We start from the raw sequence: 72,089 nt of genomic DNA, 5'->3' as shown, positions 1-72,089 counted from the left end.
AGTATATGTGGTTGATGATAAGTAGGTACATAGAGGATAGTATATGTGGTTGATGATAAGTAGGTACATAGAGGATAGTATAGGTGGTTGATGATAAGTAGGTACATAGAGGATAGTATAGGTGTTTGATGATAAGTAGGTACATAGAGGATAGTATAGGTGGTTGATGATAAGTAGGTACATAGAGGATAGTATAGGTGTTTGATGATAAGTAGGTACATAGAGGATAGTATATGTGGTTGATGATAAGTAGGTACATAGAGGATAGTATAGGTGGTTGATGATAAGTAGGTACATAGAGGATAGTATAGGTGGTTGATGATAAGTAGGTACATAGAGGATAGTATAGGTGTTTGATGATAAGTAGGTACATAGAGGATAGTATAGGTGTTTGATGATAAGTAGGTACATAGAGGATAGTATAGGTGTTTGATGATAAGTAGGTACATAGTGGATAGTATAGGTGTTTGATGATAAGTAGGTACATAGAGGATAGTATAGGTGGTTGATGATAAGTAGGTACATAGAGGATAGTATAGGTGGTTGATGATAAGTAGGTACATAGAGGATAGTATAGGTGTTTGATGATAAGTAGGTACATAGAGGATAGTATATGTGGTTGATGATAAGTAGGTACATAGTGGATAGTATAGGTGGTTGATGATAAGTAGGTACATAGTGGATAGTATAGGTGTTTGATGATAAGTAGGTACATAGAGGATAGTATAGGTGTTTGATGATAAGTAGGTACATAGAGGATAGTATAGGTGTTTGATGATAAGTAGGTACATAGTGGATAGTATAGGTGTTAGATGATAAGTAGGTACATAGAGGATAGTATAGGTGTTTGATGATAAGTAGGTACATAGAGGATAGTATAGGTGTTTGATGATAAGTAGGTACATAGTGGATAGTATAGGTGGTTGATGATAAGTAGGTACATATAGGATAGTATAGGTGGTGGATGATAAGTAGGTACATAGTGGATAGCATAGATGTTTGATGATAAGTAGGTGCATAGAGGATAGTATAAGTGGTGGATGATAAGTATGTACATAGAGGATAGTATAGGTGGTTGATGATAAGTAGGTGCATAGAGGATAGTATAAGTGTTTGATGATAAGTAGGTACATAGAGGATAGTATATATGGTTGATGATAAGTAGGTACATAGAGGATTGTATAGGTGGTTGATGATAAGTAGGTACATAGTGGAAAGTATAGGTGGTTGATAATAAGTGGGTACATAAATGATAGTATAGGTGGTGGATGATAAATAGGTTCATAGATGATAGTATAGGTGGTTGATGATAAGTAGGTACATAGACGATAGTATAGGTGGTTGATGATAAGTAGGTTCATAGATGATAGTATAGGTGGTTGATGATAAGTTGGTACATAGACGATAGTATATATGGCTGATGATAAGTAGGTAAGTAGTGGATGGTATACGTGGTTGATGATAAGTAGGTACATAGAGGATAGTACAGGTGGTTGATGATAAGTAGGTTCATAGATGATAGTATAGGTGGTTGATGATAAGTAGGTAAATAGACGATAGTATATGTGGTTGATGATAAGTAGGTTCATAGATAATAGTATAGGTGGTTGATGATAAGTAGGTACATAGACGATAGTATATATGGTTGATGATAAGTAGGTACCTAGTGGATGGTATACGTGGTTGATGATAAGTAGGTACATAGAGGATAGTATAGGTGGTTGATGATAAGTAGGTACATAGAGGATAGTATAGGTGGTTGATGATAAGTAGGTACATATAGGATAGTATAGGTGCTTGATGATAAGTAGGTACATAGAGGATAGTATAGGTGTTTGATGATAAGTAGGTACATAGAGGATAGTATAGGTGGTTGATGATAAGTAGGTACATAGTGGATAGTATAGGTGGTTGATGATAAGTAGGTACATAGTGGATAGTATAGGTGTTTGATGATAAGTAGGTACATAGTGGATAGTATAGGTGTTTGATGATAAGTAGGTACATAGAGGATAGTATAGGTGTTTGATGATAAGTAGGTACATAGAGGATAGTATAGGTGTTTGATGATAAGTAGGTACATAGTGGATAGTATAGGTGGTTGATGATAAGTCGGGACATATAGGATAGTATAGGTGGTGGATGATAAGTAGGTAGATAGTGGATAGCATAGATGTTTGATGATAAGTAGGTGCATAGAGGATAGTATAAGTGGTGGATGATAAGTATGTACATAGAGGATAGTATAGGTGGTTGATGATAAGTAGGTGCATAGAGGATAGTATAAATGTTTGATGATAAGTAGGTACATAGAGGATAGTATAGGTGTTTGATGATAAGTAGGTACATATAGGATAGTATAGGTGGTTGATGATAAGTAGGTACATAGAGGATAGTATAGGTGGTTGATGATAAGTAGGTACATAGTGGATAGTATAGGTGGTTGATGATAAGTAGGTACATAGAGGATTGTATAGGTGGTTGATGATAAGTTGGTACATAGACGATAGTATATATGGTTGATGATAAGTAGGTACATAGTGGATGGTATACGTGGTTGATGATAAGTAGGTACATAGAGGATTGTATAGGTGGTTGATGATAAGTAGGTACATAGAGGATTGTATAGGTGGTTGATGATACGTAGGTACATAGCGGATAGTATAGGTGGTTGATGATAAGTAGGTTCATAGATGATAGTATAGGTGGTTGATGATAAGTTGGTACATAGACGATAGTATATATGGTTGATGATAAGTAGGTACCTAGTGGATGGTATACGTGGTTGATGATAAGTAGGTACATAGAGGATAGTATAGGTGGTTGATGATAAGTAGGTACATAGAGGATAGTATAGGTGGTTGATGATAAGTAGGTACATATAGGATAGTATAGGTGCTTGATGATAAGTAGGTACATAGAGGATAGTATAGGTGTTTGATGATAAGTAGGTACATAGAGGATAGTATAGGTGGTTGATGATAAGTAGGTACATAGTGGATAGTATAGGTGGTTGATGATAAGTAGGTACATAGTGGATAGTATAGGTGTTTGATGATAAGTAGGTACATAGTGGATAGTATAGGTGTTTGATGATAAGTAGGTACATAGAGGATAGTATAGGTGTTTGATGATAAGTAGGTACATAGAGGATAGTATAGGTGTTTGATGATAAGTAGGTACATAGTGGATAGTATAGGTGGTTGATGATAAGTCGGGACATATAGGATAGTATAGGTGGTGGATGATAAGTAGGTAGATAGTGGATAGCATAGATGTTTGATGATAAGTAGGTGCATAGAGGATAGTATAAGTGGTGGATGATAAGTATGTACATAGAGGATAGTATAGGTGGTTGATGATAAGTAGGTGCATAGAGGATAGTATAAATGTTTGATGATAAGTAGGTACATAGAGGATAGTATAGGTGTTTGATGATAAGTAGGTACATATAGGATAGTATAGGTGGTTGATGATAAGTAGGTACATAGAGGATAGTATAGGTGGTTGATGATAAGTAGGTACATAGTGGATAGTATAGGTGGTTGATGATAAGTAGGTACATAGAGGATTGTATAGGTGGTTGATGATAAGTAGGTACATAGACGATAGTATATATGGTTGATGATAAGTAGGTACATAGTGGATGGTATACGTGGTTGATGATAAGTAGGTACATAGAGGATTGTATAGGTGGTTGATGATAAGTAGGTACATAGAGGATTGTATAGGTGGTTGATGATACGTAGGTACATAGCGGATAGTATAGGTGGTTGATGATAAGTAGGTACATAGTGGAAAGTATATATGGTTGATGATTAGTAGGTACATAGAGGATTGTATAGGTGGTTGATGATAAGTAGGTACATAGTGGAAAGTATAGGTGGTTGATAATAAGTAGGTACATAAATGATAGTATAGGTGGTGGATGATAAATAGGTTCATAGATGATAGTATAGGTGGTTGATGATAAGTAGGTACATAGAGGATAGTATAGGTGGTTGATGATAAGTAGGTACATATAGGATAGTATAGGTGCTTGATGATAAGTAGGTACATAGAGGATAGTATAGGTGTTTGATGATAAGTAGGTACATAGAGGATAGTATAGGTGGTTGATGATAAGTAGGTACATAGTGGATAGTATAGGTGGTTGATGATAAGTAGGTACATAGTGGATAGTATAGGTGTTTGATGATAAGTAGGTACATAGTGGATAGTATAGGTGTTTGATGATAAGTAGGTACATAGAGGATAGTATAGGTGTTTGATGATAAGTAGGTACATAGAGGATAGTATAGGTGTTTGATGATAAGTAGGTACATAGTGGATAGTATAGGTGGTTGATGATAAGTCGGGACATATAGGATAGTATAGGTGGTGGATGATAAGTAGGTAGATAGTGGATAGCATAGATGTTTGATGATAAGTAGGTGCATAGAGGATAGTATAAGTGGTGGATGATAAGTATGTACATAGAGGATAGTATAGGTGGTTGATGATAAGTAGGTGCATAGAGGATAGTATAAATGTTTGATGATAAGTAGGTACATAGAGGATAGTATAGGTGTTTGATGATAAGTAGGTACATATAGGATAGTATAGGTGGTTGATGATAAGTAGGTACATAGAGGATAGTATAGGTGGTTGATGATAAGTAGGTACATAGTGGATAGTATAGGTGGTTGATGATAAGTAGGTACATAGAGGATTGTATAGGTGGTTGATGATAAGTAGGTACATAGACGATAGTATATATGGTTGATGATAAGTAGGTACATAGTGGATGGTATACGTGGTTGATGATAAGTAGGTACATAGAGGATTGTATAGGTGGTGGATGATAAGTAGGTACATAGAGGATTGTATAGGTGGTTGATGATACGTAGGTACATAGCGGATAGTATAGGTGGTTGATGATAAGTAGGTACATAGTGGATAGTATATATGGTTGATGATAAGTAGGTACATAGAGGATTGTATAGGTGGTTGATGATAAGTAGGTACATAGTGGAAAGTATAGGTGGTTGATAATAAGTAGGTACATAAATGATAGTATAGGTGGTGGATGATAAATAGGTTCATAGATGATAGTATAGGTGGTTGATGATAAGTAGGTACATAGACGATAGTATAGGTGGTTGATGATAAGTAGGTTCATAGATGATAGTATAGGTGGTTGATGATAAGTTGGTACATAGACGATAGTATATATGGCTGATGATAAGTAGGTAAGTAGTGGATGGTATACGTGGTTGATGATAAGTAGGTACATAGAGGATAGTACAGGTGGTTGATGATAAGTAGGTTCATAGATGATAGTATAGGTGGTTGATGATAAGTAGGTAAATAGACGATAGTATATGTGGTTGATGATAAGTAGGTTCATAGATAATAGTATAGGTGGTTGATGATAAGTAGGTACATAGACGATAGTATATATGGTTGATGATAAGTAGGTACCTAGTGGATGGTATACGTGGTTGATGATAAGTAGGTACATAGAGGATAGTATAGGTGGTTGATGATAAGTAGGTACATAGAGGATAGTATAGGTGGTTGATGATAAGTAGGTACATATAGGATAGTATAGGTGCTTGATGATAAGTAGGTACATAGAGGATAGTATAGGTGTTTGATGATAAGTAGGTACATAGAGGATAGTATAGGTGGTTGATGATAAGTAGGTACATAGTGGATAGTATAGGTGGTTGATGATAAGTAGGTACATAGTGGATAGTATAGGTGTTTGATGATAAGTAGGTACATAGTGGATAGTATAGGTGTTTGATGATAAGTAGGTACATAGAGGATAGTATAGGTGTTTGATGATAAGTAGGTACATAGAGGATAGTATAGGTGTTTGATGATAAGTAGGTACATAGTGGATAGTATAGGTGGTTGATGATAAGTCGGGACATATAGGATAGTATAGGTGGTGGATGATAAGTAGGTAGATAGTGGATAGCATAGATGTTTGATGATAAGTAGGTGCATAGAGGATAGTATAAGTGGTGGATGATAAGTATGTACATAGAGGATAGTATAGGTGGTTGATGATAAGTAGGTGCATAGAGGATAGTATAAATGTTTGATGATAAGTAGGTACATAGAGGATAGTATAGGTGTTTGATGATAAGTAGGTACATATAGGATAGTATAGGTGGTTGATGATAAGTAGGTACATAGAGGATAGTATAGGTGGTTGATGATAAGTAGGTACATAGTGGATAGTATAGGTGGTTGATGATAAGTAGGTACATAGAGGATTGTATAGGTGGTTGATGATAAGTAGGTACATAGACGATAGTATATATGGTTGATGATAAGTAGGTACATAGTGGATGGTATACGTGGTTGATGATAAGTAGGTACATAGAGGATTGTATAGGTGGTTGATGATAAGTAGGTACATAGAGGATTGTATAGGTGGTTGATGATACGTAGGTACATAGCGGATAGTATAGGTGGTTGATGATAAGTAGGTTCATAGATGATAGTATAGGTGGTTGATGATAAGTTGGTACATAGACGATAGTATATATGGTTGATGATAAGTAGGTACCTAGTGGATGGTATACGTGGTTGATGATAAGTAGGTACATAGAGGATAGTATAGGTGGTTGATGATAAGTAGGTACATAGAGGATAGTATAGGTGGTTGATGATAAGTAGGTACATATAGGATAGTATAGGTGCTTGATGATAAGTAGGTACATAGAGGATAGTATAGGTGTTTGATGATAAGTAGGTACATAGAGGATAGTATAGGTGGTTGATGATAAGTAGGTACATAGTGGATAGTATAGGTGGTTGATGATAAGTAGGTACATAGTGGATAGTATAGGTGTTTGATGATAAGTAGGTACATAGTGGATAGTATAGGTGTTTGATGATAAGTAGGTACATAGAGGATAGTATAGGTGTTTGATGATAAGTAGGTACATAGAGGATAGTATAGGTGTTTGATGATAAGTAGGTACATAGTGGATAGTATAGGTGGTTGATGATAAGTCGGGACATATAGGATAGTATAGGTGGTGGATGATAAGTAGGTAGATAGTGGATAGCATAGATGTTTGATGATAAGTAGGTGCATAGAGGATAGTATAAGTGGTGGATGATAAGTATGTACATAGAGGATAGTATAGGTGGTTGATGATAAGTAGGTGCATAGAGGATAGTATAAATGTTTGATGATAAGTAGGTACATAGAGGATAGTATAGGTGTTTGATGATAAGTAGGTACATATAGGATAGTATAGGTGGTTGATGATAAGTAGGTACATAGAGGATAGTATAGGTGGTTGATGATAAGTAGGTACATAGTGGATAGTATAGGTGGTTGATGATAAGTAGGTACATAGAGGATTGTATAGGTGGTTGATGATAAGTAGGTACATAGACGATAGTATATATGGTTGATGATAAGTAGGTACATAGTGGATGGTATACGTGGTTGATGATAAGTAGGTACATAGAGGATTGTATAGGTGGTTGATGATAAGTAGGTACATAGAGGATTGTATAGGTGGTTGATGATACGTAGGTACATAGCGGATAGTATAGGTGGTTGATGATAAGTAGGTACATAGTGGAAAGTATATATGGTTGATGATTAGTAGGTACATAGAGGATTGTATAGGTGGTTGATGATAAGTAGGTACATAGTGGAAAGTATAGGTGGTTGATAATAAGTAGGTACATAAATGATAGTATAGGTGGTGGATGATAAATAGGTTCATAGATGATAGTATAGGTGGTTGATGATAAGTAGGTACATAGAGGATAGTATAGGTGGTTGATGATAAGTAGGTACATATAGGATAGTATAGGTGCTTGATGATAAGTAGGTACATAGAGGATAGTATAGGTGTTTGATGATAAGTAGGTACATAGAGGATAGTATAGGTGGTTGATGATAAGTAGGTACATAGTGGATAGTATAGGTGGTTGATGATAAGTAGGTACATAGTGGATAGTATAGGTGTTTGATGATAAGTAGGTACATAGTGGATAGTATAGGTGTTTGATGATAAGTAGGTACATAGAGGATAGTATAGGTGTTTGATGATAAGTAGGTACATAGAGGATAGTATAGGTGTTTGATGATAAGTAGGTACATAGTGGATAGTATAGGTGGTTGATGATAAGTCGGGACATATAGGATAGTATAGGTGGTGGATGATAAGTAGGTAGATAGTGGATAGCATAGATGTTTGATGATAAGTAGGTGCATAGAGGATAGTATAAGTGGTGGATGATAAGTATGTACATAGAGGATAGTATAGGTGGTTGATGATAAGTAGGTGCATAGAGGATAGTATAAATGTTTGATGATAAGTAGGTACATAGAGGATAGTATAGGTGTTTGATGATAAGTAGGTACATATAGGATAGTATAGGTGGTTGATGATAAGTAGGTACATAGAGGATAGTATAGGTGGTTGATGATAAGTAGGTACATAGTGGATAGTATAGGTGGTTGATGATAAGTAGGTACATAGAGGATTGTATAGGTGGTTGATGATAAGTAGGTACATAGACGATAGTATATATGGTTGATGATAAGTAGGTACATAGTGGATGGTATACGTGGTTGATGATAAGTAGGTACATAGAGGATTGTATAGGTGGTGGATGATAAGTAGGTACATAGAGGATTGTATAGGTGGTTGATGATACGTAGGTACATAGCGGATAGTATAGGTGGTTGATGATAAGTAGGTACATAGTGGATAGTATATATGGTTGATGATAAGTAGGTACATAGAGGATTGTATAGGTGGTTGATGATAAGTAGGTACATAGTGGAAAGTATAGGTGGTTGATAATAAGTAGGTACATAAATGATAGTATAGGTGGTGGATGATAAATAGGTTCATAGATGATAGTATAGGTGGTTGATGATAAGTAGGTACATAGACGATAGTATAGGTGGTTGATGATAAGTAGGTTCATAGATGATAGTATAGGTGGTTCATGATAAGTTGGTACATAGACGATAGTATATATGGCTGATGATAAGTAGGTAAGTAGTGGATGGTATACGTGGTTGATGATAAGTAGGTACATAGAGGATAGTACAGGTGGTTGGTGATAAGTAGGTTCATAGATGATAGTATAGATGGTTGATGATAAGTAGGTAAATAGACGATAGTATATGTGGTTGATGATAAGTAGGTTCATAGATGATAGTACAGGTGGTTGATGATAAGTAGGTACATAGACGATAGTATATATGGTTGATGATAAGTAGGTACCTAGTGGATGGTATACGTGGTTGATGATAAGTAGGTACATAGAGGATAGTATAGGTGGTTGATGATAAGTAGGTACCTAGTGGATGGTATAGGTGGTTGATGATAAGTAGGTACATAGCGGATAGTATAGGTGTTTGATGATAAGTAGGTACATAGAGGATTGTATAGGTGGTTGATGATAAGTAGGTACATAGACGATAGTATATATGGTTGATGATAAGTAGGTACATAGTGGATGGTATACGTGGTTGATGATAAGTAGGTACATAGAGGATTGTATAGGTGGTTGATGATACGTAGGTACATAGAGGATTGTATAGGTGGTTGATGATACGTAGGTACATAGCGGATAGTATAGGTGGTTGATGATAAGTAGGTACATAGTGGATAGTATATATGGTTGATGATAAGTAGGTACATAGAGGATTGTATAGGTGGTTGATGATAAGTAGGTACATAGTGGAAAGTATAGGTGGTTGATAATAAGTAGGTACATAAATGATAGTATAGGTGGTGGATGATAAATAGGTTCATAGATGATAGTATAGGTGGTTGATGATAAGTAGGTACATAGACGATGGTATAGGTGGTTGATGATAAGTAGGTTCATAGATGATAGTATAGGTGGTTGATGATAAGTTGGTACATAGACGATAGTATATATGGCTGATGATAAGTAGGTAAGTAGTGGATGGTATACGTGGTTGATGATAAGTAGGTACATAGAGGATAGTACAGGTGGTTGGTGATAAGTAGGTTCATAGATGATAGTATAGATGGTTGATGATAAGTAGGTAAATAGACGATAGTATATGTGGTTGATGATAAGTAGGTTCATAGATGATAGTATAGGTGGTTGATGATAAGTAGGTACATAGACGATAGTATATATGGTTGATGATAAGTAGGTACCTAGTGGATGGTATACGTGGTTGATGATAAGTAGGTACATAGAGGATAGTATAGGTGGTTGATGATAAGTAGGTACCTAGTGGATGGTATAGGTGGTTGATGATAAGTAGGTACATAGCGGATAGTACAGGTGTTTGATGATAAGTAGGTACATAGTGGATAGTATAGGTGTTTGATGATAAGTAGGTACATAGAGGATAGTATAGGTGGTTGATGATAAGTAGGTACATAGAGGATTGTATAGGTGGTTGATGATAAGTAGGTACATAGAGGATTGTATAGGTGGTTGATGATACGTAGGTACATAGCGGATAGTATAGGTGATTGATGATAAGTAGGTACATAGTGGATAGTACAGGTGGTTGATGATAAGTAGGTACATAGAGGATTGTATAGGTGGTTGATGATAAGTAGGTACATAGTGGATAGTATAGGTGGTTGATGATAAGTAGGTACATAGTGGATAGTATAGGTGGTTTATGATAAGTAGGTACATAAAGGATAGTATAGGTGGTTGATGATAAGTAGGTACATAGTGGATAGTATAGGTGGTTGATGATAAGTAGGTACATAGTGGATAGTATAGGTGGTTGATGATAAGTAGGTACATAGAGGATAGTATAGGTGGTTGATGATAAGTAGGTTCATAGATGATAGTATAGGTGGTTGATGATAAGTTGGTACATAGACGATAGTATATATGGTTGATGATAAGTAGGTACCTAGTGGATGGTATACGTGGTTGATGATAAGTAGGTACATAGAGGATAGTATAGGTGGTTGATGATAAGTAGGTACATAGAGGATAGTATAGGTGGTTGATGATAAGTAGGTACATATAGGATAGTATAGGTGCTTGATGATAAGTAGGTACATAGAGGATAGTATAGGTGTTTGATGATAAGTAGGTACATAGAGGATAGTATAGGTGGTTGATGATAAGTAGGTACATAGTGGATAGTATAGGTGGTTGATGATAAGTAGGTACATAGTGGATAGTATAGGTGTTTGATGATAAGTAGGTACATAGTGGATAGTATAGGTGTTTGATGATAAGTAGGTACATAGAGGATAGTATAGGTGTTTGATGATAAGTAGGTACATAGAGGATAGTATAGGTGTTTGATGATAAGTAGGTACATAGTGGATAGTATAGGTGGTTGATGATAAGTCGGGACATATAGGATAGTATAGGTGGTGGATGATAAGTAGGTAGATAGTGGATAGCATAGATGTTTGATGATAAGTAGGTGCATAGAGGATAGTATAAGTGGTGGATGATAAGTATGTACATAGAGGATAGTATAGGTGGTTGATGATAAGTAGGTGCATAGAGGATAGTATAAATGTTTGATGATAAGTAGGTACATAGAGGATAGTATAGGTGTTTGATGATAAGTAGGTACATATAGGATAGTATAGGTGGTTGATGATAAGTAGGTACATAGAGGATAGTATAGGTGGTTGATGATAAGTAGGTACATAGTGGATAGTATAGGTGGTTGATGATAAGTAGGTACATAGAGGATTGTATAGGTGGTTGATGATAAGTAGGTACATAGACGATAGTATATATGGTTGATGATAAGTAGGTACATAGTGGATGGTATACGTGGTTGATGATAAGTAGGTACATAGAGGATTGTATAGGTGGTTGATGATAAGTAGGTACATAGAGGATTGTATAGGTGGTTGATGATACGTAGGTACATAGCGGATAGTATAGGTGGTTGATGATAAGTAGGTACATAGTGGATAGTATATATGGTTGATGATAAGTAGGTACATAGAGGATTGTATAGGTGGTTGATGATAAGTAGGTACATAGTGGAAAGTATAGGTGGTTGATAATAAGTAGGTACATAAATGATAGTATAGGTGGTGGATGATAAATAGGTTCATAGATGATAGTATAGGTGGTTGATGATAAGTAGGTACATAGACGATAGTATAGGTGGTTGATGATAAGTAGGTTCATAGATGATAGTATAGGTGGTTCATGATAAGTTGGTACATAGACGATAGTATATATGGCTGATGATAAGTAGGTAAGTAGTGGATGGTATACGTGGTTGATGATAAGTAGGTACATAGAGGATAGTACAGGTGGTTGGTGATAAGTAGGTTCATAGATGATAGTATAGATGGTTGATGATAAGTAGGTAAATAGACGATAGTATATGTGGTTGATGATAAGTAGGTTCATAGATGATAGTACAGGTGGTTGATGATAAGTAGGTACATAGACGATAGTATATATGGTTGATGATAAGTAGGTACCTAGTGGATGGTATACGTGGTTGATGATAAGTAGGTACATAGAGGATAGTATAGGTGGTTGATGATAAGTAGGTACCTAGTGGATGGTATAGGTGGTTGATGATAAGTAGGTACATAGCGGATAGTATAGGTGTTTGATGATAAGTAGGTACATAGAGGATTGTATAGGTGGTTGATGATAAGTAGGTACATAGACGATAGTATATATGGTTGATGATAAGTAGGTACATAGTGGATGGTATACGTGGTTGATGATAAGTAGGTACATAGAGGATTGTATAGGTGGTTGATGATAAGTAGGTACATAGAGGATTGTATAGGTGGTTGATGATACGTAGGTACATAGCGGATAGTATAGGTGGTTGATGATAAGTAGGTACATAGTGGATAGTATATATGGTTGATGATAAGTAGGTACATAGAGGATTGTATAGGTGGTTGATGATAAGTAGGTACATAGTGGAAAGTATAGGTGGTTGATAATAAGTAGGTACATAAATGATAGTATAGGTGGTGGATGATAAATAGGTTCATAGATGATAGTATAGGTGGTTGATGATAAGTAGGTACATAGACGATGGTATAGGTGGTTGATGATAAGTAGGTTCATAGATGATAGTATAGGTGGTTGATGATAAGTTGGTACATAGACGATAGTATATATGGCTGATGATAAGTAGGTAAGTAGTGGATGGTATACGTGGTTGATGATAAGTAGGTACATAGAGGATAGTACAGGTGGTTGGTGATAAGTAGGTTCATAGATGATAGTATAGATGGTTGATGATAAGTAGGTAAATAGACGATAGTATATGTGGTTGATGATAAGTAGGTTCATAGATAATAGTATAGGTGGTTGATGATAAGTAGGTACATAGACGATAGTATATATGGTTGATGATAAGTAGGTACCTAGTGGATGGTATACGTGGTTGATGATAAGTAGGTACATAGAGGATAGTATAGGTGGTTGATGATAAGTAGGTACCTAGTGGATGGTATAGGTGGTTGATGATAAGTAGGTACATAGCGGATAGTACAGGTGTTTGATGATAAGTAGGTACATAGTGGATAGTATAGGTGTTTGATGATAAGTAGGTACATAGAGGATAGTATAGGTGGTTGATGATAAGTAGGTACATAGAGGATTGTATAGGTGGTTGATGATAAGTAGGTACATAGAGGATTGTATAGGTGGTTGATGATACGTAGGTACATAGCGGATAGTATAGGTGATTGATGATAAGTAGGTACATAGTGGATAGTACAGGTGGTTGATGATAAGTAGGTACATAGAGGATTGTATAGGTGGTTGATGATAAGTAGGTACATAGTGGATAGTATAGGTGGTTGATGATAAGTAGGTACATAGTGGATAGTATAGGTGGTTTATGATAAGTAGGTACATAAAGGATAGTATAGGTGGTTGATGATAAGTAGGTACATAGTGGATAGTATAGGTGGTTGATGATAAGTAGGTACATAGTGGATAGTATAGGTGGTGGATGATAAGTAGGTTCATAGATGATAGTATAGGTGGTTGATGATAAGTAGGTACATAGACGATAGTAGATATGGTTGATGATAAGTAGGTACCTAGTGGATGGTATACGTGGTTGATGATAAGTAGGTACATAGAGGATAGTATAGGTGGTTGATGATAAGTACGTACCTAGTGGATGGTATAGGTGGTTGATGATAAGTAGGTACATAGACGATAGTATATATGGTTGATGATAAGTAGGTACCTAGTGGATGGTATACGTGGTTGATGATAAGTAGGTACCTAGTGGATGGTATAGGTGGTTGATGATAAGTAGGTACATAGACGATAGTATATATGGTTGATGATAAGTAGGTACCTAGTGGATGGTATACGTGGTTGATGATAAGTAGGTACCTAGTGGATAGTATAGGTGGTTGATGATAAGTACGTACCTAGTGGATGGTATAGGTGGTTGATGATAAGTAGGTACATAGACGATAGTATATATGGTTGATGATAAGTAGGTACCTAGTGGATGGTATAGGTGGTTGATGATAAGTACGTACCTAGTGGATGGTATAGGTGGTTGATGATAAGTAGGTACATAGACGATAGTATATATGGTTGATGATAAGTAGGTACCTAGTGGATGGTATACGTGGTTGATGATAAGTAGGTACCTAGTGGATAGTATAGGTGGTTGATGATAAGTAGGCACATAGAGGATAGTTTATCTTGTTTACAATCATGAAATTATTCAGTTGAACTGTTTGCAAATGTATAACTATGATTATGAGTGTCAGAAAGCACAAATGGCTTGGTTAAGGAACGTGTGCGGATCTAGGGGGAAGCGTGCAAGGTGCGCGCCCCCTTCAGCCCGCAAACAAAAATTGTCAAATAAATTGACAATCCCAGTCCACGACTATAGGAGCGCCCCCATTTTGCCGAATTTCTGGATCCTCCAGTGGTGCCCGCCGCCCGGTTTTGTGCATATGGTCTAACGTTTCCAGATTTCGGATGTCCCTGATATCGTGTGGGTGTAATATAATTGACATATATTTATGACAGTGTCAATATATGTGTCCGAAGTACATATCTTTTTCTTGCCATCCAGTTACGATGTGTGATTTGAATTGGCCTGCATGAGGTGAACGTTATCATCGTGATATGTGTTTGTTTACTAAGCATTTTTTGGGCGAATGGAAACCACGATGTGTAATGTAGCTAGATGATAAGGTGATTAGGCGTTGCTTCGCATCACAAGTTTATTTTATTGTATATATTATATTATATTATATTATATTATATTATATTATATTATATTATATTATATTATATTATATTATATTATATTATATTATATTATATTATATTATATTATATTATATTATATTATATTATATTATATTATATTATATTATTATTATATTATTATGTTTTTAATAGTCATTTTATAATACATCATAGTTTCCATGGCACAGCACAGGTACTTCATCGTGGGCAAGCTGTCGCGCCGTTGGCACAATATAATTTACTTATTTGGGTATTTCGGGACACAGCGCAACCTTCAGTTGAAATGTGATTTCAATTAAATTTAATTCTTGTTTTTTTCAGATATTACCAATTACACATTCTCCATTAATATAATAGTGATACTTCTTTCTATTTCACAACTCCCCCTGTACAATGAAATAGGCAACAATTGGTTCAGTTCCAACTTTGTAATAAAATTTAATGTTTTCTCATAAAGTCTAAGTATTACTTGGACAAGCAATAATCATATTACAATAATGTGCTGAATATATAAATATACACGAGAAAAAACTGAGCAAAAAAAGAAGAAAATATCTCAATAAGTCAGATAGAGCTACATTCTTATTATCAAGAGTAAAGAGCTAAAGCATCGGGCAGTTCAAGTTCCTTCTTTAAATAAAAAATATCCACATGGGTTTTCCAGTAAAATAGCTATATCATAGAGGGTTAAACATTATTTTGTTATCCAAAAATGCGAAGATAATTTGTCTCCATGAAAAAGCATGCAATTGCGTAGAAATAGCAAAAATATTGGGCGTTGTTTTTTATTAATATAATATGTGTATTAGATATCATGTTTCGATTTTTCCTCCTGTTTGGTTTGCCATTCACTCGACCAATATATTACACAGAAAGCAAGTGACCAATCGATTGTAACAATGTATTATCGATATTATTAAATGAGAGGTGATACGTCATTCCAAATGTAGAATACGTGATGCTACATGTTTACTGGTGTGATTGAAATTCAATTATGTGATATTAAATGGTAAAACACATAAATGTATTAAATATAACATCTGTATCTTTGTGGTCTCGTGCAACTTTTGCCATTTTATGTGTCAACTTCGAGCTTGGTAATTTCCATCCAGAATAGAACTCTGCATCTGAATCAGAGCATCTATTTTAATGCATGAATTTACACGACCCCCCCCCCCCTCTCGAAGGGACGTTTCCTCTGGACCAACATCATGTTCCGTGTTGACATTCATAATCACTAAACATAAATTAAACATCAAATAATTGAACCCAGGTATGCAGAGAAAACATATACATACATAATGAGTTGATGTAAAATAGAATGAGGAATACGGGTACATGACCATTAGTGTAGTAATATGAATGTGGTGGATCCGATGGTCTGCATCTCCCCCTTTGTATGCATCTAACTGCTTAATAACTTGGTTAAAATGTAGCATAAACAAAATCGATGTGATTTAATTCCGTTGTAAAACGCAATACATCCACGGACCCAATTTTGCATTTTTTAGACCAACATAACTTACAATATGCAAACAATACATACAACAATAATCAACATTTGAATGCGGGATTTGTTCATATTCAAAAGCGTTACACATTGTGTCCAGCAAAATCAAATACGCTTTGAAACATTCTACGGAATATAACAAAACTACTGTTTTCTTAAAAATCTCTGATTCAAAATGCTTTAGTGAACATGTACACCAGGTGATAAACACCGAAAACAATTCATTTGAAATATGCGTTGATATAGAAAATTCTAGATTTCGGTCATTCAGCAAAAAATTAATTATTTGAGCCCATTTTCCTGAAAATGTGTTTACCAAATAATGCTAAGAAAGCCTTTAAATACTTTCACCCTATTAATTGGTGTGATGGCCGGAGAATTGTTTATTGGCGGTCGTAACGGCGAAGAATACCGACAACACATGACCATGAAATACTACATACACATTCTCTACTGCTATCTAGTATATCAAAAAATCAGAAAACAGCCTCCTTAGTGTCTGTGTACTACATTTAGGACCGTCGACGAGTATGTGTGGATTTCGTGTCCGAGCAGTTTTGGCAATATCTTCTGAAAGTCCTCAAAACCTGCGTATTTGTACATATATAAATCAACTATGTCTTAAAACAAGTTATCCATCGGCGTCAGTGTGAAAACCGAATCCAGCATGACGTATTCAATGTGTATCTGGAAGTACAATCGAGCGATGAGTACCACTTTGAGTACGTCGATGCGTAGCGTTACATTGTGACGTTAAGTTCTTTCTTACATTTAAGATGCCACATAATCTGTATTCGTATGTCTGTCAAGTTCTTGGCTTACAGTTCTTTCATCGTCTTGGTCTCCTTTATTGCCCCTGTATCGCGCAGATAACTTGTAATGTTTTCTTTCCAATAAAAATTCACAAAATATTTGTTCTCTAAATCGGTGGAGTGGTTTGTATGTTCCGTTTCACTTGGATATCGTCTTTATTGTATTCGTGGCCAATATTGCGACGTATGTGAGCTATCAACAGCACTGGCAGGAACCTGCACTGGAACAGATACACCGGGTGATATTAGACCTACAATATGATAATATGAAATAATGAGTGCCACTGGAAATAATGAAATTGAAATATATGTATTTGTTGTTTGTTTATGGGAAATCCGTATTGGTGAACATGGGACTAGTTGGTCGTGAGAGAATTTGAGATTGAAATCCAGAATAGAACCCATTGTATACATGTAATAATGCAGTATAACAATGGGTAAGAGGATTGTAGTGACAGCTTGTCATTGAAGATGACACATGTGACGATAGTGTATATGCAACACTTAAGTATACATAACATGTGGAAGCCCGGGTCAGTGTTGGTGGAGGGATTAAACACAATATGAAAAATAAAATGAAAATTCCAAATTGTCGGGAACATTGTTCAAACATTGACAAACATACTTCATCACAAGACATTACAGACGTTTAACATGAAAACAAAGATAATATACCATAAATTGACGTATACCTAAATATTTACCTCCGTAGCCCCCATGGCCCCCACTTGTCTGGGTCATACAAGCACTACTAACATGGCTCTGTATTGGCGGTTGTCCAATGGGGTGTGTACTGTTGCTGGAATATCCTCCAAGACTGAGGTGATGTTCGTAGCTCCGTGCGCTCGGTGGGATCATACAGGAATATGATGAGGTGTCTCTGGGTCCGCTGAGGTTCGGTGGCGTTGCCATTGAGAAACTGGGTACTGGTGGTAGTGCACTATATGAGTCGGCAGTACGTGGCACCATTGGAGTGGTGGGCTGAGGAATGGGTTGGTAAACGCTGTTAGTAAAACTGCTGTTGATCGGCAGGTGGCTGGAAGACGTAGGGGCGCTACTCATTTGTCGTCGTTGGTTGCGCAGTTTCTCCTCTCGTCGCCATTTTGCTCGGCGGTTGGAGAACCAGACCTAAAGGGGTACATGCATTCGAGTTCAGCCAAAACGTATCAGACAAATATAAACGAATTGAAATGCACAAAGACTAAGAAAATGTAAACTAATATGCTCGAAGATGGAAGAATTCGGTTCATAAATTTAAAAGCGAATATGTATTTCCAACGAGTTGATTGTGGTATTTGTAAACGTAAAGTAGATAAAATTAGCTGGAATGTCCATAAATAAACTATATTGCTAACCTGAATACGTGCTTCCGGTAGATCAATCTTTTGTGCCAGCCGTTCACGTGCAAAGACATCAGGGTAATGCGTTCTTTCAAATTCTAGAAAGGTAAGAACGAATATTACGTTAATCTTTGAAGGGAGACGTGACAATTCAGGTGGGTTTATCAAAAAACATGGGACATTGTAAAATACCGAAATAGGCAATACAGAAAGTTTCACAAGTCGGTCATTTTATGCAGGCAAACAGTGTATTAACATGCATGTAGGACCTATATTAACTCGTAGTATCTAGTTGAAATCCCTCACCACAATCGCGTATGTCAAAATAACAGATTTACCCAATGAAGAGGCATTCCTAGTCCTATTGTCAGTTTAATGGAAAATACGTTTAAAAAAATCTAGCTAATACAATTCAAGCAAGACAAGGTTGCATAAATGAAAGTCTCTATTTCGTTTCGCTTCCCACGGAGTTTAATTTTCAGACAATCTTTGGGCGATTTCCGCCAAATTGGTTGAGTAAACATTGATTACTGTTATAAAGTTTTCGGCCATATTCCTGGGGGTGATGGTTAACCTCCGATGGCACCCCTCAATACCTCAATAGTATTATAATTTCTGTGTCATATCCTGTGGTTGGCAAGTGAATGACTTGCCAGTACAATTTAGTTTACGTCACAAGTGAAATAGCATTGTAACCGAGCATTAGTTCTCATTTGTTGAGACTGTTTTGTGTGTGATATTTCTATGTTTCAAACGGAACAGGCGGCGGTAATCATTCCGCTTTACTTTGCAATAACAAAACATAAAAAATAAAATGTTGAGTTGTATTTCAATGTTACAAAGTCATGCTGGTTTCATGTTAATCGTGTTTGTAAAATGGCTGTGTCACGGGAGAGCATGACTCATGGCATTTTAGATCTCACTGTTTGCCCGGAAAATAATAGTGTATGTTATTATAGGGCATGTTTACTGACGATTTCGGGATAAATAAACACGTGTTTGTACATTCTATCGAAACAACGACACAGCTAAACTCTCTGGACGAATTAGCTGTTTTAACTTAGGCACGAAACAAGTCCACCTGGGCTGAAATTTCGAGACATCGCCGCGGGCGGGCATTATATGATTTCTTTCTCAATTACTTTCGTCCAAGAAATAACAATTATTTGTAGTAACTTAAAGGGTTTGGCTGTGAATCGGTGTACGTTACATCTATAAGCCATTGCTAACTGCTCCCTAACTGCTCATTTAATTCACATGCAGAACCTGGGTTTGTTTTGCAAGAGTCCTCGGCATAATTGGAGAAAAAAAGTTTGTTTGTTTAACTTGTCGACAAGCTGGCGGCTTTGCTTTTTTGGTGGAACACGCCTTTTAGGATGCTTTTTAAAGTGCAACGCAGTGGAATAACGTTGCACGTGTGGGAGTCATGTGGCTCAAGGGAAAACAATGTAAATGTCCAGTGCCGACGTCTGGTCTGTGGAAGCATAAAGTTCATTCTATCGTGCTAGTAGTATGTCACTTTTTTCTCCACACAAATTGGCAAACAATACCAAATTGCCGAACAACTTTTAGATTATTCAAATCACATTAATATCACGTGATTGTCATGACATGTATTTTCGAGTGCATTTCATATTCCAGTAATGTGATTGGTGAGTGATTAACTTATGTGCATCCAATAAATGTTATTATTATAATTATTATAATTATTATAATTATTATTATTATTATTATTATTATTATTATTATTATTATTATTATTATTATTATTATTATTATTATTATTATTATTATTATTATTATTATTATTATAGTAAACGCATTTGGATCCATAATCTACCTTTCTCGAGGGTTTCAATTTGATATTGGGTGAAAGAGGTACGGTTTCTCTGCAGCTTACGTTTCAGTCTGAGCCTGGCTTGGGCTTCATCATCATCGCCACTCGCATCCGTTCCGTCTTTATGATCACTAATTTCGCCCGCATCTGAAACCAAAGAAATGGAAAATTATAAGAATAAAAGAAAATATATATAATTATATTTGTCTACAGAATACACACTCTCATTGATTTATAGATAGGCACTAGCAAAATGTGGGAGATAAGCAACAGGTATGTCGTGGATATTATTCACAGCTGACTGTAGACCTGTTGATCTGTCATCAGCGACATTATTTATAAGTAGACCACACATGATACGAATAACTACAATGAAAACGACTTATTATATAGTTAACAAAGTTTCATATAATCTAAGTCAAATATCGTGACGTCAAAGTAAAACTAAGTACGGGAACGTCATATCGTGGGGAGAAGTTACGTTGCTGCTGAAATTAAAACAAATGTGCCCCATCATTGCAAGATTCCCAGACACGCGCTGTCTGTGGAGACCTTCCAACGTTTCTATGTGCAAATCACTGAACTTTGATACAGCCCTGATGTCTGTGTCAATTTGACTTGATATGTCAATTTCAGCTGCCTAATTGCATCAGGTAGCGGAGAGAAATTGACAACACTCAATGCAATAAGCACGGATTGCTTCGCCTGACCAGCGAAATGAACAGACCGCGAAAATGAAGATAGGCCAATTGAGCGTCCCCAGTAGATGGTTGCAGGGCAGATGTGCCTGACCGCATCACATCTGCAGCGCGCATCAATTCCACTTTATTTGGCAAGCACAAACTCATTTAGGTGCTCATCTCGGTTCATATCATTGAAGAGCAACGAGAAGTTTGTCGGTGTAATCACATTGTTTACGCTCATAGGAACGATTACAGGTCTGAAATGGACACAGGCTATATATATATATGGGAAACTGACACAGGGTTGCGATGTTCCCGGAGATACATTTCAAAAAGCGATATTGCATGAAATGTGCATTGCGGATATACGCCAAGGGAACATCAACCGTTGATACACACCTAATGGGGAGTGACTAAGAGACATTCTCACACACTCAATCAAGAAATATAAACTCTTTCCTCGTTTCATTTACAATTAAAGAAAGTGGGTCAGTTAAACATGAATAAAAGTGGGAAATTTTATGGTTAGATATAAACACAGATAACATTTTGTGGTCACAGACAGTGTGAATTTATCTTCATTATACAGGAATCAGTGAAAATAATGGTGATTTACATTCAAAAATATCCAACTAGTATTACTCCAGCTACGTTAGGACATTCAGTCTGTATCTTACATTGTCGGGACTTTTGTGCGAAACAAGCTTCGAAGTATTACTAGAATTGCTGTCTCTACTGTTTCTGTTCATCACGTACCAAGACAGACGGTACTTGGATAATTGAGAGTGTGGAAATCCGCTCGACGTTTGGCGAAAAAAAAACAACGAGTGTTTGGCGACAGAGTATATGGAGCTGGAATTGGAAATCTCAGAAGGGCACATTAAGAGTGACATTCGGTAATAGGCGGCAGAGGACGGGGCATGGTTCATTTCAGCTGATAGGAGTAATCACACGGCGTATGAGCATCAGGCCCTTTTCTGTGTTCTTCCCTTAATAGATATTTTACAACGAATTAAGGCCTGTATTTGATGCATTGGACGGCTAACAGACAACTAATTTAAAAGCCATTTGAAACCTGTTCTGGTAAATCAGCCTGCTCGGTTCTCTAATTTGATTGATATTCTGGTTTAAAACATTAGAACCCCACGGACAAGACCTGTCGCCCTGGTCCCTACACGGAATGATATATCCCACAGACATGAAGAAAGCAATGCATGTACGTCGTTGGGATACGTGACCTCCAACCTCGACAGACCCTTTCCTGGAGATCCGCCTTTATTAAAAATGAAATCGAAAATCAACTAAATTTCCGTGCTGAAAGGAGCTAACGAAGTGAGAAAAATGTTAGATTTCATTAAGGGGTTAAGTGTGCCGGGGTTCTTTGACGTCTGCCATGCTGCCAGCAAACAGCAGCAAAAAGGACCCTAATAGTATTAGATAGTTTGATATAAACACACTGACCCGAGTAATGAGTTGCGAAAATAGAGACTTTTGGTTCGTTAAACTCCACAATAATATTGTCGACACGATCTTCTAAACAATTAATACGCGATAAAACAGCGACTAGATATAAGAAGAAAATGGCTAAATATAATAGCCTGTCGTAAAACGTCTGCTTTTCATAATAAAAAAAAGCGTTTTCACTTTTAACGCAAGACTGGGTTTGCAGCTTTGATTGCAGCATCTAGTTATGTCATCGTACCAGAGTCATCGCAACTGTTATAAGGTGACACAATGTTGTAATCACTGTTTTCCTCCATGAAATGGTTTTATTTTGTTTCTGACAATTCTTTTTCTACTGTCTTTCACTTTTATTTCTGAGTTGCAAATTGTAAGATTGAGAAATGAACAAACGCTTCTTAGATTGCTTGAGAGGACGCGATTCTATCTAATGAGAGTCCGTTAGAATACAATACCCCGGGGTACCATAACACATCACGTTCTATAATTATATTTTTAGTGTTTTCAAACTGCAACTTTTATTTTCTTCAATTAAGATTGAAAATACGCTCCTGTAATCACTACACTGGATTCTACATAGCTGTCTATTACTGTGACTGGCTGTCACTTTTCCCGTTACATTCAGTCAAGCGAAATTCCTGTGACGCTATCAATGGTGGAAATTTCATCTACCCCTCTCTGATGTTTGAACGTGATTCTGGGCGAGCAATGGAAACATGGTAATTCCCTTTCCTTCCTGTCTTCTTAGTTGACTCAACATTGTACTACTGATGTGTCCATTTCAGGTGCCAATCATCTTTTTTTTCACAGTCAAATCGAGCACGTCACACTTCACATCCAAATGCGACAAACGAATAAAACGTTGTCTTTTGTACGTTAACGATAATATTATTGCAAGTGTTTTTAATGAAATGTTGAAAATCAAATGCACTTTAGGTGAATTAAATGCGTATTGAATTAATTGAAAATGAAAATCACTCACTTGGCTGAGATTTCATAAGAGGTACGGAAGAGGAAGCGGAACGGCGCGTGGACTGCTTGAGTTAGCACTTTCTTTGCGTTAGTTTTAGTAACGTGACGGCGCCTAATGAAGCAAGTTTGCTTACTAATGGAGGGGTTTATAAATAAAAGCCAGTAAAGTCGAGGAAATTTCACAGCAAGAAAAAATAATAACAATAATAATAATTCAAGCTACTGTTTCCAGACGAATGGCTTTATCGCCTTTTGTCGAGTTGATTCGCTTTTTATCGTGATTCGTTTACGAAGCCAATTTAGTGGAAGGGAACTTTTCAGTCAAAGTGCCAGAGACGATTTGCGGTTAGAAAGAGCAACGAGCAAAAAGTTTCCGCAGGTAGCCAAATTGGCGATCAATGCCCGCTTAATTACACTAGTGTAATTGACTAAAATTTGATCATTACGCGAGAAATCAGAGCATCGCTTCGGGCAGGGCCCGAGGACTCGTTAAAAGAAAAATACTTTTTAAAAGACAAAAAATAAGAAAACACAAAGACACTGATTAAGTTGATCGACAGAACAGAGATGCGCTTTTAACGAGAGATTCTATAAAATGTAAAGTTCGTGTAAAATTAAATCCCACTTTACAAACGGCTATATCGGTGCCTTTAGTGAACTCTTAATATGGATCACTATAGATCTCTGCAGCTTCCTTCGTATTTCGATAACAGTATAGTAAACAGAACTGACTAGGCTACGAAGTGTACTGCAAACCACTCAATGGGGGAGATAAATTGAGATCGCCACTGAATCAAATATGTTGATAAATATGTAGAAAGAGGCATTTGGCGCGAATTTGCTCACAAATTAATACTGGTTAATACTGGGATTTAGGGCATGGCGGTCTTTCTCTTTAACAATTATTTTTCCAGCGCAGCGTGTGTGCATTCCAGTTACCTCTTTGTTTTTTGTTGATGATGCGCAATTCGTGACAAATGGGGAGCTGTTTGAAGCAGATAGCACATTAACGTTTTAATGAATTTTAAACAATACTTGTATGTATGCTGTTGTTCTTTCATTAGATAGGGCTCTAGAGACTGGACCATGCACAGCGTGCTGCCCACATAATCCCTTAATAACCCGAGCCGAAGAGAAATCAATATACATAATATACAAGTGGTCAAAGCAAGCAATTGTTCGCACGCTCACTGATAACAGAGAATATCATCGAGCACCGCGAAGACAAGAATGTGTCAACGCAGATTATAGAAAGATTACAACATTTAACGTAGGATTCCTATCTTACGTGGGGGAGGTGACGTAACATGGATGATACTCAAAACAAAACATCTGTTTCAATTAAATAGCGAAACAATAGGAAAGCTGTTAGTAAACCATAGTATCAGCAGTTATTGTGGTCGATTTTTATAAGACATGCAGTTTGCTCTAATCGCAACAGCATGTTCAAACAGTTGTACTTATGGGTGAACTAGTTTATAAAACAACACAATTATTATTAGTTTACAAAATAAGGAATGTGATTAATAACCAATTTGTGTGTGTGTCTTGCTGTGTACACTTTTGTTCGAATCTGTTTATTGTTTAAATTTAAATCAGGAGCAATGTCCTGTTAGGTACATGGAACATAAGATGGTTGAGGGCGGTACACATTATTATGTTAGACCTGTAGACGAGCACACCAGGGAACAAATATGCGTCAAGCATGAGTTCAGTGCCAGGAAATATTCAGGAAATATTAGCACCAAATCGGGTCGCGGTTGGTTTAACACAGAACTGCCGAAAGCTAGGTATATGGACCACTGATCGCAGGAGTTCAAAAATCAACTTTTAAAGAAGACCACTTGAAAAGAGTTGTTACAACAAGCCAACTGTAACTAATTAGCCCGAAGAGAGTGGTTGTATGATCCCAAACCAATTGCAGGCCATTATTCAGTTAGTTTCGTCGAGGTGATTTCTGTGGCATTTTGGTGAAACAAACCAGTGTCCCATTTCAGTGGTATTGCAAATAGCGTCCCTTTGATAAGCCAAGTGTCAAGGTAATATCAAAACAGTATGCCCTATATAAATAATAATGACCAAGACGAACTAAGAAATTCACTTAAATGAGCTCTTTTCATAAAGTAAGAACATATTGTAGAAATAAAATCAAAATGGCCACTCTGTATCTGCCAGTTAGTGTGCAGGTGGGCCTCCGCCCAAACGGATAAGCTCACCAGACACACAGAATATATGACAAAGCAGCGAATAGCATAGAGAGAATGTCTGCTCAGACCAGATATCTTGCACAAATAAGAGGTTGTGACTTTTCTTTTCAAGGCTTCGCAGGGAGTGGAGCATGCATTGGGATACTTCGGCGAAATCAAACGACTTCCCAACAGTAACGCACCTTTCAATTGGCCATGCCGATTTCTATGGTGGTACAATAGTATGATAGCGCGCCCCATTCGTATATGGTTTTGGAGCACACAATGTGTTGGTATAGAGGATCGCTTATTTGATCCAATCCCCCTATTCATTGGTCGTAATTAACTCGCATTTACCTATTTACCGCGGCCCACTCCTTTGTACTTTGCCGGCTCCTTCGGGCGAATGGCATCCCGGGCTTGTTTTCCGAAAAAGAAAATATGCACGAAACTACTAATGCTTAGGAATGGAAACTTCACAAGCTGGAAACAGCCAAGATATGAAACCCATGGGTAATACAGACGAAGGCTAAGGCACAGAGTGAAACAATTGGATCTCCGGCGATTGTCTGCAGGCGCTCAAGTACTAAACAGAACCACTATGGATTGATTGTTTGTGGCGAATCTCTTACCGAATTGGGGTTGACTGGTCGGGGCGGCTGTCAGTATCACTACAAATTAGTCAAAGGCTGGTCCCCTGTTAATCATTCGATATTAGCATTGCCTCGGGCGCTAGAGACAAAAATGAAATCTTCAAATTACCACTGGAAAGTTTGATTTGGCCGCTTAAGTCGCACTATTCCGGTTTGTTTCCGTGCACGCGCCAGTGAAACCTGTCACGAAACAGATAATGTCACGCATGATGAGAAGATTACTTTGTACTTGGAAGACAAAACACTATCTGAAATTCTTGTAAAACACAAGACACATAAACATGGCGACTCTCTATGCCATAATTAATAAGACTAGGTATAATTATAGGAAACAATAGACGTGTCCACATTATATTCCTTTCTGATACCGAGTCTGGCCCCCTAACCTATCTTCCTATCTGTTCGCGAGAAGAAACGCCTGTGGCACAACGCATCCGAAAAAAGATCTTATCAGGCAATTTAATACACAAATGCAATTTATACATAGGATTCATCGGGCTATGAAAGGGATCGATCAGTGGGAAGAAAGGTACAACAAATAAGGCAAAGTTGCTCGTTTCCGCCGAAATCGATAATTTTCCTGCAGGCCCCTAAGGCTATAGGGGAAATTGAAAAATAGGGCAATAACGGCATAGTATGCGTCATGTAATCATTCCAGGCGAGTACCATAAATGCATAGTCTGGTGAAAATTGCAATTTGGTCAGTGCTCACAAAAAATTAACGAAGACATTTTTAGTTTTCAACAGACTCATTAACCCCGGAAACCGCTCAGTTGAATTTACAATCTGCCTCAGGGCTCAAATATGAGTATTTAAATTAAACATTTAGATAAGGGCGTAACTATTGCATCATTGTTCCCTGTACCATAACTACACAACTGGTATTGAATTTGCCCATCTACCTCATCCCATATACAGTGTGTGCATCACACTGTATATTACTATCACACAGAGAATGTCATGGTTTGTATACTGATTCATTTACATAATGATTTTACTTATGTAAATTGATTGATTGATGTGATGAATTGATTGATTGATTGGTAAAATAATGTTTGATTTTGATTTGTTTCCCTTGTAATTGTGAATGATTACTCCTTCTAGAAATATGCCTATCAATATCCGGCCAACAAAGAGAAATGTCAACTCGTGTCCGGAGAAGTGTTTGTCCCTTTTCTCCCAAAACGTTTTCATTTCCACTTGTCACCTCATTTTGATAGCCCCTAACAATCTGTCTATGCGCGCTGTCTTAATATTCCTCCAAGGCCGCGGCATATTTTACACTAAGAAACCGAAAATCCGAAATGTAAGTCTCCATCCACGTTGAAGTAAAACAAAAAGGGTAGCGACATTGGTTTATGCATCGATGTATTCCAGTAACCACATACAGATCAGTTCTTTGTTTGCATCCGATCCTTATTTATTTTCCCGCATAATCGGCTCTGAGAGACGGGGGTCAATTCTTAAGGTTCTTGTTTGGCTCTACTCAATTTTCTCCGACTTATTAGGTTCTCTCTCATAAGCAGCGCCAACTTGATGACTTTATACGCATAAACCCCGCCACTTCATGTATTATTCGGCTTATCGAAGAAGGTCTGTGAAACAAACACAATGAGCGCTTTTGATACCGAACGTACAACCCTTGCCCATTTTCATTTCATCTTGTCAATTTCAAAGTAACGAAATCACAAAATCGGTTTAAATACTGATAAATCTTGTACGGATTTGAATATAAATATAACGAGTGGTTACAGAAAAATAAAAAGTGATTATTCGTAATCCGAATTCAATGAGCCCAACGGATTAAAATGAAACTCGATTGCACATATAGAATGTATTCAAAAAACTTTTTTGTCGGATGGTTTTTGAAATAATACACAACCGAGCTAATCATATGAATTTAAATGGGGTTATTATTGGACTCTGTGGAAAGAAAAGTTAAAACCCTGCAATGTAATTTGGTTTGACTGATAAGAAAAAAAAAGTAGTTTTTGTTATGTTAATTTCATGCAACCAGTATATATGATTGGGATACACACATTCTCCGCGGCGCAATGATTCGCTAACATATGACGTCACATATCTGTGGCACAGCTTGAGTAATATTACTCTCACCAGAATACAACTTGGACATGTCGCGGGGAATCCTTCTATCTTATTTCCAAGTTCTCAATTTAGAAGAAATTGAGCAGAAAAAAACACTAGATAGTTTTCACTTGGGTATTATTAATTTAATGTTGGAGTATCATGTTCTGGTCAAAGGTCACGGTATGAAATTTACATGACCAGCGAGTTATTGCAACTAGTAGGTGACGCGGTGTCCATTCCCCGTGAAAGTAAAAATTCACACAATTACAGCCACGAGTGTAATTCCGACAATGTCCTTACTGCCAGGCAACCTCATATTTACACGGAGTCCAACATGTGACGATTTCTTTGAAGTTTGCGGTGTTGTGTCATCCTGTCTGTGTTCAGTGGCATGTATCCCTGTGGTGTACGGCTGAGCAATTAATTTCGTGTTGCGAAAATGACATCCCACACGCGGTGATAGATTTCGTCCATCAGGTTTTGATCAGTAAAACCAATAAACTTACATGCGAACTTGAATTTTGGGTGTTAGTAACAATTTCATATTCAAAATAAATAGCCTGGTTTTATCATAAGTGTGACATTTGTGACGATTCTTACATATTAGATATTTGGTGAGTGGTGCTATGTTGCTTGTAACAAATAGTATATGTATATCGCGATGTCAAAAGCGTCTCAATTTAATTACTGCTTCGAACTATTAAAACACACCGTAGAGCCACTACAGCGACAGGGTTTACATCATATCGTATTTCAATCATAATACATTGGTCCCGGAAAAAATAGTAGCGAAAACAAAAAACACGCTTTATCCCACCGCAAAATAACTTCGTATAATTTAAGGATACAGACTGTATGTCCCCGGGGCAGATGTGAATCGTATGTCAAATTTGTCAAATTCTTGGAGCAGAAAATAAAATAAAATTTTGGGGTATTCAATTGGAACGCCGGTCAACACATTGGACCCGTATGAAGTGGCCGTCTCATGTTTATGGCCAGAGGAAAAATAGACGTGTATAATTTCAGAGTGAGTGGAGATTTCAAAATGAAAAGCAACAGCTGTGAGCAGAAGTGCCTTCTGTGCACGAAGACCAGTCTGCTCGCTATTACAACGTATCATGTTAATATGACTGAGTTCATCAAATATAAACGCGGTTTAATTCGGTTTAAATGCATGCAGAACACTGGAAATGTCACTGACTTTCGAGACAAATGAAGGAGATACAGATCAAATACCGTAACAATTAAATATCACAGAAATATTATTAGTCAGCATAGCGAAACCAGTCAATTAAACGCGCATGCGTGAACGCTCCCATCTCGCGTGTTGTCAAAGTCAGTTTTCCGTCAGACCAAATACCTGCATTTGCAACAAAATATGACGAGTTGTTTTCCTACTTGTTATGGAATTAATTCGTTCTTTTTGACATTTAGTAAAATTTTTCAAGAAATCGCTACATGGAAAGTGTCACATGCCCCCAGCAAGCAACTGTGACTTAATCGTCACGGCGAAATAATGTCATCGAATAAATTTGGGGCGAAATGACTAGGGTATTTGAAGACAAAAGATTTATAAATGACTCTTGGGTTCATCAATAATTTAGTTTAACGTGTTCAACCAATGATTCCCAGAATTCACCGCGTATCAGTTTGATCAAGTATCACCTAACAGGGGAGATTATGATGAATTACAAAAGGTTCAAATGCTAATTTAGAAGGATCATTAACTTTCACTTCAATCTCATTGTTCCTGTGTGTGTGTGTTTGTGTGTGTAAAAACAGGAACAAAAATATAGAGGTGGCGTCACTGACACCGTCACCCATCAACTGGAAAATACATGTGATACGATAAATCGGCGTCAATTTTGATTGTCCACAATAATATGGCGGGAAATTCACAAACCTTATCATTGCGTGAGATCTGAAATCGACAAGCACGATTTTATTGTCGCCCTTATCGTGACATATCGTGTTCATTACAAGTAATATTTACAGCTCACAAATTTCATTAGTCACAACGATTTGGGTGTTTTTCTAAATTAGGAACGGTGGATATGGTGAATTTTATTTTCAAATCCGAAAGTTTTCCCGTTATTGATTTATAGTAACCATTGATTGAACAGCTAGATTATATTTGCATTATCGTACACAAAATATTTGCTCTTGAACGAGGATAAGGACTGACATTTGAAAAAGAATGGACTTTGTAGCCGCCGATAAAAGCGCTCCCAGTTGTATATATTTAGTAATTCATCACTCAATATAAATAATTCAAACAAGGCATTGTGCGACAAATTGCCGCATCTCTTCGGGGAGAACGCTCAACAAACGTTCGATTGCCCTTTTCGAATCAACGCATCGTCATGTCCACTGGCTCAAATAGCGGCGCACTTTCTGCTAATGGCGAAGAACACATTAATATTGGAGCGATTACGCGTAGTCAAAGACCCTCACTTGCAGATATTAAATAAGGATCGTTGCAAATGATTGTTTCATTATTGGCTACAGCGTCTGCAAACACACCACTCTTTGTTCTCTGTGATATATTAAAACATTGAATTCGTGCAATTATGTCGGCACTCAATAGTAATCCAGCCTACGTGCCGAAAAAGTTATTTTCTGCAATTTCATTTCTTACAATAATTACCACCGATTTTTTATATTGGCTTTCTTTTCGTTGACAGCAAGTACCGGGAAACTGGGAATGTTATTAAGCCGAGCTGGAAGAAAAGGAAATCGGCTCGACTCTGTTTGCTGAATAATGAGACCAATGAGAGGGGGTAATATCGTTGATATTGTAGACTCGTTTGCAAACAGATTTATTTGGTTTGTAACATGCCGCGCGTCGTATCCGCGTTAATATGCCATCACGAGTTTAGCCGTGGGGGGATTGGTACAAATCCCAGCATAGTACTATTATACACTATTACAGTGGCTTTTATGATACCGTCAATGCCTATCGATACAAAGCCTGCTAACATTTCAGATAAAACAAATGATGGGGTCCGATATGAATATCGAGAACATGAATATCCATTTTTTTTAATAGTTCTAATCTAAGTCTATGTGTGTGGCAAGACTGTGTGGATCGACGTTCAATCAGAGACACCGCGCCATCGTCTCGCTGTGGCAAATATTTAAGTTTCTATTCCCCAATTATGGTGCAAATTGGGCTTATAAATATTTATTAAACGTGTATCGAATGTCGAATAGCCAATCGAGACTTTCCAGTATATCTCCTATATCTCCAAATTAAATTTCTGATTTTGAAATCCGCGGCTTTCGCTAGATTGAACTAGGGATGCTCCATTCCACTGAACAAGGACGCGATAATTGTATAACATGCATCAAATGATGTCGTCAATGCCGCTTCATTCATTTAAAATTAAATAAAAAGTTAACTGATACGATATATAATTTCTTTGGTTTCCTTCGTACATAATTTTGAAAGAAGTCGCACATTGTGACACTAATATAATGATTAAAGTCCAGCATTTGTAAAATCAAAACCGAGAAATAAATAAAAACAAAGCGAAATACTTGCGTGGGTTTAACATTTATTTCGCCGTATTGTTCGCTAATTTAAATATTAATATTCCCTGTGTAAGGACATGTGTTCTAAAACCGGTACTGAATATGGTAACAGTGTGTTGACACGTTATGATGGAGACGGATTACGATGGTAAACTATCATATACTGCTCTCCTGGCGCACTTTGCCAATAAAGTATTAATAACACAAATTAATTATGTATTCATCATTGTATCTGGTTGTATCACACATGTATATCTGTGTCGCATACGTCGTTTTAAATTCGGGTGTTAATTTTTACTACGGGGAAAAGACACAAACAAAATGGCGAGCGAAAATAACCGGGTTTGACTGGGAGGCAGGGGATTTTAGCTTAATTTTGGAATGGCCTAGTAACACAGAGGCAAGGGACGATTTTCCCCACCATTGTGTTGGTGTCTCAAATAAAAGCCAGAAGGAGATGGATGAAAGAAGGATGCGCAGGGATTACTGACACGGAGATGAAAGCTGTCCAAAAGACAGTGAACACTGCGGATTGCAATAAAGCCGGCTAAGAAGGAGCAATATTCTACTGTTGTAAATAGCATTGATATTCTTGATTATCACATGGTTAGTGTAAAGGGGGCCGCTATTACGCTGAACGACTATCCATTGGTCCCTGCTATAATTCCACCGTGTGGATGCTTATCCCTATACAAATTAAGTTTGCTTGCTTCGTTTGTCCTCTACATACGGGGCCGACACGAAAACTCGATTTCCCCTTTTCTATTGGCTACTCACTACATATTAGGCAATTTCCACCACAACATGACGATTTCCCGCCAGTGTTTGTGTTTGCTTCTCAAAGAGGTTTTTGTTGATCATACGTAAGCTCAGGTGGAAGCAAGGTGCTTTAAATTCAAATATAACACATTCGATTGTGATCTCCCCTGTGAGAAGCGAGATATGTACAAAGGTTAGATGACTTACTTATATGGAATAGATGATGTAGTTCATTTCATTATGAAATGTAACATAGATCGAGATTAAGGCGATACATTAATGATCATGTACTGCGAATTGCTGACTACTCGGCATAAGGCAACGTCGCTAAGATTGAACAGGATGTGACGTTTGTCAGTACTTTGTTAAAATATTTATTTAGGCAATACTGGTACTTTCGGCAGAGCCGACAATGTCAGAAAAAGTAGTGTCGGCGCTAATATAGACATTATTGGGCGGACCCGAATGAAATCTAAACAATGATTCGAATCACGTGTCTAGAATATTATCGCTATATATAAATATTGCTGTTTTAAACATTTGATATATATATATATATATATATATATATATATATATATTATCCGGACTCAGGGAAATAGGCTTAAATACCCGTATGTTTTAAATTTTTTATACAGTGGACTCTCGCTAGGTAGGGTATTTGATTTTATGCAGCATGTATCTCTCAATTTATCGAGAGCCGAAATTTATTGATAGATCGGAGACCCACCAGCAATCTAATGGTCGATGTGACCAGTAGCAGCGTTAACAAATATGATTTCGTTTTTTTTTTCAGTCTCTAGCTCCAAATTGACACTTGTCATTACTCGACATTTTTTAATTGAGTGTCAGTATTTATACAAAATGTTTTTCTCGGTGACCCTCAGTTTAAAATTTATCGCAAGAGTGAATGCAAAATTAGGAATTTGGCAATGCCTATTGTTCGGTCATTCGTCGCCTGATATTTCATCATTGACTGCCTTTCCAATTGGCTAATGACTGGTTAATTTATTCACATTTTCTGCTTGTTACTTATAGGAAGCTGCACTCAGTGATTTTTCCCACAAACGTATAACTTGTTCTATTACTCACGCAATGCTAAAAGGGCGTGGACAATTCTCGCGGCAACTGAGATTAAATAAACGGTATTTTGAGAACTAAATTTTTATAAAGCACTTTAGCCATTTTCATTCATTGTGACTAACTCTTCTGCAGGCTACTGTCCTACCACTGCGTTTATATTTTTGCTCTGAAATGAAAACAGATTACGAGTGTTGAAGTGTCACTACCCCGGGGTGGGACGGCATGCATGTCGCCATGTGATCACCGATTATAATCTACCATTGACTCGTACACCTGTTTATTCAGTTAGTCACCGCTGCTATGAATCAGTGCCAAATGGTGGCATATCGTCGTCACAAATCTGAAGGGTTTTGAAAATCTCCGTGGTTCGCAACACGGTTCACAATGACCGTGCTTGTTTTTGGACGATCCCATATACCGACAGCTGATTTAGTAAGAAAAGACAGTATTCCTAGAAGCAAAAATAACGTGATCTAATTCTCAAGAGATCCCAAGTACGACTTGGTCGATTGCCCACTACGTATGAATAAAATGATTCCAGTTTCCCCACCAAGCGCGATTCATTGTTTGCGAATCACCGTGAACAGGGCATCGTGGGCACTCATCTTTTTTAAACAACACGAATATATATTATATGTTTGCAATTCTGTACTGAATTGGATTCCGTTCTACAGACCTAGGGGAGTGAATATTCAACCGAGTTCACAAGGGGCTATTTCGAGTGGTTGTGACTTTAAAAAAAGCTCACAAAACAGTAATGATATCGATGACAATAGTGATGCACACTGTCATAAAGTGGTAATAGGCGAAATAATAGAACAGCGTGGTGCCACTTCTGAAATCTCCCCTGTCACATTGTGGTGTTGTTATTTAATATATCATTAACTGTGCAGCGTTGACAAGCCAAGCAAGAGCTCAACCGGCTCTTCTGAAAGTACCGGCATCGACGCACACTATTATCTATTGGGGGTTTAAATCAGTGTAGATGAAGACGGGAAGGACGCTAGGAATGTGAAAATATTATCCCATTCCCTGGGGCCATTCTATTCAATCAATATCGAATCAAATGCTCTAACTAGTGGCGTGTATTTCTCTCATCTCCTCTAGCAGATATTTCGCCACCCTATCTTATTTGCGCGGATGGATTTCTATTGTATTTCCCATGCTGTACTTCTATGTAGCTCCTCCATGGAGGCAATGACGCCTTCAGGCGAGCCAATGCCCGCTACTACCTGTATGAGTTGTAAAACGTAGTTGGTTTCTATAACGCTACATTTCATTACGTACGTGCTAAGTGTACGAAACCCGAGGCACGTCATGCTCATGTTCCATCTGTATTTCATTTTTTAAATGAAAGAAGTACATCAGAAATCTAATGTTAAATATGAAAAAAAAAGTTTGTATTCTCGCCGATGTCAGTATAAAACGGACGTAAGAATCGTATCACGCAATTTTGAAAGAATTACACTTTTTCAAACCGTTATTAAGAGCAAGTAAAGCATGGTCATTTTGATGCCATTGTCTATATAAGTAGCCGCTTTCTGCTTCTTCTGTCTAAGACCTTCGATTTTGTCCCAGTGTAGTGAATGGACAGGGTAGTGGCGCCGGCTTGTCGCCAACCTTTGTGGTATATTCTACAAATCCGTCAATGGGGAAAAAAGCCAAAGTCTTCGGAAGGGATCACAATAACAAGCAGTTCTTGGCGATAAAAAGCCACGATGGTTGCTCAAAACCGGTCATACAATTACAATCACTGCAAAGGCAACTGAAAAGAGGGATTTCTTTTCAAATGAATTGCAAGAGAATGAAAAGGTTTGGCCCTGTTGAGCAGGGGGTCATGCATTAAGTAAGGAGGTGTAAAACGCTGAACTAAACACAAGCCACTCACTAGATCAATCTTTTTTTCTTCAGTTTGATAAACATAGGAAGTGGGTAGCGAGAAAATGAGCAAATTTCATTCTTTTCTTCCGATTTATTTACCTCATATAATGATCGCCCATAGACAATAGTGAACGACCGTGTACATCACCCCTGAGGTGATGTTTATTGCATTTTTATCATCATCATTATCAGTGTATCGGTCATCAGTCAAAATGTCCGCCTGCCACATACATCATGCTGCCAGGCTCTTCCTCCAGAGGCCCATACATCATTGCGGACTCCCCACCTCTCCAATTACCAAGTGAATTTACCACAATGCAGTGGCGACAGCCCATGTAAGCAATCGCTAACAGCATTTTTAATTTTCATTCAATCTGTAAAATTTGAAGTTGGCATACCAAAAGGACAGAGGATTTACACTTGCACGTGGTGTGACATGAACGATTTGATGCTTAATTTAGCGTTAGCATTGGTAGGAGCTCCGTGACCATCTACTGATCTAACGGTCCGGGTATCGTTCGTATGACGACTCACTCACCGTGCCATTACGCTTTGTTAAGCCACCCAGTCAGGCTTGTACGAAGTGTCATTACTGTTCACAATATCAACGAATAATTTACAAATAAAAACGCCTTCTCCTGTCGTCTCTGTTTCTCTGCGTGTTGCTTATTGTTTGGTTGGCTGTAGAGAATTATTGTCTTTGATCAAATCATCATTTGAGTGTCAGTATCATAAAACCCATCGGATTGGAAGGTACATATCGTGGGTTTTTGGTTTTCCAGTGATTAATCACTGAATTGAAACAGTTTAAAGAATAATTGGAGATCGAATTATCACTGTCACTGAGTTTTATTTTGGTTCCATTGCTCGCACGACCACGATAGCATGGTTACACGCTTCCAGACCCCATGACGAAGTATACATATAACGGGGTACATCTACATCATATGCAAGAATGGTTACACGCTTCCAGACCCCATGACGAAGTATACATATAACGGGGTACATCTACATCATATGCAAGAAACCCACAGATTCATATGTATTTTAACTCTAGGGATCATGTCAAAATTAAACGTCCCAGATTCATTGCTTGTTCGGAGATTCAAGAATACATATCGCGGGAAACGTACTGAGCAGCTTCGAGTCAAATTTCCGCTCACCGCTTTCAAATATGGGTGCGTGCGATTGGACACACTCTTGCCGGAAGATATCGAGAAAAAAACTGCCAAAAGAAGACCTATCACAATACCAATATTCCTTTGTTAACCTTATATCAATTATTATTCGAAAGGCAAAATAGACACTGAATTGTCATTTTATCATCATCTAACATCAGCGTGATACAAAACATCCTGTGTATATTCCATATTTCTTATTTTTGGGCTCAAACCGTATGGGTTCTTTTCAACGAGTCTCAAAACATGGCAATGAAAAGGGGTTCGTTATTAAAATACTGAAACACAGTGATTGGAGGTGAATCCAAGCTGTTCGCTAACTCACCGGTGAATACCGCTATTGTATCCGAATGCACAGCTAGGATATGGCGAGGCACGCAAACCCAAAACTCTGTGCGGCACAACACAAGGAATGGCCACTCCATTCTATAATTATGTGCTATGACTTTCAGTCCGGTTTTATTGTAAATTGCTAAGCCGCATTTGTTAACTCGGTGTAAATATTATGAGACGATTAACAAGTTAACGACAACTTTCATGACGATGTAGGAAACTCTCATTCACAATTCCCCCCAGTACCAACGGTACTATCCAGTTCGAGCCGTCAAGCACAATTTTTATTCTGTATGGCATAATATAATTTGTTTTGTAATGGAACATGATAGGTGTATATTTCATCGTGATATGAACATTCTGTTAAATTCCAGCACTGTCCAAATCCATTGTGTCCAGCAAATTCAAATTTCCACGTGAACGGTGGCTGGCTTCATTTGGAACAACTCGGGCGTACACAACCGTCGTATTTCTCGGAGAAATAAAGAAAGAGAAAAAACCTGCAACTTCATTTCAATTTTCAACTTTTATGATCACGTTAATTAACCCGTGGGGTGAATTTTGATGACTTTTCACAAGTTTGCCGTCTTTTTGTAAGCCATATTCGCCAGAAAGCTTCATGTATTAAAATTCCTCTCAGACTATCACTTAATTTCCGTTGCGCCATTCATTGTTTTAATTATTTATTATAGCAATGTTCATTTTATATGTATTTATATATGCATATATATATATATATGCTTCGATATCGGTGTAAATCACCATTTTAAATTCTGCGTATTTCTTGACTATTCGAAGCGTGTTCCTAGGATACAATCGTCGTTACGTTTGCTGTCAAGGTTTTCAAGTTGTTTTCAAGGTTTTGCTTTCTATATCTAAACACTCCTGACCGGGCGAGTTTCATAAGTATTTACACCCGAACCAGGATACCAATCGTCATTGCAGTTTCTTCGGCTTGGTCAGTTTCACAGGAAATTGTTTACTTACAGAACCCGGACTTTCTACTCATGATAATCGTTTGTTTATGACAATATCTTATTGTAAGTTTGTATTATAGTGTACATTGCGATATGATATCAATTTCCTTGTCTCCACTTATGTCAATTTGGTTACTTCGGTTGCATACGTGTCAATTTCTCTTAGCTGCCACATTGTGCCATCAAGTGATTGCATATATGTGAAACGTTCTACATACGTTGCGAACAAACTACGGTATACCGAATACATGATCAGGCTGATTCACCAGCCCCGAACACACAAGCCAATCAGACAGCACGTTACATATGTGAAACGTTCTACATACGTTGCGAACAAACTACGGTATACCGAATTCATGATCAGGCTGATTCACCAGCCCCGAACACATAAGCCAATCAGACAGCACGTTACTTGTTTATTGAGATTGACAATCACTTTCATGTATGAAGAAACTCTTTTGGGCTCAACTCGGACAAACTCAAAAATGCTATATATTTTGGTGTATCGTCTATTAAATGAAAGTCTGTTCATAGGATGTTCAAACAATTTAAGTAAATTTGCTGTGGAAAGCCTATGTGATGGAGTAAGTTTAAATTGAATTCGCATAGGGATTTTTAAGAAAATCTGCAGGCGACTTTGATGTGTATGCGACATCATGAATATGCTAATTCCAATTTAATGAAATAGACTAGTTTGCTTGAGGTCTTTCAGTACACGTGCAAGAGACAAGCGTGCATGCATGGTTAAGTCAAAATCGTGTGTACTGTGTTTTAAATAAAATGAATAGAAATAATATTTAATTTACAGGCAGCTAAAATAGGGCTACTAAGCGTTTAACCACTTTCAACATTAAGAAGTGCCTAATGACTCCTGTATATATTGTTTTCTTTTGTGAAAAACAAGAGAGTGGATCAGAATCGGTGTTGTCTGACACCGAAAAAAAAAACACATTTCCTATATGAAAACCTTTTCCTAAATCTGGGACGTGGCTGACAAAGAACATCAAGAGACGTATTTGCTGACGTTTGAGGCAAGTTTTCAATTAGCTGACTTCTCGCTGTATTGTTACAGACGGTTTTGCAACAGGCGTAATCTCATTTCAACCTATACAACTACTATCATGTAAAATTATATTTACTTTTTGTGAAAAGACGCAAATCCGGTTTGTGCGTTTATTCTGTCAGGGCTGCCATCCATAGAGTTAATTGGCGCTAACTTATGGCGTTTCTGATACACTGAGTACTGTGAACGGGATCCCCTTCTTAAATAAACTCCCCGACCAGATTTTCATCGGTATAGCGTAATTTTTCAATGATCGGGGAGCACGCTTAAATGATTTTAATCATGAGCAGTTTAATTGATTTCTTTTGCGAGGACGAGTATTCGTAAATATTTCAAAAATAAAATAGAAAGAAAAAAATGCTGATTCTGAAGCAATATCTTCTCTCATAAAAGTGATACCATATGTAACACAGGTTCTGTGATGCGCGCTTTCTATTTTTGGTGAGGTGTACTCGTTGCTACTGAGAGGGTCATAACAGATCAACGGGATAAAAAATTACTATCTCATTGGAAGCAGTGAAATTCCGTGTACTTGAAATTCCATGCGCTTGAAATCATACCCAAGTACACATCATTTGGCAGGGTTGTTCTGGAGCAAGTCTGTTTTTGAATTTCGCGCAAAAATTACCCAGAAAAAAGTATATCCCAGCTAATGTCGCAAACAACGAGGAGCAAAGTAAATACACCTAGGCGAGATTGGAAATAGATGAATGTAGAAAGACACGCTCATTCATACTCCATAACCACATGGGAATAATACATACTACAAATCAGTTCCAATATTGTTATGCCGCAGTACATTGGTTAATTAATATTGCCATCGTTTCATGGGCTGATTAAGTGAACGATTAAATAGCCCGAAGACCGATTCGTATATCTCGTGTTCAGCTACCCCGCAGTTATGGCAGAAAGAGTAATCGGGAGTCAGAAATATTGAAGCCGTATGTAGAGATGGCTTTAAATTGACATATGTGTTGAAACTATGATGAATGGCTTATATTTATGGGATTCACGGTTCAGATTTACTTATATATATTGAAATGTGGCCGACCTAATCATGATATCTTAGTAGAATTCAATGTAACCCATAATGCAAGTTTACACAATTTCGCAATGATCACAACAATTATGGTTCCCAGCGCATTTGCCGTGTAATTCCATTTTTTAGATTTGCAATTTTATGTTTACATATGTTCCGATGAGTAGGTCATACAGTAGCCAATGACGAACAATATGGCGAAGACAAACGATACAAAAGACGTGTACACCACAAAATAAACCAGCTCGAAAAAATGTAGCGCAAGTTACGAGGTCCACATTGGGACTGTTTTATCTGGCCTTCACTGGGGAGCTTTAACCACGATGACAAACACTGTTTTTGAGACGGTAATCATGCCAAAATGGGGGAATGACTGTTAAGGAAGCTAGCGCATCTCCTGGAAATCTCCGACAATATATATCCAGAGCTACTCTTCTAAATAATTGACAGTTCTGGTAGGGTCGGAATAATTTATGCTTATTATAGACGCCAATGCGCATGTCCACTAAATACTAACAACAGGTCATATTATCCTTACCTATATCTTTTTTGCTACAAACAAGACCTTCTGTAGAACTTGTATTGGTGGGGGTGGTACCATTTGTACTAATAGGAACATTGTGTGGAATAGGAGGGGGACCGGTGCTGTACCAGGGTCCGGTGCGCGGCCACGTCTGCCCATTGAGAAGTCGCAATTTGTCAAAAACTGGTTCTCCTCCCATTGGTCCATTCTTTTCCGCAGCAAGTGTTCGTAACACCCGATTGATTGATGAAACCTGCAGAAAAAGACAAAGAATATTAATAACCATAGCTCGCATTCAAGAATAATTTTCTGTTTGCAAGATTGTTTGTTTGCAGGATATATTAGTCTTTCCCGAAAATAATTTAAAATGTACTAAACTACATTTTAATTACATAAATTGAGAGACTTTTTTTTATTTTCGTTTTCATTTTAATATTGTTACTGACACTTAGTTCACTCCTCTAACGAACAAAAGTCAAGTAGGGACAATGATGATAACAAATGTGAAACACATGAAGCATCGCAATGCGATTGTTATACTAGTAGTTTTATTTTTTTATTTCAGTAATTTATTATTGATGGATTATAAGCATCATGGCGACCGTAAATAAAATACCTGCTGGGGGCTGTCAATAAATGCGACCTGTGATCGCATTCTGCTGTCGCTGTCACACTCCTGCTACGTAAAAATATGATAATTACGCCGATAAGTAGTCGTAACATGGCGTGTTGCAAGAATAGCCACAATTATAGAGATAGTCTTGACAAAAGTGAGATTCTGTCGCATCTCTCATCATCTCTGTGCATACACTCTATAAATACCTATCTACCAGTGATCGACAAAGGGGCAGATTTTTTTATGATTCATTCTGATACGACGAACGTACTGAGCTTTTTGGCCGCTTGCAAACTAAGCTGGTCCAAATCTTAGCTGCTGGGCATACGTCATGTTTGAAGACACCGACACAACGGAAAGGCTTTGCAATAATTCGTCCTGATGAAAATGTCAAAATGAGCGCTACTTATTAACGAAACCTGGAGACTATTTCTCTTATAATTGCACCCCTCCCCACAAACATACTCTTTCCATGTGTGAGACAAGCTACGTGGCAGACGCAGTTTTGTCCAATGTAGTAGATATAAAAAGTTTTTGTTTCAAGCAACATTGTAATATAAATTTCACTTATTACGATTTTAAGAATTAAGAGGAACTCTTTCAAACCGATGGACGCGATGAATACACTATACAGATACGTGTTATGGGTGATATTTGAGTTATTATATTTGTATTCCCTAAACTTGGCCCCAGTGGCAAGGTATATGAACTGTACTAGCCGACGGGTAAATCAGTCTTCGTGCACATAACTATTTGTATATAAACAAAAGAAAAAAACGAAAATAATGAACTTCATCGCATATGATTCGTTCAGCAGAGAGGTCTTTAACAAAAAGTTAAATTTTTCATCATACGTTATTCTAGCATCGATGCAAATGCGGACGCTGCAATATTCTCCTTTATATTGTTAGACGCAGGTTTTTTTTTCATATTTACAGTTCACATTATTCTATATACTCGACTTTCTTTGTGACCGCGTCAATTTTTCACAGTTGGTAATGGTGTTTGTTTGCCTCTATTTCATTTTTTTTACTTTTTACAAACTTCCTCATATAGTCGTTTACACAATAGAAACGATTAACGATCCAACAAAATAAAAGGATACGGGCAAAATATTCTTTTTTGAAATTAAAAGCAGTTCAATGTGATGGATTCAATGCCACTGCTGTGTCTTTTGTTGTGCAAATCTTAGCAACTCATTTTCATTTGGGCGCGTGTTATGTTCGATCCAAGTAATCAAGATCACTCGAACACAACATGAAAGATCGAGTCCACCAACTGTGCCAGTAATGCGCACAATACCCAAATAAAACAATTTAAGCATCAACACCACTTTAGTCAGTAAAGATGTAATTGTGCGTTTTCCAAGGAAATAAATAATATGACTTTATGAAAGTAATCGAAATTCAGTAATGTTTGACACCAAATAAAAGAAATGACCGCGGAGGAGGGGGGAAACTGACATGTTTTTGTGACCAGGAAATAATTGGGCATTAGAAGAGAGCTGATAACGACAATAGAATGCATGAATTGAGGCAATAGCTGGACAAATTGCATGTTCTAGTAGAGTCAGACATAGAGAGAAACAACATAACAAATAAACAGCTGGCAGAGTCCAGAAAATAATCGTCATCATCGCCACTTAATCCCCCAATATTGAGGATTCTGGTGTGGCAGTCCCGAATATAACTGTTCCACCATGGCACACCTCTTCGCTCTCGCGCGTTTCAGATTATATATACAACCGGGTGAATTTTTTGAGCAACATCAAAACTAGATGCAAAATTGTTCTTGTATTTTGAAACGATGTTCAGTATACAACATTCCAATAATTATGCGCATGTCAAGTCTTCATTGATTAGAGCAAGTCAGACCATATTTTTCACTTATATCTGATTTTGAACTCAACATTTGACACTCACCAAATGCATTGTATTATTATATCATGGCGTTCGACGTTTTTTTTCCCATGACACCAATCGAGGGAATCGCGCATAGCTAAAAGGGCAGAGATTTTATAGTTGGAGACAGGGAGAAACGGCAATTTGTTTGACATCCTGATTAAATTTGGCGGGAGAAACACGTCTTCACCCAGGAGGACTGAGAAATTGGCGCCAAAAGCTGAACCATAATAAAAGCTCAACCTGGACATTCACAACTACTTTTCAGACGGGTTGCATAAGCAGTATAAAATATAAAACTGAGGGTACTTATATGGTCAGTAAAGAGACGTCCACCCCACCCCCCTCGAAGGAGATTATTGAATCTCGAATGTGATGACATTATAAGACGTGATAATTTTACACTTATAACTTTGATGTTCACCGATATGCTGCTATTGAAGAGACAGGGTTGTCACACGATTGAGTATTACAGGTAATTTGGAAGATAATACATGAATGAAAAATAACGTTAATTAATAGGAATTAGGCGATTGCCCGGGAGTGTACTTGTAGAGATGTGTTGTAAATGGGGATTATATTGGTACTAAAAGTGAAAGCCGGCGTGGTTTGTCGCCATTTTATATATATTTTTGAGCGCTGAGACACTTGGGAACGCAGATGGACGATAGATGAAGTGGCGAATTGACATGGGAATTGATAAACAACAATCAAATATATGGACCGCCAAATGAGTAGTTGGTTCGTGGATGCCGAAAAGGAATCGCGCCGAGCACCGTCAAAGGGTCTGCCGTAATTGCTTGATTAATTCGGGACCTCGTGTTTGGGAGTTCACTCCCAATACACCCTGTCATTTCCCCCAACGGCAAACCAACAAATATATTACCCTTAAAGCATTGGATTTGAAGGGCCCTTGTTTTGCCTATTACATCCCAATATGCTCGCATTTGAGCCAAATCCGTAACTGGGACAACGCGTTTGGCCAATTGTTCCCTGGTTGTGATGGAAACGGTTTATTCTGCTTTATTGGGTGCATCTGGGTGACTTTTCATGCCGTTGCCGCCCCGGAGAGGAGCGATAAAAGTACCAGATCACTTTGCGCAATTTCGTACGCTTTGTTAGCTTTTACTCAGCAGACACTTGGACTGATCAAACGTTGCTACATGACATGTAAACTGTCAAATTTAGCCTTCAGCCACGGAATCTTTATTCTCACAACATATACTTCACCATTTACTCAAAACCAACAACTGCATGTAAAATCTCTGAATAATATATATATGATTGGAATTTTGATGAAGACAATTTTGACGCCACGAAGATGCATTGCACTAACTATACTAGTTTGTTTTCATGCGATACAAAAACATATTCTGATCCCAAACTAAAATGTGCATTGCAATAATACATAACAAACCGATGTGTAAATAAATAATTGTCCTTCCCGGCATTCCCTATGGCTAAAGTTGACTTGCTCTCTAAACCCCCCTAACGTCCCTACCACAAATGGAATGATCCCTCTGTTAGTTTTCCCGGTATTTTGTTCAAAAGGTGCATCCATATGCTATAATAATACGATATCAAATTGATAAAAACAAGTTAAATACGACGATATTGGACAAGCAGTTTTGATATACATGTGCTATGAAATCTAGAATGGATATAGGCGTATATATCTGACGGACGCTACACGTGGTAACCAGAAGCGTGCCTGTTTCGTGTAGTCACTTTCCTTGGTATAGTGTTTAACCAGATTTCAACATAATAACTTTGCTGTGGTTAGATATGCGAAATCAAAATATTCATACAATATGGAATACTCTCAATTATAAGTGCAACCACGGCAAAGTGGCCTCCGCAGCCACAAAAAAATAGAAAACAAAAAGAATAATGTCGGTACATGGATCAAAGTCACATACGACATTGACTTGCGAAGCAGAAAATCGCATTCAGAAAATCTAGCTTATATATATGGCCAAAATAGTGCCAAAGCCTGTGGTTAATTAACAAAGTCAGAAAGCTACCTAGGACACGACTGCAGTGACCATCCAAGCAAGTAGTCATAGGGGAATCCATTGCTGATTTCTCTTTATTTGTTGATACGAAATGCAAGAAGGCCGACCATGAGTAGTTCCTTGTTTGTAATAAAACCGTTCTAATATAAGGATATAGGATTATCGTGACTTGGCTCTCAATTGTCTCAACATTTATATTTTCTTTTATTTTTATAAATAGGTTCCTATAGCATTGGATTGTTTAAGGATCATTGGATTATGACGTTTTCGTTGAACTAATCAACTTTTCACATCGCTGATCTCAGAAAACAAATGTATAATTAGAAAATAAATCAAATTCATGAAAAAGAATATTGAACTTACACTTGGAATGTTGTCTTGTGTGCATACTTGTTCCTGTAATAACCGGTCTCTGATCTCCCAGGCGAAGATCGACGGACATTCTCTCTTAAATTGAGCAATCTTTCCGACGACTGGTGGGGTGGCAACACGGGGTTTGCTTCCTCCAATTGCCCGAGGGCGTATGGACCCCGTTTCGTAATAACGGCCGAGAATCTTGCTAACACATCCGTTACTAACTTGGAGAATTCGGGAGATGTCGCAAGGTCTGGCACCACTATGAGCAAGTTCCACAATCTTCTGTCGTGTGCTATCTGGTAGAGGTCTGCCGTTTACAAACACACCACCAAGTTGATTTACTCCGCTGTGTCCTAAAATAAAAAAAAAATAAAAATGGGTAAATATACAAAATTTATATTATCATCCCTAATTTAAAATCAGTGCCCGCATTTTTCAAATTTAAGATACAAATATTAATCGCCCAAAATTAAATATCAGACTCCACTACATCGTATGTCCATTCGTTCAAATATGCATTTAATTATTTATATCATTACAAATGTACTCATTTTGTGAACCTAAACTGGTATAAAATGTAGTAATGTTAAGAAAAAATACAGTATATTGTCGGCGTTGTTTAGCATCAATGTATTATGATGATATTATTATAACTAAATTCCAAATAATGGTAATTATATCAGGTCTGTGTGAGTTTAAATACATTTTGAATTCAGTTGAATTATATATTTGAAAACATCATGCTAATACATGGTTAATTGGTCACTGGTCATAACTAGGGCAAATGACTGGCTGACTAACTGGCTGGTTGGCACAAATGACTGACTTTCTAACTGGCTGTGGAAAGCTATATCGCGCTATAATTCACCCGAGGAGGTGAAAATTAATATTGAAAATTAATTAGATAAGCTTTGTTAATATGGCAAGACAGGCGGTGACCGGAGTAACGCAGAGTGTGAGATGAGAGCTTCAATATAGACTCACTAAGTGTTGGGTTGGAAGCTTTAGAAAGAAGAACTACTTGTAAACTATACTTCTTGGTATTGAAATCCAGCAGCGAGGGTACTTGAGTATGTCAATTTAAAGCATACAACTACAAGTTGCGCAAATAAACCAGTGTTTTATTGTGAAAGGAATTGAGCATGTATAGTAGATACGATAAGGCTCCCCTATGAGATTTTAAACAACATGGAGTGATGTTGTGTTTGTTTCATTGACTTTGACAAATCGACGTTTCACTTCGTATTACCCGGACCCTAGGGCAACTCTTAACTTAACGGTAGTCTAGCTGGTAGTGTGAATGGGACTAAATCTGAAATATGCAGTGCCTATGTTTGAAAGTGCTCGGAGCTATCCGTACGCGACCAACACAGGTTGTGTTCAATGCTATTGAATGGGAGAACATCACCACGCAAACCATAGTACCCGGGACGACAACCAAACGTAATACATCAAACAAGCGGAATCCGCTGACGAGCGGTGCTTTGATGTTAGCGGGTATCCCCTGGAAGTAGATTTGGCCTCCCGCGCTTCCAACTCAAAGCGACGTTCGTGGCTGGTAGCTGAGCGGGGTAGCTGCATAGCTAGGTAACTGTTTCGAGCTCTGTGACTTGTGAAACCAGTTTCACGCCAATGACAGTAGCTCGAAAAGCCTTAAGTAAAATTGGCTTACAAAACCTCTCTATATAACATTTATGAAATAAAACTTAAATTGCCATCGGGAGTTTCTCGTTTTCGAATCACAGATGAGTCGGCGCAGGTTGGGTAACTTATGTTCCCTTTACTCAATACTAACACGTGTTCCGTGACTTTTTAATAAAACACTGCAATAACAACACGGTTTGGAAGCGACGTTTTCCCACACCTTTACAGTGACTGTCAATTTTTTCCAATTAATCTTCTGAATGACAATACGGTTGACTTTGGAATATAAAGAATAAACGTGGATATCCCATAATTGTACCCTTCGTGTTTTCAATATAACCCCGGCCTCTACAGAATACAATATGCATTTCCTTTTTGTGTCCATTCAAAACAGACTCTGCAAACAATGATCTCAATAAACGGCATCAGATTACGGAATATTAGCTTGCTTTTGTTGAAATATCCAAATATTTTTCAAAAGAAATAGGTTTCGTTTTACCGAGTTTTGTCTACGATACAAGGGTGCTGGATTAGAGGTCTCTCGGTGGATATCTCTTTGTCCGCTATGTATTTCCACCAGTGCACCAACAAGGCGGGAAACACTAGTCAACTTCTAGTATATCTCACCATATTCCTTGTTAGCGTTTTAAATTCTTTCAAATTGTAAAAACGAGTTACAGTTTAGCTGGGGCTATGAGATTTACAATACGTCTTTACTGTACAATTAAATACTAATTTCTAAGTAAAACTAAAATAACGCCATGCAATTCGTGGCTATTGTGTACGCAAAAAGAATCCCTTTTGTAGTATTAGTTTTATGTTAACGAATAAGATCGTTTTAATTACGACGTATTAGGTGTCAATGCCATTGGCATTGCTTTATCAACTTGTATTGGAACCAACTGTACAGCGCAATTGAATTATAAAATCAAACAAATGACGTCACGGAGAGCAATTGTCAATTATAAATAGACAGTAAACAGACAATTATTTTCTAATTAAAAAAATGTGGTTAATTTGGAACAATTATCTAATTAACAGGTCATTGTGAGTGTGTGACTTTTCGCAAATCACGAAGATGTTGGTTTTCGCTAAAAATGCGTTTCGTTGCAAAGATAGATGATAATTTGAATAATTATAACATTCATTTAAACCGAAATTTGATTATTTACGAGATTATGAGTTAGAAATATCAAAGGTCTGGCTATGGTTGAATCATTGTATTAAATGTTCTTGTCTGTAGACAGCTTTTTTATTTGATTTTATATTTCGTGATAAAGTCATATTGTTTAATAAATCGTCCATTTATTCATGTTTTATATGTGGAATACATGTTATTATTAGTGAGTACATACTATGAAATTGTTCCGTTTCACAACTACTTGTTAATTTCAGTGACGGTAAGTTGTACATGCTTGAGTCTCTGTTTGAAACATTTATAAACTCATCTACGATCTCAAAACTCAATAACTTTACTTTCGGTTTAATAAACTGCAATTATCGTGTCCAAATAACACGTAGCTGCTTGTCGGTTTTGTTGCCCCGTTAGAGGCGCTTGTGTGTGTATATATGTACATTCATATATACAGTACGTGTTGCCGAGAAGTTATGTATACTATCGGCAAGCTCAAGTCACCCCTGCTGTGAAACTAACAGTACAAAACACTGAGGTAATATAAAAAACTACAGGACTTAGTGTGATCGTACGAAAAGCACATTGTAGTGCAGGTATTGCAATCATAAATTCCTAGTTGGTGAATAGGTATACGACGTCCCGTAGAGATATCGTGAATCATGTCAGAACTATTAAACACCCATCACATGTTCTCAGTCCAATCCTCAAAAAAACTAATATTCCGCCAATCAAGTGGACTGATCACCCTTTGATTACGCTTCATAATTCCTGAAAATTGACTACTACGAAAAATAGTTTTTTTTATTAAGCGTGTTCTCTGGTTCTTTGCAGTGTGGATAAGTCAATAGCTTGTGAGATGTTGGGTGCCGTTTTAAATAGCTTAGTATTACGGTGGTTTGCTTAAATCAAATGACACCCCGCGAAGCGATTTGGTGAACGGTAGTCTGCCATTATCCACCGATCGCTTCAAAAGAAATCGGGAAATTTATTTGATATAAAAACCGCGAGGAAATATTAGAAAGTAATATAGGTAATTTTGAATTTATAAAATTGCGTGTGGTTTTCAGTATGTGGTATACTGATCGATCCATCTGGCCACTGCGTCCCGGTTCACCGTACAAGCGGTCATGCTGCTGCCGATTAAATGATAAAAACATTTACTAGATCTTGTTTGTCGATACACTATGGTCTAAAAACATGTTTGTCAACATTTCCATTAAAAGGGCTCTGGCGGGCAATCGAAATTTGGTATAATGTACTAGCGTCTATGACATGTTCGTGTGACTCTGTGTCGTTTTAAATAGGTAACATGTAAAGCGCGTCGTTTTAAAAGACGATATTTTAATAACACAGAAATGTTGAAATGTCTAAATATGTTACCTACATTTCAAACGAGCCGACAGTTTCGTGACAAACACGAAAGAAAATATAGAATCAGTAGCAATCATCCACGACAAAAATTATAACAACAACGAAACGTAGTGCTGTGTTTGTTTAAACCCGTCCCCAAATAAAAGAAAGACAGCTTGAATTTACACAGTTGTCACATGCTTGCTTCAAATATCACCTGAGACGAAAGTAAAAAAAAATAATGTCGGAGAATAAATAAATATATATAATAAAACATAGTCAAATAATTGTTCCGATTTTTCTCCACCGTTCATCGCAGTGCTATGACTCGTTCACTTTGTATTGAACCTGCAAACAGTTTCATTCACTTTCTTGAGTATAGCGATTTACGTATGCCGATTACCTGAAAAATACTACTATTTACGATGACATTCCTTGTATATCGAGTTACAAAACCCTTGCAATGAATCCCCTATTGGGCTGAACAGCTAAGTACAAATTAAACAAATAAAGATGGAGAAAAGTATCAATGCTTTTAGAGCGCTGAAAAGTCAACTAAGTGGAGCAATAGCGCCATGTAAACATCGTCTTATGGCGACAAACAAGATGGAAACTCAAATCAAAATTAATCTGTACTTTAGTTTTTCAAAAAACAAAACGATCTCAAAGTGGTATAGCATGGCGAGCGTCACGGTATTGTAGGTGGTATAGGTGGTGCCATCGCTATAAATATACCAGACAGAAATGTGTCAACTATCGAATGAAATCGAACATGACAATGGAATATGCGGAATATCGCTAATTTCCACTGGCAATAGATGACACGCATTCATAAGTTGTCGGTTACGGTATCTACAGGAATATCCATATGGTATTTCCCATCCTCCAGGCTTCATTTTTATGGAAATTGTAAACAGATTTGCTTCTATTCTAAATGGCCATTTTGGTATTACGATTACGAAAACGTGGAACTTATTTTTACATTTCCATATAATAAAAAATAGGCATCGCAGGTGACATTTAATGGAAATGGTCGATTTCGATTAACAGTTTAACTGCCACAAACCTGTCCTGACAAGTGGCGATGTTATGATTAAAAAAATTGACTGAGTCACTAACACGTTAATTATCCTGTATAATATGTTTGTTTCACTCACGTAAACTTTGGACATGACAAAACAACATTGACAGTTATGCGGAAATTGTTATCGACAGAGCTGTTTTTGTAGTCACTGTTTTTCAATAGGGGAATCTCTTGGACACGGGGATGTTACCTTATACGACAGTGATAATGTAACGGCTGACTCATCAAAACTTAACACAAAATGTCAAATATATGAAAATAATTTTGTCAGGCTCGAGTCGTTGTAACAGTAGCTACATATCAATAGAATCGTGTGGTTAAATATTATGTACTTTAGGGTACTCGTTAACAAGTGAAATTTGTAAATACAAGTCTCATAGTATGACTAGATTTGGTTTTATTTGTGGGATGTTTTATTCCCACAAGGAGACAAAATGAACCCTGTGTTACGAATAATCAAATGTCATCACTTCAATCACTAATGTGTTGTTTTTATTTATATACAAGTGGAGTCGGAAACAAAGATGGCCACCACGTGTCACTATACACACAAAGAAAGTAAATAAATAAATAAATAAATAAATACAAACACGATTCAAACGAAATTTTAAAATTGGAACCAACAAGCACGAAATAGTTGGGTTTCCTGAAACGAACAAGCAATGAACCACAACGAACAAGAAATTGACAATAAATGGGCAACTCCGAGTGAACCCATTCATTGGAGTTAACACTTGTTTAGAGGCACCCCTTCTCGATAATCCCCTTTCCTCTATTCAGTCCCCTCATTAACAGTGTACCGACCAATCAGCTAGTTGAACATATTCTATATCGCAAAGCGTTATTAGAAACCTATAGGCAACACCTAAACTCCGTCGTTCTCTCGCGATGTAAACAAATTACAATTAAATTGAACGATCATAAGATCATCGTGGTAACCTTCCGCGGGTAAGAATATCTTACCAACGCACTCACCGCGCCCGCTTTTCTTCCCAGATTCTTCCGTGGACTCGAGTTGATTACCGTGTGCAGAAATCATTGTTTCTGCAAGGCACATGGAGACCTTCTCTGGCTATGCAGTATAGCGGTGTGCGATGATGACATCGGGAGTTTGAGGCTACAGACGAGAGAGAGAGAGAGAGAGAGCCCTCGGCTGACTGGGACCGCCCTGATCATGCATACACATGAGTCCTCTTGTTATCGTAGTTTATACATATCGGCGTATTATCATTCACATAAGGTTATTATGCGACAGTGCAAGTTTTACCAATTCACTAGTTGTAATCTAACGGCTTTGCATCTTATAAAACCATATGTATAATGCAAGCTTGTTAACAGCATACATAGAAATATAAGTCGCTTTCAACCGCTAGACCTGTCCACGTAATTTGTATAGGTACACCTGTAATGGTAGCGGCCTGTGTCTATACGAAATGCCCGGACCGATGCAGAGTTGAAAATAGAAAAAAATCAAATTTCCACTCGTTTTGCGCACTTGAAAAGCTGGCATTGTGAAGCACACTAAGGCTGGATTGACGGCAGCAAAATGACACGAACTTATTATCTCTGTCCAGTGAGCATTGTCGTAAGATCACAACATATTATCTGACATTATAAAACAAAAAACCTAACAGATAATACAAATAAATACTTTAGTGGTGGAAACACAATTATAGACATCGACGTCATCTCAAACTATCCTTCTCTACTTATTGATAGATTCGAGTAATGAAATAAATTCGCTAATTAAATCCCTATACACAACAATAAAACTGTCAAATATTAGAGTCATACATCGCTTTGAGTGTTGCATGGGCTTGGGACTAGGAGCATCACTGATTGTATGTATATGTGGGGAGGGTCTGAGGGCGAAACATTCAAATAATTTGGAAATTATACATGTGAAACAGAGATATGAATAAAACAAAACTAATTTGATTAATTTTAAATTACTTGAACAAAGATAATGTTGTACAGAAAAGTCCCGATGTGTATTTTCACTTAAGAATTGTTTTATACCCCCCCCCCCGGAACAACAACAGGTGCATACTGTCGCTACATCAAATTAAACTGAAAAACTGATAAACCATGAATATACAAATTACTATTAGTGCACATAAAAGCGCTAAATACTAGTACATCAAGTTGGTGTCGTTACCTGCGAGGATGATTTTACTGCCGAAAAATGGAAACATTCTTGGCTGGCCGGCAAACAGACTTCCAGCAGAGAAGAAATCCAACATCGCGGCATGAGAAGATATGAGTCTGACAATTTTTATAACGTACTTACATACTGCGCACACTTTAAACGAACAAAAGGGAAAGACTTCTTGCTAATAGTGGCTCTGAAGCAACATTATACTATTGTCATCGGCGTAGTAAATTTCCGTGTACAAATGATGTGTCTCTGTTCCTGTCTAACGCAATATGAAGGGGGCCTGTGGTTACGAACAAAAAGGGGAAAACTCCGACAAAAGCGATTTTTATAATGAGGCACGGTCGTACTACTCGTAGTGGATACTGTGAAAAGCCCGGCTTCGTCTTTCACGATCTTCGTTTTCATCGACCAGTAATCGGTGCACACTAGTGGGCTTCATAACCAATCCTAACACTTTTATACCAGATATTTTTTCCAAGTTGTTTTTCCTTCGGGGTAGATTCTTAAACCGACCGGATTGCGAAAGATTAGGGTCATGATTATTTGCTTATTATACACTGATTGCACGGCTCAAAACTGCTGCCCAGTTTCATTAGGGGAGGCTATGTGATTAGGTAGAGAAGACCCGTGCACTAACTTCCCGTAGAAAATCCCCTTGTAGAAAGGAAAAGTTTTAAGGCTACAAATTAATGTGGGGGAAATCCAAACTAACAGCGATACGCGCAAAGGATATCCCAAAGCCAGGAAAAGGGGAACAGAGAAATTCGAAATCCGCACTGAGCCTGGGGAGAGTGGTATTTGGAAAGAAGTTTTGAATTAGTTTATGGATGACACTTACTCGAAGGATTTTAAGTATTATACGAGGCGGCGGGAATATAAAAGACAAGGATTGGTATTTCTGTTATGAGCCTTTATGCGCTAAATAGACATATTCGCAATAACTGCCTTGCGGCTATGATGCACCCCTCCTAGAAAATCTTGTTTGCGTCAGATGAGGTGGCTCTGAATACCTCATTATCCAGAGTTGAAAACATTTCGACAGGCCTCTCCCTCGGAAGTTATTATACGCCAATTCATTGGGGGCTGAACGTGTCAGCGAGTGACATGCAAATAGACGACTAACTATAATTTTGTTGCTCGGCAAAGGAAATGAAAAAGTGGACACAGATATGAGCATGTCAGACTCGTGTCAAGATGAGACTAATTTTCACGTCTCAACAAAGGGTTGGCATATTCTACTTCAATGTCAATATCTATCGTAATTTGAGTAAAAAATACTCTGAACTCACTTATTTTGTTTGTTGTTTAAATGGTATTTCTATCATTTTAAGGCGACTTCTAAATTGTATATTATAATTGATTAATACCATTATTCGCGGAATACTTCCATGTATTTCCAATTCATTTTTATCGCAACGTTTTCTTCAATATTTTCTTTTAATAAGGTGACTCAGTTACAATGAGATGGTACTTATTACCAAATGGTAGATAGTACATCGAAAACTGACCCCGTACAGCGCAACTGGATAGCTTTTCGGAAGCTTGCAAAAGGTGTCGAGTTTCTGTACCGGATTCCAGAGTCTGTGCTCCATAATTAAAGCTATCCAACTCCCAGTGTTGTATGTATTCCATCGTCAGCGCAATTGACAATGAAAAGGCTCCCCTTAATAATTAACTGTGTTGACTGAAACCATCTCTAATTTAAGCTTACCCCTTGTGTCTTCCCATTCAATTTATGTCTATGGTACACATACCTAAAGTATGCCCCAGACTCGTATTTCGAGAATAAAAATCACAGGTTGTACCCGCCTTTCCAAAGTTGTTTGCACCAACCTGCCACCTATTCGTATGCGTGTTTCCTTCCGCCCATCCCAAGTAATATCGTCAACCGATGCCGAAATGCGTGTGTGATTTCAGACAACGTGTTCACTGTGTGTACACATCGATGTGTCACCACGTATGGTAAATTCAGAATTTTGTCAAAAGATAAGGCACATTAGACAATTGTCGCTTCGTCCCGAACAATCAGATAGTACATGGTACGAGTACATATTTACGAAAGGGGAGAATTCTCGGATACAGTGGTATTTATTTGCATTGTGTAACGACTGTGTACTCAAGCATCTTTTGTGAAGAATTATGATAGCCAATGAATTTTGTCACTATACTGAAATGTCCGTTTGCAATTTAATCGACTAAAAGAGACCAAACAGTGGTGAACGCGTCAGGCGATTCATTTCGTAGAATATAATTTTGATCAAATTTTTACATAAATAACAAATTTTACAGCCCGCCAAATTCAATAACTGTATGGACGCACATAACAGAATGGGTATAAAGTAATGGCAATTGACAACCTTCAGTAAAAACATTAATCGCTCTGTCGCCCCATCCACGACAACCGCGCAGAATTCTCTTGCCCTCTAGCCAGGATTTCCCTATCAATTAATTTTTTAAAATTAACGATCAAATGAAGTAATAAAATAAATAGGAAGTCTTTCGCTTCAGAGCAAAAAACATAGCCTGGAACCGAATCATATGAAATATGAAATAATTATTATAAGATGGTGATATTGTTGAGATAATGACATGTCCTCAATATATTGTCTCATTGTTGTGTATAATATTTCCCTGTGTATTTGTACTGTATATGTCAATCATCGGTTTATTTATAAAGATGTGATATGTATAGCTACAACCCTCAAATGTACGCCGATGGAATTAAAAGGACGTCGAGGGGGGGTGTTTAACTGGTTCATAGCGGTGTTCTTTGGCAGTTAATATAGCGAAGAAAGTCGAAACTAAAAGAAGAACTATTATAAAATATGTTGTTTATTATGATCGCCATTTTCAAGAAAGACAGAAAAATCTGCTTGGGACATTCAAATGACAAAATAAACAGTTTCATTTGTTCGGGATTATATCCGCCATCTGTGTTCAAAATGGCGTTTTTCGGAGGGTATGATTTAGTAAAGAATCGCAGTGTTGGCGGTGGAGATATTTAAAGTTTAAATGACACTTTAGTATCGCCATATTTTGATATCATTATTCACAATACGTTTGGTGACATGCTTATGTCGCTAACACGGGATTGTGTTGAGCCAGCCCGGCGCGACGCGGTTCGCAGTGGCTCCCGTACATCGAAGTGACGATCCGCACATAATAGAGAGGTTTCCCACAACGAAGTCAGTGTGTGATTAGGGACAAATATATCATTTTACAATCTACTTTATGATATATCAATTTCTTTAACTGGTTCATAATTTAAGTATTCGAAAGGCCACAGACGTGAACATACCAGTCCATGTCGGACGCCATTTTCAATTGTCGTCTTATCAAGAGTGAGAGCCACGCAACCTGGTCACAACTGGGTAAAGCATTTTTGGTTGTGCGTGAATCGGCGACCGACTGTAAATTGACGTCCCGCCAAGTGTTAATATACCGCACAAATGGTGGGTTGACTGGCACGCTGGCGATAATAGCCGGATTTTAACGAGACGGTGACGCGGTGGTAATTAGAAATAATACGGAGCACTCCGATAGCGTGTCAGACAAGCACGGTACGTGAAAGAAAATAAGGATTTAAATTAGTTTGGAATAGTGATTTTTTACGATGTTCAGAAAATATAGAAAAACTTGAAGATAAGTAGAGCTGCTTGACAGTGTGTTGAAAGCAAGAACCACGAAACGCTTGTTGAGGTCAGATGCCGCCTGCCGTATGGGCAGTATACGACCATGTTTAATAATACAAAATGGCATTATTATGAGATGTGTATGCAGTGGATTGGATTAATAAACTCTATAGTAAAGCGGTTTAGTATTTATACGAATTTCAATCAACGTTCTTACTGTCTTTGTTAGCGCTAGTTCTCGTTGATCGCACGGTCTGCCGTAAGCAGCTACGGGGTATGCATGTACACTGCGTGAGACGGGCAGCTTTACACCGTCACCGCGCACAGAGTTTACGAACACTGGGGGACATGGTGTTGCCATATAGCTAACGAAAACAAGCTACAATTATTATTGAAGTATTGAACTGCCACTCCACTTCGAATTGTTACAACTATTATATTAGAAATTATTGACATTTTCATCATCGACATTTTAAACAGCAGTCATCACTGTTTGGATCGATAGCAGCGTAGGAAATACGCACACAGACGGTCAGTCAGTCGTGCCAAACAAAGACAATCGTATACTCTCCATGTTGAATTATTTCTTGCATTGACCACGGCAAATACATTAAAATCATATGGTGTGTACATTTAAAATAAATACCGTATCACTGTGGTTCATCAAATAACAGACACTGATTATAAATTACATCGTATAGTAATACATCAAATATACAACCGGTTACGTGTTAGTTCATGTTTTATATCGCCCGGCCTTCTGCATTCACAAAACACAGCAAAGGGACCTAAACGCAAATTGAATCCGCCTGCCACGAAATATCCTCATTTTAATAGAGAAAAAAAGCTTTTAATTTCGTATTAGAAGACATGAGAAAGGCATCACTCTTGGGGGATTAGATTGGCTGAGAAATTCATCTACACTAGACCTGAAGCCTATGATTTGGGAAAGCCCCCGAGTACCAAACGCATTATGTTACTACGAATAGAAACAGAACACAGCGATCCTTGCAATTTAGAAAACCATATTCAAGTTTTAGGGAATGTTTGGAAATACGATTGAAGGAAAAATGTCGAATGATAGCTCTAACTTGAATGACGGATGGTGCAAGCTCGGCAGTACTGTAAGCAACATTAATTCACCAAGACCCCCATCAACAAGGAAGTTACGGTGCTTGTACACATGCATGGCTCTCTCAAAGTCGCTGGCTAAATATTTGCTAGCATTAGAAGCGTTTTCAGAGTCCACAAATTTGATCATTAAATATATGAGTAAAATTGAGACATTGTGCTAATACTCTAGTCCGCCTCGGGGACCTTCGAAACGGTATTAAAACTAGTCGATATAACAGTAAGAGGGGTAAGATTGCACTGGGCAACCGAAAAAAGAAGGTAATGGTGTTTTACTTGCCGTTGGCTGAGTCAGTCGAAAATTCCATCATCTTCTCGTATAATATAAGTGTCCACAACCTTCAAAAGAATCGCGTGTCTGTAAGTCGAGAATACGAAATTCATGTGGACAAACTGGTTGAAAATACGTAGCGGTAATGATCGGGTGATTTTCAACAAAAAACAAAACAAAACAATAAAATTAATCTTAGTTTCTACCAGTTTTAGCGTGAGGCGAACTAAGTAAGCGTCTGCCTGCCTGACTGGTGTGTAGTGTAGGGGAATGAGAGTGATGCGAACAACTTGCAAGATATGGACACACGTGCACTTGCTATATACAAGTAAACAAAAATAACAATCGTGTCCGAAATTATCTATTAATGGCCGTTTTTAAACAAAATGCCCATGACGAGTTTCCATAAAAAATACACGAAAATACATATAAAACAGATTATAAGTAGATTATCAGGCATGTGAACAATATTTCCGTCAATATCGATAGTCAATATATCGATAGTCAAATGTTGACCTATGTATCTCACTACTTAATCACACTGTCTATGGGTTGGAAAGTGTCGATGTAGTTATGTTTAAGCTGATGTAGTCATGGCATTCATGCACTTCAATGCATTCAACGATAGTGTATTTTTGTAAAGGATCAAGCAAATTCTGACCGAAAATTTGAGCTAGTATAGCTGTGGGCAAGAAGCATTAGTTGGTTATATCTTATTGAGAGCGGACCATAACATGACTTCACCTTTCGATTTTCATTTCAAGCAAGTGCATGCATGAGTTTCATTTCTAAAATCTGCCCAAAATATAGATGTGTTTGTAGTCATTCTCGTGTAACAGTCTCCCTATCTCAATGTGTTGAAAAGCGGAATTGCTTTCGGCGAGTACACGAGAGCCCATAACGTGACTACCATGAGAAAACGCACCGTCCCAAACAGTGTACTACGAGCTTCCGGCGTATCTCGACACAGCGTGCGTTCCTGTACTACCAACCACATAACGGAATGAAATACACAGCCGAAGTGTGGTCAAGACAACAGATAAGGAAGCAATTCACGTGATAGTTTACACCAAATAGAAGTGATATCAACAAAATTAAAACAAGAGCGGTAAAATACCTTTATGTGGCATACTATATATATCCACTTTTATAAGTCCGGGGTCTCCTTTTTCGAAAAAAGGTTCAGTCTATCGCAAAACAGTCGTGTTGTTGTTGATGGTTGAATTTGCTCCAAAACTGTATATTATGCCGGTAGGTCTTCTCTTTCGCCTTACGCTAGGAATCCCGACGCCGTTGGCCTGTAAATAATCAGCAAATTTCGGTGGGTTAGAGCCTGCTGGAAGAGACGTGGTTCCACGCTGCTCGGCGTTCTATAGCACCACTGCACTCTGTACACAACTATAGTTCATTGAGCATTCAGGGGACTCCATGATAGTATACCTCTCTTAGCCTGACCTTTGTATTGCTGACATTAGTCCCTCCCTCTTCAAATCAACGCCTCCTCGGGCACCGATCACCTTCAGTGGGGGGAGTGGACGTTTCCGAGTGGTATGTCGTTCAATTATGACGACCAATCACCGACTCCCTAGGGGCCACCGTACCAACATTACGAATAAAATAGACCCCACGAATCACAACACATCGACAAGAGTCAAAATTACAGCAAATCTCGTTGCTGTGTCTGTATATCCCTGGTCACAGCTGATCGATTACCGACCCTCTATGGTAGACCATTCATCGCAGGCACGCCCTTTACGCTACTGATGAATTCAGCCAACATGGAACAACAATTGCTGGCTTTTTCGCCGGGAATACCAGCAAATGCGAAACTTTAAACGTAACCTGGATATTGGGATGTACCCCTTCAAAAAGCAAAGCGTTGGTTTCGGCCTATAGGCGTCGCTCTCTGTCAGAAAAAAAAACTCTCAATGCATCTCTATTGTATGAAAATCGAATACATTAGCATTGATCTAAAAGACTAGTCAACTAATAAGGCCTATTCTGTCTCTCTGTCTCATCGTATTGGGGTTTGCAAACACTGAAAAGATCAATGTTTTTCTATTGTTTTTCGCACATTTCAACCGCGTTGTCTGTTTACAAAGAGCTCTCAGCTCTTTCTCTGTAACTTGTTCTTTCAATCGAAGACAAACTGTGATACACAAAAACTAGCGGAACAGTGTAGTTTCCTTGGATAAATACAATACATGTTTGGGTGTTGATTAAAACAAGTTATCCAAAACCATTCCGATTTTTTAGAAGTCCTGGCATACGCCACTTCGTGCAAGTTTAACAGCGTTTCAAAATGGTGTCGCAACGTTTACATTCTCTGTGCACGCTGGATTGGTCAGTTTTAGTAAACAACTCGCATATTCACAGTGTTTAATCGGACAGTGCACTCATGCTCACATTGCCGGCAACAGCAATAGATCTGAAAGAGCTGAGTTTATGTTCTAGAATAAAGGTTGGAGTACAGTGTAAGTAAATAGTGGTGTATACAGATATTTTATTATAATTGTGTTGTTTTCAACATTAATTCGGCGTTAACAATGGTGATAACAGGCTAAATCATAAGATAAACAATTCAATAGCGCTTAATTTCTACAGCTATTAGTGTTTGACACATACTTGACAAGTAGTCGTCTCAATCAATGTTGATTTTAATTTACGACACTTTAAAACACAATCGATCACTCGGGTTTTGTTTGGCTTCATGATCACTGTCCATCTGACTTCATGTACCTATCGCAAATCTCCATATAGAGGAGGGATTCAAACCTTTATGTTCTTTTCGATTTGACGGAGAATACTAGTTTATTCGCCGTCCCCTATCGACTTTGTATTAAAGAAACAAATTTGTTTACATACATACTAACAACACGTATTATTAATACAAAACGCGTTAGAAATGCAATTAATTGCCGGCTACTGAATTTGCTTTGCCGATCAAACTGAGCTACGATAGTACGTGGGTTGGTCGTAGGCTGTTGGTTTACTATAATTATACCACGTGACGTACCAGCAAATTTCAGTGTTTGCTATTGGACGAATGAAATAATTAATAGTGTCAGTAATTAAGAGCGCCAGCAATCAAGCCCGTAAAATAACTGAAACATGTAATGGGGCTGTTACGTGAGCTCGGGTAACAGAGGTCAAAGTGGATGACAGGCCAAATGTGCTTAAATGGCCGGTGATCCACATACAGCTAATTTTAACTGTTTGCGAACAATCAATATCGAAATAATCAGGAAAATGACTGCTATGAAAAAGGATCGATGAGTGATCACAATCAAACACCTTAAATCCGAGTCGTTGGCCAGCCACCGTGACTGGTGGCTACAGAGGGAAGTCGACTCACAGCGAACTACATATACTAATCATATAATAAATACAAAAATAGAAACATGTGACACACTTGTATGGCAAGTAAGGTGAGTCATCCCGAGTTGTGCCGTGGTTTGTACGTACAGAGCGGGGTGAGTGATCTTTAGTTGACTTCACCAACTTGACCTGTATGTGTAGCGCTTACTCGATACTAGCATTGCAACGATTACAAATTCGTTTCAATAACCCCGCTTGTTGAAGCCATACATACCCGGTTTTCAATTTTTTAAGAAAAATTAGCTTGAAACATATACAGTCCGATTTTCTGGAATGGTCACCGGGGGCGAAGTCGACGGTCGGCGATCTATCACTGCCAAACTGTACGCGTTATTGCCACCACACTATATGCATCCCGCCCAGTCAATTGCAAAGGCTGTAATGATTACGTTGTTGGGGTATAGGTTTACATTCGCTGCTGGTGAGCAGTTGGTACTGGGACCTTTTTTTACCAGTATAGCTAACGGCGTTAAGTAAAGTTAATGAAAGCAACCAAATGGTGGGAAAATAACCATTGGATATGTTACTGTGATTAGCCGTCGGATGGCGACCATCAAAACCAAATCTTAACATCACTGTTTAATCATGGGAAAATAGCCAGCCTTGATGAAAAAGGCGGAGTTTACTTGTGGGATACAATTAGGAAAAGGCGATAACATATTCAGTGACCCCGTGATGGTAGTTTTATTTTTACTGTGGTCTTGTCGTTATCATCGCTGATGTATTGCCTCTTTGGCGTTATCAAATTAGAACCAACCATCGATGACCACGTGACGCTTTACTCAATTTTGGCAGTTTTTTTATTCTGTGTGCAATGTTTTGATTATACGCCATGTTTTTGCTGTGCCACCTTTGGAGGCATATATACTTGCTTCACCACTGGAGGTTACCCCGTTCTCTCATCGTCACTTGAGGCTACCCTGTTCTCGCTGCACCACCACTGGAGGCTTCCCCGTTCTTGCCCATAGACAGGTTACCCCCGGCCCACTCTCGCTGTACTAACCACTGGAGGCTACCCGCATCAGACAACGTATTAATCATTAATGCCACACTTTATCTCGTTGTTTTTTATGCAATAAAGGCCATGATCGAAAGTACGAAATCTGTAAGTTGTTCTTTGGGATGAATCGGTGAGAGTGGGATACTGATCAAATGCCACTATTGGATGCTTTTTGACCGACAGTATTTGTGAATGGAAGTAATCCCATTGAGTTTGGGAAATCGCTACCAAAAATGCTCAGCCAGTCGTCAACAGTAACTTTGATTGTATAGATAAGGCTCATTTGGTAAATGAGTCGCCTTAGGCCAGGCTAATCTCAACACAAGCAAAAAATGCAATTTCTCCCTTGCAATGGGGGTCGCTATATAGGGCGAATGAGAATACCCAATTTTGGCATATCTTTGTGTGTCGGACAGCATGTCAGTTACACTGAAGAGACAAGGGAAAGAAATGGATCTAAGCGAGAAATCGTATTTCTCAATAGAATAGGCAACAACAAACGTGTCCATTCTGTCTGACTCAAGAAGTCTAAAAAAATCAATATGAACGACAACAACAGGAGATAGGTGATTTGACACCAAATTTAGATCATTTTCACTTGGATGCAGTGCGTGTAAGGGCAAAATAAACAAGCGATTGCTTGTTGTTATAGCTACGGCATTACTGGCAAAACTTTAAAGAAAATGAAACACAATCTAATCACAGGATGGAGAATAACCTGCAACTTAAAGTCATAAATGTGGAAGCAATCGTGTTTGTTTGCTTATTACACGTTACGGGTTTAAGTTCCCTTATTTAGCTCGATTAAAGATCACGGTGTTTGTGGAAGAATCACTAATACCCCCTTCACGTTGAATACTCTCGCCTTATTAGTCGCCTCCTTGAGTAATTAACTTTTATTTCTTATTATAGGGAACGTTTTCCATGAAACGAAAATCTTTAAGACACTGGGAAATTAGCAAGACTCTTCTCACGCAAGTTGTAAGTCAATGGGTCACTGCGCACGTGCGTAACAATGAACATATGTTATGTTATGTACATCTCCGTACAACCACAGAGCTAGAAAGGACACATCTGCTGAGATTAGCCAATCGCAATATCATGTATTTTTGCCAGACGATTGAATCTGCCATTTCTCGAGTTCTGCTTCGTTTGCTGCAACGAAATGGCGGGAAACGTGTTACGATCCAAACACAATTCGCGCCGTTGTCTCGGATCACAAGAACACATGTAAAACAATGTTCATTCTCGCCATCAAATGTCTGTCTGATTTCCTATCTAGGGGGAATATTGATATACGCTGTGGACACAGTAAGATTCATTCCAAGAAACAAAACAGTGTCACTCTAATGACATAAATAGGTTGGCCAATCAGCGAAAGAATTTAATGTATTCAAGAAAACCATCATTACCGACCGTATGCCATCTCAAGATTAATAACGTTCAAGTTAGCCTCTCATTGGCAAGAAGACGTTTGTCGTCACTACTCTACCCGGGAGAAATGCTGTTCTTTTCAAAGATAATCTCAAGAAAGCGGATTTCTCGGAAATTCGCATCATTCCTACGGGAAAACAAGTAATAAAGGCACAAATCGAGGAGCAATTTGTAGGGTAATTCAAGTTAGATGGTTGAGAATGGAGAAGGATAATTATATGAAGTGCATCATTCAACAGCAGCAACAGTCGAATATAAAGAGGTGAAATCGATAGGACTGGAATTTGGGAATTTAAAAAAGTTAACATTTTCCAGTAGTTTTACTTAAGTGCCTAAACAGTGGAAATAAGAATAGGGGTTCTTTTGTCAAACTCAAATCACCAAAGAATGTTGATGACAATATGATGCTTTCAGAACTGCTGCTATGAATATGGACAAAATCATATAACGGCTGTAATTCTTTCGAAAAGTCTATGGACTTGTCGGCTTCTTGAAATTGCCCGTGTTATAGTAGTTTTGTATGAGTTTTCGTAAGTTGTTTTCGAAAGAATGTCCAACGATAAAACATCCCAACATTCCTTCGCCTTGCAGTTGCTATGAGAGAACAAAGGAATGAAAGACAGACTTAATGAGAATAAAATTGGAGATTTCTATTCATCGTGAAGGGAGCGAAAAACAATTTGTTTTGTGACGGAGTACCCTGGCGGTGATTTAGCTTGACGGGGATCGTATTACGGTACGCAGACAGTGCCTTTTGAAAATAAGCCTAAGGAAAATACGCGAAAGTCGCCAGTTAGACAGACTCTAAATACAAGCAGTCGCCGTGCTCTTAACTAAAATGTGTCCCCGTTTTAACGATTGTTGCCTTTTGCCTGTTTTCGCGTAATTAAATATAAACAAACCTCCGTTAGACAGAGAGAGTAACATTGTTATAAAAATTTACTTTGCTTTTTACTTTCTTTGTGTAAACCATTTTGATGATTTGTTTACTCAGGTTTTGGAGTTAGTCTGCCTCTTTTTAAGTGGGATAACACTCTCGATAAATACCACCTCTTCTTTTTTGCTTAGAATCCGAGTCAGCGTTGTGCTTTCTATTCCTGTAAATAATCAGGCTAACTCGGAACACTTATCATTTGAAGCGTTTTGAAATCGTGCATGTGGGTTTTGAGAGAGGGGTTCGCTTCAGATTAGCCTTGTATGTAAAATATTTGGAATGCTTAGATATGTTATATTTATAATAGCACAGAGTATGTCTAATATTCTATAAGGCTACATATTTTCGTTTCAAATTATTTAAATAGGTAGCCCTCCCTTACAAAAGAAGTATAAAATAATTGTGAAAATATTTAATTGTTTTTCAAACTTTTCTTGTCAAAGTTAAGTCAAAATGGAGCTCATACTAGTATATTGTTGATAACATGCTACTTATTGTATCGGACGCCGCGACTCTAGAAACATGGTTCTCGAAACCCAGCCATACACAGCCGAACTCATTGGCCACAATATTATTATAAAGTAGATTACGTATTTGCGTGGCATATGGGAAATCTCCAGCACGAGTCGGCATGAGACAGGCTTGTCCACACCCCCTAAATTACCATCGCCAATTGATCAAATTTCATTACCCTCCTGTCGCTATTTGTTTTTCCAATTACCGCACGTCTACTGCGGTATCGTGCTGTCTGGCCTTACTCACTGTACAACCAGTGCGCTGCGCATCACATAGTCAACGCTACCATCGTCCACATGTCGGTCTTCGCATAGGACAACTTTACGTACATATACACACAACTGGTTATTAATAATGTAAAATATAATATGTTTTTCGGTCGAAAAAATGTGCAAATGTAGTTCGTTGGGTACATTCTGGCTGAAATGCTTGCGACGAAGAGTTGCTACGGGTGGGGCAATATCAAAATACGAATCATAACACTCGTTATGGTTTATGTTGGGGTTCTTTCAATAAAGGGCACACATCCGGCTTAATATAACACAATTAAGCGTGTATCGGTATGGGATTTCGGGGCGTACTCAACAAGACTGTTACCGTTCTTGTGAACATCGATCGCCACTACTATCAAAACGTTGGGCGCTCGTGGTGCCCCTTCCTGTGCCGCTAAACGGGGAGGTCAGGGGTCACACTGCTCGCTGAATGAAATTTAAGCTTTGCGGTAAGCCCCGGACAAGGCTGGAAGAAGTCCCGCTGTTTGAACTCCATACACGGTTCTCATTAAAACACTCTTAATTGGGCTCATTCAATAAATACGCCTTTCAGTGGGCGCGTTGTGAAGTCGCCGACAGCCTATACCCAACAACCAAGTGGTGGACAGGAGGCATGGCTTGGCATACAAATGCAAAAAATTACCCTTTCTTCCATCCCATTCAATGAATGGGACTCCACTTGGCCTATTCTTCCTGTTTATCGCAATATTTTGACCGCTTTCATCTACATATTGTTGCAGTCAGCACCGGGTTACAGAGAGCCTTTTGATGGTTTACAATTGCCCCCCATCTATGCTTGTATTCTCCATTAGTTATGCCATGTGAATGGTGGATAAATGGAAAGGCACTAGTAAACGCAATTCATAGAGCCAATGTAATGGATAGGAGTGCATAGCTTATAGTGTATTGTGCGAGATTTTAGTGTCTTTGTCCATACACCTCGACTTCCTCAGACCGACATTCTGTTTTGGGGCATTGTACGTACTCCTATCTACTTGTTATCGACACGGAGCTAATGTGCACAGCCCGGGGTGGCCGTCGTGGTGCATAATTGTTATTATTGTATATTTTATAAGCCAATGATTATTATAACATGTGCAAAAATGTGTTATCAAATCCCCCCCCCTCTCGCCGCGAAAGTAGAATACCTCGAAACTGTATTAGCAAGACTGTTTCATGCAAAGAAATTGTTAAACTGCCATCAACAGGTCAGAAAACGTTAGTTGTCTGTCTAAACTTAATAGACTACGCCACATTTTACAAACAACTTTTATTTGATACACATGTTTAGAGACCTGCTTCAAATAATATCTGAGCAAGAATGCTATCGATAAAATTTATTTTTCTATTTCGTGGTCCATTATGTCGCCTGGGCTAATTTAGGGAGATGCGTTCTGTAGAGAGTCAATGGCAACGTCATAAAGATACACAACTAATTGAGTGGGTGGGAATATTGCCACCAAGTCAATAAATCATCACATCTTTCATAGCGGACAGACAAGTAATGACATCTTATATATATCGTCCAGTGTTACCGTTTTGTGGAACGTTTTCCGCAGTATTCCAGAGACATCCAATGAAACGTATACTGAGTTCCGCCATAAAGTTGATATGAGGTGCGACCCTCTGCTGGTTACATGCTGTGAAATTCAGCGATTGGGGAAACAACATATGTTTTCACAAAACAATCGAGAAACTGGGCTCGTTTTTTTCAAGGAGAACCAAACAACAGACTTTGATCAAGTTTTAATGAATTTGTGACAAGACAGTGAGACAAGCACAATCCGGTTACGATCATATCAAAATGCAAAGCTCTTCCAAGGCCCCTTTACATCGATGTATAGCCATAATTGGTACCCTTTGTTTCTTGTGTACAATCAAATAGCGTACAAAATGTCTTCCGCTTAAACCTAATAAGGAGAGAAATGAGCTTGGAAATGGACAATCAAACGAGTCTAGCCCCGAATCAACGTGTACGATAAATCAATCATTTGCATTTCAACGTGTTAGGCATGAGCACTGTATGGGAAAGAGACGTGTATTTGTTTGGAATCACTCTAGCGTAGTTCGACTGGCGTTTAACATTTAAACATTGGAAGGAGTTAAAGCATAATCGCGAAATTAATTAGTTTATCTGCATGGAATGAAATCATTGAATGTTGTTCTCGTTGATACACCCGCAATGACACGGGTGTGTGTCTGAATTGCATATGACTCTAAGTCACTATGCATTTGGAAGTCACATTGTGACTAACTAATACTATTGCACTACTGCGCAATAACAACATTTGGGCTTTCGTTTATCTTTGTATATTTATTTCGGTAGAGAGCACGTGAAAACCGGTCCGTTATACACAAAGCATGGCTGATCGCACAAGCATACAAATGCGAGGGTTACTGCCTGTAGGAAATACGCCGAGTTAGTCAGTGTGAATTCAAGTTAAAACCTGCACAAGCGATTATATCGCATCGTATGCAATCGGGTGTAAGTTTCTCCTTGCCACAGTAATTCCTCATTCTCCCTCCTTCTGGTCAATTTCACCCCCGTGTAAGTAATCTCTTATGCAGCCAAACTAAACATTTGTCTATCCTCGCCTTGCGTCCAATGATAGATGAGAGTTTAAAACACAGCGTAGGGTACAGCCAGGACTCCGAGGTGTGGACATCGTAACGACCACAATTCCCAGCTGGCTGAAATGTAATTTATTTCACACAAAGCAGTGCGGTATTCAAGGCTGAAATAGCTTTGCCTGAAAGGAGCATGATGTCAATTTCAACCTGAAATGTGACGTGTTCTTTAATCACAGGTATATTTTAACGAGGCATGTACTGTCAAAACACGGACTGCGTTGTTGGAGAACTCGGAGGCGTGGCAACCTTTACGAATTAGTCTGTTCTCTAGTACACAGTGCGCCTAACACTACTGTTTTACTACTAAATTCACATAAACACATGCCAAAAAGTCACATAGGAAGTCAGACAGTGATCTTAGTACAATGAAAAGTCTAGGGACGTAAACAAGGCACGACCATTGTTCACATTTCTTCACATCTCTGGCTGTCGCTTTTCCTTTCCTTATTTGCACGTATATTAATAGTACAAATAAATTAAGCCCTTTATCTGTGTAAAAAAAGCCTCAATTCCACTTAGCACACATCTATTCATTATCATTCTTTGCTTTAAACATGTTTGACGACCAGTTAATTAAAACACACACAATTAGCGTCCAATTTTAATTAGGCAAATCTGTGACTATAATTGTGTGATTGTACCAAGCTTACGACAGCCATTGTTGTACGAAGGCGCTTCAATGTACTGCATCCATCATGTTTCGTAACTCGCGACATCTCTATAGTTCGTTTCATTCACTTTTAACGAACCATCGTTGTTGACCATTGGTATATTTTCTCACAGCATTCATGGTACACCTCTATTCTTAACAACCCTATTAATGCCCACCTCTCGATTAGATTATACTTTAACACTCTAGCTTTCAATGAACCTAAACGCTTTTTCCAAGCACATCGACCTCTTGTTTAGTTAGCATATTTGCTATGCAATCAAACTGTTTACTTTGTCACTTGCTGGCCCTTTTCTCTCATTTGCTTGATTTTCCCCCTTGTGTACAGCATTAAGCCTTAATCGTCTTAGCTGAAGTGGAGTTCGTCGAGTATCTAAACACGTTAAAGCGTGGTTCATCGTACTATAGTTATTTTTGCAACACTCTTATCTATACCTCAATGTTTAAGCCAACTATATTTAGTTATTAACATTTTAAAGGGTCGTGATTTTCTGACGTTTAACAACATTTATTGAACACGGGGTTTAATTGAAGTGGGTGGAACCCCGTATTAAAACCGGGTCTATTGTCTTAAATTAATTAGTGACCATATTTAACACGAACAGACGTTTTGTTACCAACAAAGCACGTGTGAGAATAAATAACGACGCTTTCACCGGGTTGGATCGTTCATTGTTGGGAACGCTGTTCACACTTACACACCAAATCAGGAAAGAAGAATCGTATTTAATTATTTTAGCTTTGAGTTTTTACTACTCGAATTGCCAGAAATATCCGACTTTCAATTGCGTAACTGTGTAAGTTGTGTGCACCATCGTCGGTCTGTTCACAAGCTTGTCATAGCAAACCCAAATATAGTCAGGTACGTAAACGGTGAATCCAATCATATTATACCGAGTTAAAATTGACCCGAGCGAATGAATTCGAAAACATTGAAAAGGCACACGTGTGTATCAAATTAAACTCTTTTTAAAAAAGCAATCCAGATAAGTTGTCAAAATCAAATGTTAAATATAGTGACATTCAATAAAAATATAATAGTATCACAACTCACCCGAACTAAGGAGTTAGTTTTGTTTCCACTAGATAAAGCCCCTTGTCGGGGGATGAAGACAGTGGCGAGTCGGCAGGGCTTTCAATGTTGCTGGAGGGCAATTTAGCTAGGGAATCAATCTGCTTTTATGTCTGCTCCACGAATTTGCTAGGAGAGCGAAGTTGCTTTTCTCACGTGGCTGCGCGCTGAATCAGTGTCGAGGTCACTCATGCCGAAATACGAATCAGACTCGCATGCTCAAGAAAGCACAATAAAGTTGCGGTTTTTCGTGCAAACACGACATGTTTGGTTTATCAGTGATTTTTACGCTTTCAGAACGTTTCTGCATATTTGGGACTAATGTAGCGTTGGTAAGAGATAAATGCGGGATATGAAAGTTTAAAAACAAAATGAAATGTAAACGTTAAGCGCCATTGAGCTAGCCAACGGCAATCGTATTTGTCAATGTTCTATGGTGTGCGTGTATGCTGCCCTCTAGCGATACCTGAACGAGATGATATATTTCAAATCAATTGAATTGACCAATTGTCTCTTTTAACTCCAAAATGCCCCGAGGGTGTGCGTCAATTTCACGAAAATAGACTTTTTGACGAAATAAATTTTGTTTGAAATTGCTTCTGTGTTGAGACGCGTTGGAAAGCCTATTAGTTGAGAACTGAATGATATCACCGACGTACAAGAGAATGACCTTATTAAAAAGCGGTTGACCCATTCCAGTGAAGTGAAGACGGCTAGTTAATCGTCAGTATTGAGGGTACCGACGGTTCAATAGTGAAGTGGCGAGAATTGGAGTTGCACAAAGTATATGGGTTCATCCAAGAGGAAACAATTGTTGGTGTATAAGACATGACTAGAAGTACTACTAAGTACAGTCTATTCGGCATGCAAAATGATGGACACGATAAGACGGGGCACGGAGTTGAAACGCCAGTGACTAGTACTGACAAGAGATAAGCGCACCTGGCATAATATCAATGAACTATTTTGCTCGATATGTAATGTTATTGTGAAATATAATGTCTTACAATTTTCAGTTGTCTGTTTTTCACGTGTGTCGGTTCACTTATTCTGAAATGGGACAAGCTTTAGCACCACGGTGATCGAAGGGCTACAAAATTGCAAATGTCATTTAGAATAATTATACGTGATATACTGTATAAATCGCGCTGGTCTTTCATCAAAAATCAAATTTTAGTTCTGAATCAACTTTCTGTATCGGGTTATGTATTAAACTACACACAATATATTTAATATTTAAAGTTTGTTGCGATCCCAGCATCCTCTGAACCATTGCCTTCCACTGCCTTATCCATTCATTAGTGTAACAAGGTAAACTGGTTAAAATTCTTACTAATTGTTTTCCACACTTAGTTACACCTTTTAAATCAAAATTCCATTCCCTTGTATCGAGAGTCAACAATAAGCACGATTTCTGCCAGCCTTTAATTACAAACCCATTTTCCCAACTGTCATAGAGTCACTAGTTTGTGATCTGGATGATGTGAGTGAGACGCTTTTAAAAGGACGCGGGTATAAATAAAAGTCAACCAAATTAAATACACAGTTAATTTGAAATGGATTTGTGTATGATTGCATTGCCGACAACTGTGTGGTACAATTGAAGGACAAACTGAGTGAAAGGGATACCTACGCTGACCCAGGGGGTGGAATGTATAGTGTTTCCTGACTGAAGGCTGGCCACAATCGCCAAATAGGGGTAATTACCGGCATAGGCGTCACTGCGCTTTTACTCAAATCTT

The 72,089-nt window shown here is 38.0% G+C and overlaps 1 protein-coding gene across 1 annotated transcript; it reads right to left on the bottom strand.

The window, feature by feature from the left end:
- Positions 1 to 17,465: 17,465 nt before the first annotated feature.
- On the bottom strand, positions 17,466 to 59,776 carry pax6 (paired box 6; the record flags this gene model as incomplete). Its single annotated transcript, NM_001164911.1, is given in 8 exon segments — positions 17,466 to 17,807; positions 18,249 to 18,684; positions 18,912 to 18,994; positions 20,737 to 20,880; positions 41,162 to 41,399; positions 46,042 to 46,388; positions 58,450 to 58,527; positions 59,558 to 59,776. Coding segments are annotated over 7 exon segments (1,374 nt in total). The 3' UTR covers positions 17,466 to 17,712.
- Positions 59,777 to 72,089: the final 12,313 nt, after the last annotated feature.

This window comes from Saccoglossus kowalevskii, chromosome 1 (assembly GCF_978046115.1).
Source record: "Saccoglossus kowalevskii chromosome 1, keSacKowa6.1, whole genome shotgun sequence".
Classification (NCBI taxonomy): domain Eukaryota; kingdom Metazoa; phylum Hemichordata; class Enteropneusta; family Harrimaniidae; genus Saccoglossus; species Saccoglossus kowalevskii.
Note: the sequence above shows the minus strand (reverse complement) of the source record. Positions and strands in the feature narration are given on the sequence as shown.